This window comes from Lissotriton vulgaris, unplaced genomic scaffold (genome assembly GCF_964263255.1).
Source record: "Lissotriton vulgaris unplaced genomic scaffold, aLisVul1.2 SCAFFOLD_984, whole genome shotgun sequence".
NCBI classification, from domain to species: Eukaryota; Metazoa; Chordata; class Amphibia; order Caudata; family Salamandridae; genus Lissotriton; species Lissotriton vulgaris.
Genome location: NW_028253787.1, coordinates 436,079 through 508,167, shown reverse-complemented (window position 1 = coordinate 508,167; position 72,089 = coordinate 436,079). Strand labels below are relative to the sequence as shown.

Sequence of the window (72,089 nt, the reverse complement as noted above, 5' to 3'; positions counted from 1 at the left end):
ACAAGCACGAGCAAGTACAACCAAACACACAATAAAGAGACACTCAAAAGACAAACGCCCAGTCACCGCCCCGCGTCACAATGACCACCAACCCTGGAGGGGCATCTGGGGGAGCCGGCCAAGCCCAGCAAGCGGCACCACCAGCAGTAAACCTCGGCACCCAACCACCGACGCCGTCAGCCCACTCACAAATCCAGGCACTACCACCGTTCAGCGAGCTGATAGACCCCGGGACAGCGGCCCCCAGATGGGCTGTGTGGCTAGGGCAACTCAACAACTACTTCACTGCCACCAGGGAGAAAGATGACGAAGTGAAGAGGTCCCTGCTGTTACACTTTGGGGGCACAGAACTGTATAAGCTATTCAAACATCTCCCCGACACAGGAGATGACAAAGACTATGACGCTGCGGTCAATGCGCTGAACGCCCATTTCGACCCTCAGCTGAACCCCCACTAGGAGCGGTTCAAATTTCGCCAATCTAGGCAAAGGGAAGGAGAGTCCATGGATGCGTTCCATGCACGGCTGAGGGATCTCATCAGCACATGCACGGACGACGACGAAAAGAAGGAGGTGACCGCGCAGCTCATTCAAGGTTGCCGCAACAAACACCTAAGGACACTCATTCTAAGACAGCCACGAATCACCCTTGAAGAAATATTAATCCTGGCCAGATCCCACGAACTATCGGATGCACGCGCAACAGCAATGGAAGCAGCTTTGAACCCATGGGCAGAGGCAGGAACCGTGGTGAAGACAGAAAGGGTGGATGCAGTTCGCAACACCAGCCGAGGAAGCAGAGGAAGATGGCCGACCAGGACGCCACGCCGAGCGTCGTGTGGATACTGTGGCCGAGATGAACACAACCAAGATGGCTGCCCAGCACGTGGCAAGACATGCTCAAAGTGCTGAATACCCAACCATTTCGCAAGCGTGTGCAGGGGTGGCTCCCAAGGAAGAGGGACGTCAGGAAGAAAACCAATCACAGGAGCAGTAAAACAGCTGTCACTAGACGACGCGACGTCATCTCAACCCCACAGACCGCCGAGGCGACCCCAGTTTGATGACTCTCCCTCAGAGGATGAAGATGAATGCTACTACGTATCGTTCGTAAGTGAACTAAAGAAGCGACGGAGACCACAGCCCAAGTGCCAAATACACATCGACGGGTCCCCAGCATGTGGCGTCATCGACACAGGAGCCACCATAAACGTCATGGGAATCCAACACTATAAAGCACTGAACCCGAGACCCAAACTAGTACCTTCAAAGGCGCGCATACTAACGTACGGTAGCCAGTCACCCCTCCCACTACGAGGGAAGATGACGGTCCAAGTAAAAGCAGAAGACAACGAAGTGACGACAACGTTCCACGTGATAGACAAGGAAGCAGACTTGCTTGTAAGCAGCAACACGGCAGAAGACCTCCGCCTCATTGCGTTCGCAAACGCCGTCAAAGCGCTACAAACAGAGGACATACTGGAAATGTTCCCCACACTATTCGAAGGTCTCGGCACAATCAAACGACCACCGATCAAGCTACACATCGACCCCGCAATCCAGCCAATAGCCCTAAGACACAGAAGAATACCCTTCCACTTGCGCGCAGCCGTAGAAAAGGAACTCAATCAACTTGAAGAACAAGGGGTAATCGAGAAAGTATCGGGGCCGACGCCGTGGGTATCCCCAATGGTGATAGCCGAGAAGCCGCGCCAGCCAGGCAAAATCCGCATCTGCATAGATATGAGGATTCCCAACAAAGCCATTAGACGGGAGCGCCACCTCACCCCAACGGTAGATGACATCCTAACGGATCTGAATGGGGCCCAATGGTTCTCTAAGTTGGACCTTAATGCAGGATATCACCAGCTCAGGCTAGCGGAAGAGAGCCGCTACATTACAACATTTTCAACACACCTAGGGCTAAGACGGTACAAGCGACTAAATTTTGGCATCTCATCCGCAGCCGAGATTTTCCAAAACACAATAAAAGAGATCCTAACGGGACTCGATGGAGTGCTGAACGTCAGTGACGATATTTTGATTCACGCCAAGACCAGTGAAGAACACCACCGAAGACTGAGGGCCACTTTACAAAGACTCGCGCAGTACGGCGTCACCCTACACAAAGACAAATGCCAGTTCTTCAAGAAATCAATAGAGTTTTTCGGATACGTATTCGACTCAGACGGAGTAAGGGTAGATCCACGCAAATCACACGCCATCAAGAATGCTCCAGCACCATCAACCGCTTCCGAAGTAAGAAGCTTCTTAGGAATGGCGCAGTACTGTGCCAGGTTCATACCCAATCTGGCCACAATCGCAGAGCCTCTGAGAAACCTAACGAAGAAAGACAGCTCATGGAAGTGGACGGCAACGGAAGACAAAGCATTCCACCGGATCAAAGAAGCCCTATTAGATAGCACAACGATGGCGTACTTCAACACTGCAAGACCCACCGAAGTACTTGTGGACGCCAGCCCAGTGGGCCTGGGAGCCCTCCTGTCGCAAGAATCCGAACCCGGGGTGTGGGCCCCGCTAGCATTTGCAAGCAAAGCCCTGACGGCAACAGAGTCCCGGTACTCGCAAATTGAGAGGGAGGCACTGGCAGTCAAATGGGCGTGCGCCCATTTTCATCTCTACATATCCGGCCACCCTTTCAGAATGGTGACAGACCACCAACCTCTGATCCCGTTATTCCGTGGAACTGCTCCACACCCCCCGCCAAGGATCGAACGCTGGGCAATCCAGGTTCAACAGTACCAAATGGACCTACTGTACCGACCAGGGGCGAAAAATCCGGCGGACTTCCTGTCACGCCACCCCCCCGCAGAAGAGTCTAGCAACGCAGACCCTGAAGTCCAGACCGAAGAATTCATCAACATGCTAGCAACAGGTGCGTGCCCCTGTGCACTGACCGCCGACGTCATCATCTCTCACTACGACAACGATGCAGTAGTCGGAAGGGTGAAGGAGGCCATACAATCCGGAACGTGGGCGAACTTCCTGAAGGACACCAACGGGTGGAACGAAGCAGACAGAACACGCCTACAACAGTACTGGAAGGTGCATGACGACCTCAGCCGCGCTGACAATGGCCTCCTACTGAGGGGGACTCGCGTGGTCATTCCCAAAACACTGCAAGAGAGAGCAACCACCCTGGCACACGAAGGACATCAAGGCACCCGCAGAATGAAGGCGAGGATGCGAGAGAAGATATGGTTCCCGAACATGGAGGAGAACATCGAAGCCTGCGTACGAGAGTGTAGAGCATGCCAAATCACAAGCAGCCCCGAAGCACCAGCCCCCATAATCACAGAGGAACACACCCCATCACCATGGGCATGGCTAAGCCTGGATTTTGGCAGCTTCCCGGACGGAAGAGTCACAGTAGTGCTGATGGACAATTACACTAAATACCCCATCGTGGAAACGGCAGCGTCAACCAGTTTCGCGAACATTCGCCCCATCCTCACCAAAACCTTTGCCCTGTTTGGCATCCCAATGGTCATCAAAACGGACAATGGGCCCCCATTCCAGGGGAGTGAGTTTAAGGAGTTCCTAGACAACCTTGGCATAAAGCATCACCGAATCACCCCGCAATGGCCACAAGCCAACGGTGAGGTAGAACGCTTCATGAGGACAATAAACAAAATACTGAGAATATCCTCAGCAGAAGGAAGTGACCCGGAGGAAACACTGCAAGCGTTCCTAAGGGAGTATCGCAGCACGCCGCACAGCACCACCATGCAATCACCATGGGCACTGATGCTGGCCGGCCCCAGAAGAGATCTGTTACCCATGGCTGACAGTTGGACTCCCACACCATACTCCCCGGCAAATACCCAAGAAAGGAGAAGGAGACCAAACGAGAAGGCAAGTTGCAAGAGAAGAGCCCAAGCAAAGACCCTGAGCCCAGGAGAGACGGTGCTCATCCGGACAAGAAGGGCCGGAGGGAAATTCAAGACACCTTTCGAGCCGGAGCCCTGGGTCATCAAGGAAACCCACGGAACAGCAGTCACTGTCAGCCGAGACGGAGAAGAAGTGACTCGCAACGTATCGTGGTTCAAGCAGATACCTGCTCCGAAAGGACCAAGCCCAAGTGGCGGTACACCTGTAACGAGGGAAGAAGGAGAGAATGCAGCCACAGATGATAACTCGTGCCTGGCCCCGGACACTGCAGAACATCCATCCCTGCCATCACAGGGACCTCCTCAGGACCAGATCCCTCCGAGAGGCAAGTGGCAGTATAATCTCAGATCCAATCCACGGCCCAATCACAGGCTGGCAGATTTTGCATGTTGAACTGACTGTTATAGTTTGTTTTGAAAAAAATCCAAGTTGGGAAGGGATGTAGCGCTCTAGTGCTCCGAGGGTCTCAGGTTGAGCCCCCGGAAGCACTCCACACAATGTATCACTTTCTGGCCAGGCGTGGCCAGAAAGCTTTAAATAAAGGGACCGAAGTGGCACGGCACTTCCGGTCCACACCAGTACAGTAACGTGTGTGTGTCCCCTCATTGCGCTCCATAAGCATTGCAGCGCCGCAGGCCTAGCTCGGCCCACAGGGCCTCACACACGGTTCAGAGGGCCCCGGTGTCACTGCACAGGCTGCCCCATTGGTAGGTTCGAGCCTATGGTCGGAATCAGGGTCCCAGAGGGCCACTGTGTGCACGACGCCATCCTTAGCTTTGGTAAACAGCACTTTGAACCAGAGGCCGTTGAAATATACCTAAAGGCCGGATGGCCGAGCCACATGTGTGCCTCACAGCCGGCCCTCTGTTCTGGTTAAAACGCGGCTTGTAGATCCCTTTTTATTAAACACCGCAGTGCAAACTGCTTTTAATCTCTGGTCTGATTTATTTTGCAATTCGTACTGTCACACCGGACAAAGGCCGCGCGGCGGGTATGAAGCTGCTTTAGAACCAGGCGCTGTGGCTTTATTCGAGGGCAGGGGTTGAAACGGACAGGGGTTGCTCGGTGCCGAGTTACTGCACTTCTTCGACTTGAGAGGGGGTGTACCGGCACTTCTCAGCACTGCTGAGAAGCAATTAATGGGGGAGCATCAGCACTTACCCGGAACGTACAGGTACTCTAAAAACGGGTTACCGGGCCGCACTTCTACATTCCCTTTTAAAGCACTCTTCAAGGGTGGACTAAGAAGGGCCCAGCTGGGTCCCTTGCTAGAGAAGTTGCGGTGAAATGGAGAAACTAAGGGGCTTATTTACAAGACCCTTGCGCCACAAGTGCGTCACTTTTAATATGGGAAAAAGTGACGCACCAGCGGCGCAAGGGGATTCTAAATAAGCCCTTAAGTTTTTACCCACTGTCTACAGAAAACACCCTTAACCGTACACCGAGAATTGACAACAAATGGAAATTAATTACCCAAAGTTTGCTCCTTCGCCGCTTTCGCGTCACGGTCACCTCAGCTCCTGCTTCTACATGAGGGCGCGGGAGTCCGCCCGCGTGCGCACCTGCACACAGATCGGCTGATTGCACTCCCCGACAACCTCTCACCCAATCAGAGCCCACAATCAGCCGATGATCCGCACCTGCTCAACCACCACCAATCGGAATCCTTGGTCAGCTCCAGTGGCGTCACTAGGGGGGTGCGGGGGGTGCGGGGGGTGCGGACCGCACCGGGTGACACCGTCGCATGGGGTGACACCAATCTTGTTGTAACATACTAGCTCTGCAGCCTCACGGCGGGTGTTTTCGGTAGATGGGTTCTCCGAGTCGGTGGAAGCATCCCCTTTAGAAGCGTGTAAACTGCTTCAAAGAACACTGCTTTATTTTAAAGTTGCTAAGTTTATTTCCAATTGACAAATAATTTTGATACAGTTCGCGGTAGCATTGGTCTCAATCTCCCGACTTTTCACATCAACTTTCACTCGATTTGCTGACAATACAGGCATGAGGAGTGCTTAAAGGGCTTCAATGCACAGAATATGTTTTTTGTGTGAAACGGAGCCGTATTTCAATGTGCAATTGAAAGAAAAGAGTCAGCGGTACTGCTGAAGAGAACTAAGTTTGTCACTTTTAAATACAGTTCTACAGTTAAAAGTACCGAGAGTGCAGCACTTCCTGATAATTAAACGGCCCAGTTCTGAGGGTCTAATACGCCTCCTCCGTGGGGGGGGGGTCGCTGTGTCCGCGCGAAGGGATGAGAGGAGAGCTGGTATCCAAGGGGAAGGTGTCGTAGGGTGTTATGTGCTCCTTTCAGGGGTAGGAGGCATACTGACGGCTGAGCCCTGCAACCTTGGGCTCACTTTTCTGCGTGGAGATAAAAGGGGGTCGTGTTATTCCATTTCCCAGGTAGTGTGTGCTTGGATTCCTCCCCTGGGTGTCGGACATTGGTGACTCTCTGGGTGGGAGGATTTTTGGGCGGCGAGTCACGCCAGCCACGGTCCCTTCCATGAAAAGGAGGGAGGGGTGCTGCCGGAGTCGCTTTTACTGAGTGTTTTTGAATCCTTCGAAGGTGGGGTTTCCTTGCCATTCTGTGCACAATGTGGGCTAGAGGCTTGAGCGCTTCTCCCGTGAGGGTGGCGTGAGCAATGCACCATGAGTTACCCGCACCGGGTTACACCAACCCTAGTGACGCCACTGGTCAGCTCGCGAGCCTCTGCACAGCTCCACGCGCTGCTGCAGGTGCAAGGTAATTTAGTTCAATGCTAGCGAGGCTAGGGTCGACCTCGACGCAAAGTGCATTCCGGGGAGCGCAGTCCAATTAGAGAGTTGAGCTGAATTACCTACACGACACTGTTTAATGCTGGCAGTGCGCCCAAATCACCCCTGTAAAGTCTCTTATAAGGTCAGTCCCCACCCGGCTCTGCCGATGCACATCAGTCAGACTTGCAGCTCTGAGCTCACAACTCTGCTGAGTGACCTCACGCTTCACCTGAGGTAACGTCCGCTAATTGGGGCAAGATAATTACCAGCGGCTCTTCTCACACGTTACTTTTCGCCCCCGCTTTGTTTGGTCACCGTTTCCCTATATTTCTCTCTCTCTGTTTACTGTCTTACTTTCTTTTGCTCTGAGCCGAAGGCCGAAGATGAGGAAATATGCCCTGGATCAAAAAAAGAGTGCCAGCGCTAAGCGCCCACCGGTACAAATTAGGCGCGATAGATCACCCATTCTAGTTTGAGCTGTGCTTAGGGTGACCAACCGTCCGTAAATTTCACGGACAGTCCGTAATTTCGGCCGTCTGTCCGTTGTCCGTGAAGGATCTTTTAACGGACGCCATTTGTCCGTAATTTTAACCGGCACCGGTCGCAACTCCCTGAAGCCGGCGCATCTTCCACCCACCTCTCTTCTTGACTCCGATGCTGAGGGCCAGTGTAACAGACTCCAAGGCAGTACAAAAGCTCACATACCCAGCAGCATTGGAGAGGCACAGCGGGGTGGCAATCCTCACACCTCCAGCCCTTGATGAGCTGTTAAGAGGTGCTTGCTTGAAGGTGACTGAGGGGGGGGGGGCGGCAGCTGCAGGGGCATCTATTCAGATGCAAATAGCCCTGAATGCGCCATGTCTCCGCAATTTAGAGGGGCTTCACACATTCCATTTCTGCCCAGGGCCCCAAGTAATAACGTGGCAAAGAAAATTTCTCTGAGGTGATAATATTGAGCCATACGCGTCATTACTTCTAAGATTTCCACTAATCAGTGAGCAGCGGTAAAATAAAGTAGCAGCGTGCAAATTGGTCCGATCACATCTCAGGCAATCCCTTTTTGCTGTAGTCGGGCTGGGGCTGAGTCAGTCAATTGCCAGCAGGGCTGGAACTGAGGCAAGGGAGGGGGTGGCGGCTGAAATGGGGCGAGTGAGTCACCATAGAGAGCACTGCAAGGAGGAAAAGAGCAGGTGACACACTGTCCACAAAATAATTTGACATTGAGAAAAATGTGATAGTAAAACTGTTCTGCCTGGCCTGCCTTAATTTTCCAAAACCACAATTTAAGATTCCTTAGAGGGTTTAAGGCACCTGCTGCAGGCATCTCTCGGCATCAGGCAAGTCGCATGATATGCCAGTAATACAGCTCAGGTGGTTAATGCACTTGCTGGAGAGGTCTGTGTTCACTCTGATCATAGGTTTGAATTATAAAATAACTTAGAGGGTCAAAAGAACCTACTGCAGAATGTTGCATGTAAGTTGTAGGTCACTTATTTGAATTATCGGTAACATTGCTCAGTGAGTTGTTGCATGTGTTCAGAGATGCATGTATAACCGGCAGATCACGCGTGACAAAAGTGTTAAAGTAGCTGTATGAAGTATGCACCCACTGCAAAACCTGTAAGGCAACTGAAACTTTTATTGTTTTAATGTTGGTTAAAGTGGTTATTTTTGACAAGTATCAATCCTTATTATAAAGTGCCAAAAACCAATTCAGTGTGCAGTGGTACAATGTATGACTCAGTGAGTTGAACACTTGCCGATTGAACCTTCCGTACCTTATAGCTCACGAGTGCAAATCTGAGCCTTCAAACTTCCACACACTTCAGTTGACAATTGGCTGAGTTGCTATAGATGATGTTTTGAACGCTCTGTGTGTTCATGCCATATTTAGAGCGCCTAGAGCGTGGCCACATAGTCCCCCAAGCGCTGTCTTGTTTACAGTCGGAGATGCCAATCCTAGGGAAAAGGGGATCCCATGTCCCAGGCCTTTCCCTCCAGTGCCTGATCTTTCAACTGTTGCTCATTTAAAATTCCAGTCACAACCCGTGCTTTTAATAAAGTTATTAAAGCAGTGGCGAAGCTATTACTAATTAAAGGGTCGAGTTTTTCTGGTGAGGAGGAAATTTAAAGAAAGGGCGCAAAACGAAGTGGCATGTCCAAGATCACACAGTTCTTGTCACCCGGGGAGGCGAAGGCTGAACGTTGGTTCCCTGGCTCTGCCGTCATCGTTTTAGACCATTGTGTATATCAGGTATGACGATGAAGCACCGAGATACAATGCTATTTGTTGTTATGTGTGATGTAAAAGATTAACACCAGCAATAATACCATTTATGTATGAAATGTACTGCTCCGATTTTAGACTCCCTGGTGTAAATTGTATTTTAACTGTGACAATTGTTCTTGCTGTGTCCAGCTAGTGGGGTCTGTGAGAGCAGAGACAGACAGGAGTGATATGCAAGGGCACATGGAGAGGCAAAGGCACAGATGAGAGATATGTAATGACACGAACAAAGGAAAGACACACAGTAGTGATATGGAAGTGCACAGGGGGAGCAAAGATACAGATGAGTGATATGTAAGGGCACTGGGAGAGCAAAGACACAGGAGTGATATGTAAGGACACAGGGAGAGCAAAGGCACACATACTGAATAAGCAGCTACCTATGTTATATGACATCTCTTTTTTAATGTAATAACTGCACTTTCACAATTGCTTTATTAACCTTCCTGCTTTCTCAAATTTGCTTGAAAATGCACCATTTGTCCACTCTTTTTTCAAAATTTTCTCCCCCGAACCCTCCGTAAGTTGTTCCGGCTTGCTCGCTACGCTCGCTCACTGCGGTGCATTAGGACAATATAGTTATGCCTCACCACTTTCAAATGTCACCAGCCGCCACTGGCCCCAAACATCCTAGAACTGGCCCTGATTACACCGAGGCAGCACATGGTTCTCTTCACAGATTGTAATTACTGTCACTAGATTGTAAGCAAACCTCAGTTCTTCAAACATGCAGTCTATAATGTAAGAAAATAACGAAATGGCACAATCGCACCCACACTGATTAACAAAGTATGGAGGACAATCAGTTAAATCAGTTCTCTTGGAGTATCTCCTTTAAGTACTGTACATCAGAGTGGGGGGAGGGGGGCAAAACTAACATTTTGGAAAGAGAGTCTGTCTTCTCGTTGTCTTGTCCAGGAGGGGGTGAGGAGCCCTACCCCACCCTGGAAGAGGCCAAGATGATACTAGAAAACTGCATGCCCACCCCTGTGCCCACCCTGGTGGATCCTGTTCCCCCTCCTGTGATGGCTCCTGCCCCCCCACCACCTCCCACCCCCAGTGATGGCTCCTGTCCCCCCGCCCCCGACCTGTGATGGCTCCTGTCCCCCCCTGTGTTGGATCCTGTCTCTGCCCTGGGTGGCTTCTGTCCCAGTCCTGGAATGGCTCCTGCAGCGAGGGTGAAGTTCTTGATGGGCCTCTCCTCAAAAAGGCTCAGCTCAAAATTAATATGAAAAAGGTGGGCGAGTGAGCAAGTGAAGGGATGGCTGGTTGGCTGGATGAATTAGTGAAAGGGTGAATGGATGAATGAAAGATTGAATACATGGATAATGAGAGGATGGATGATAGATGAGTGAGTGGAAGGATGGAAGAGAGAAAAGGTAAATAGCTGGATGTATGGGTGGAAGGGTAGCTGGATGGGTAAAAGTGTGGATGGATGAGTGAAAAGGTGGATGATGAGTGAGTGAGTGGGTGGATGCATGAGTGAAATGATGGATGGATTGATGAACTGATAAGTGTAGGGTGAATGGATGGACAGATGATCGAAAGGGTGGATGTAAGGATGGATGAGTGATAGGGTCAAAGAATGGATTCATGAGTGGATGAGTAGATGGGTGGGAGGGTGGATGGATGGATGGATGGAAGGAAGGATTGCTAAGTGAAAGGGTCGATGGAGAGAGAAAGGGAGGATGGATGACTGAAAGGGTGGAAGGATGAGTGACTGAGTGGATGGATAGTAAGTGAAAGGATGCCTGGATGGGTGAAAGGGTAAATGGCTGGATGGATGAGTGAATGAATGGATGGATGGCTAGAAGAATGGATGGATGAGTGTACAGATGGATAGGGTGACAGGGTGGATGGATGAGTGAAAGGATGAATGAAGGGATGGATGAGTGAAATTATAGATGGAAGGATACATGATGGATAGGTCTGCAAATGGTTGCAAATGGTTGAATATGTTTGGATATGGCTGGGCTTGCTTATATACTATTGCGCGACCTCTGATGTGTCTGTAAAACTTATCCAATTGTCTTGAAGTTTTGTCCTGAATTTTGAACTCCTGTCCTGAATTTGTGTCCTGAATTTTGACCCTTTGTCCTGAATTTTTACACTCACCGTCCTGAATTTGCACCAATGCCAGTTGGTCACCCTAGCTGTGCTGTCTCGTAACTACTTTTTATGCGGTAGGTTCAGGACCTGTGAGCTGCTAAATGACGACGTCACGCCTTCCTACTTAGTAAACCACCCCGGTACTTCAGTACTTGTACTGACGGCTCCATCAATGCACCTCGGTCCTGTCCCGCAGAGCCCCCTTCATTGCAGCCCCGGGGACCGGGGTCCGTGAAGAGCCCGGCACGCCAGTCTCGTCCCCGTACAGTGCTTGAAGCAGCAGTGTGGCCTCCCAGAGTCTCTGCGCCTTCATGCAGCGCTGACGGATATCCGAGCACTGTGTACCTCACCCCTTTGACCTACATCTCCCATGCAGCGTATCTGCCCCTACTCACAGCAATCCCGACACCCCTGGAATCTGACCTGTAGCATCCTCTGACACCCGAGAACTGGACGCCCCATCTCTACCCTTGCACCTGTCTGGCCTGCAGCACCTATGGTCCTGGGGCCAGGAGGCCCACACCCATGATAGGCTCGTAGCCAGAAGTATATTTTTAGGGGCAAGAGGCCCTAAGCTATGACATAGCATTAAAGCTGCGCTCTATGGCTGCATTTCCCCCCCAACTATTGGTTGTATACTAAACAAAGACCCCCAGAATATCATTATACCGTTCCTGCCGCTCTGCCCTCTGATAGAGCGCGCAGGTCACCCAGCTGGGATATTTAACACATACTCACCTGGGCCCATAATTTCAAATTTCAAACTTCACACCTTAACATCAATCCAGTTAACCTACACACTACTATCAATATATCGTGTGATTCACATACTTCTAATTCCTATATCTATAACCTAGCAATGTAGATACTAGGAACTTTAAACACATTGGATCAGGGAGTTGAGTTTGAAGTTAGATACTCAAGAACATTTTATAACATTTGTAAAATATGAAATAACCACAGACTCTGGGTAGGTTCCAAGTTTTATCTAATCATCATATGTCATGAGCATAAGGTTAAAACAAATAAAACTATAATCAAAATTATAAACAGCGTATAGCTATGCAAGAGATAGAGTATGCTAAGCATTTAAGAACTTTAAACTAAAGGAAAGGTAAGAACAAGGAACATGCTATATTTAGATAACAACCTTTCGCAACTTGATTAAAGGAAGGTAAAGAAAAGGAACATGCTAAACCCAAGACTTTTGCAATGTACTAACAGTCAAAAGAGAAATGCAACCATATAGTTTGAGAATTTGGTTTCAGCACAGTTAAACTATAGGGAAGGTAAGATTTGGAACATACTATGAATTCAACTTATTCCAAAAGGGAGGGTGAGATAAGGAACATATACTATATAGAAATGTTTTAGCATTTACTATAGGTAGGTGAAAAATTAGGACATGCTAATAGTCAATAATGCATGAAAAATAGCATTTACCAAGTGACGGGAAAGAGAAGGAACATATGCAAGCTTAGAAAAAATTGAGAATTTTAGAAAAAGGTAAATGCAAAATACTTTATAATCACCCACACAGACTTATATTTACCTAGGATAAAGTGAAGATCAACCCTGGCCACGGGTCAGTTGGAAAAGACGGGAAGAAACCCCAGGACTTAGGTGCCAGTAGGCGAGCAGATGCAGCTCATGGACAATCAGGACAGGATAACCCCAGAATTCGGATCAGGACCGGATTCACCAAAGGTTTCGACCAACACCTGCAGCTTCGGTTGCAACGCCTGCGCTACTCCCTCTCTGCAAGGAATCTGCCAATAACCCCGACTGGGTTATGAATTCTATCAGCAAAATGCTTCTTCAGCACTTTAACTTCCCAAAACCCCGAATGGGTTTCTCGAACCTCCCGACAGAGTGCTCCGCATCTCACTGTTTCAGTCACCTATAGAGTGCGTTGGGCCAGTGACAGGTCAGCTATTCGGACAAGTCGGACAATTTCTCTAGCTAAACCTACGCTAGTTATACTGTTTTTTGGGTCAGTGTACCACCCCCCCAATGTTGCAAGTATAGGGATCCCCAATTTTGATTGGACAAAGGAGGCGGTTAGGTCATCACACCACCTAAAATTTAGACTTTCCCAGACTCTGTATGTAAATTCCGTATACGCCCATTGAATTTCAGGTTCTCATGACATATGCCTTCGGTTAACAATGGCGAATATAACAGTGAATACAAATGTTTCGAATCCTAGTACAGTTCAGCTTCTTCTTGCTAGGTCGCAGGTCAGGTTCCCAGGAGCATCTTGGCTGTGGCTGCCAGCTGGCTGGGTTCCACTGCTGCAGAATTCTTTTCCCTCCGCAACGTGACTTGTGCAGTAAAGACTTCCATAATGGAGTAGTAAGCACCTCCCAGGCCCAAAGAATACGATACATGAAAAGTAAGAAAAAACAATTTAGAACACAGTACTAAATGATTACACTGTATACCATGAATTTCTATACTACTCTCATTACTTCAATATAAAATATAGCTTTAGGATTAAGCAGAACGAACAGCTTAGCGAAAGCAGCAATGCAAGCTTCAGGCATGTGAGAAGACAGAGCAGCCATATTAGCTTTATTGCGCATGTGCAAACAGTTTCCCACCAGAACTGCGAGTACGTCACATGGGTATGACCGACGCATGCGCAGTCTAAATTTTTGCGTAGCAGCAGCTATTTTAGGTTGCAAGAGTATTAATATTAATAGACACATAAGCAAGCTTCACTCGGTCGCCTCGTATAATGGAAAATATGCAAAATTAGTAAAACAAACATGTTGGTTACTTTTTGAATATTATTTGAGGTTCATGAATACAAGCAAGTCGCTTAACGTGCGAATCCTTGCTCCATCAATCCCCTCTTTGATGATATTTACTATCATCACTATTAATGGAACCAGATGCCAACTTTTCACATTTCACCCATTTCAATCTCTTCAAACTTTCCATTTAGCTTTTTCTCAGCACCTTTATTAGAATGAGAATTTTTCATTTTTTTGTATATCTGATTATTCATTTCTTCTAATTCGAGCTCTTCAACATTTCTTTTTATTCCTCTCCTATTCACAGTATATTTCTTTTTGTGCTTTCGACATTTGTGGCAAATTATTATGATGAACACTAATAATCCTATTCCCGCTATTGGCATCAGTATTTTACTCACAAGACTTTTACCTAGATCAGAAAACCAACCACCTACGGAAGAGAGACCATCAGTCGGTCTCTTCCAGGCACTATCAACCTCCAGTGGTTTAAGCTCTTTTTCCAAATTAGTTATATTTTTTACATACTTCTTAATTTCAACACTTTTGTCTGGAATATACGTGCAACAATGTTGTGCTTTCAACATTCTACAGACTCCGCCCTCTTTTGCCAATAGTGTGTCAAGAGCAAGTCGATTTTGTAAAACCATAGATCTGATCGCATCTAATTCGGTATTGACCATCAGGAAACCTCCAGCAGTGTCAGCTGATAACCGATCAACTACTGTTGACAATTTGCAGATTCTGTGTGTATTCAGAGCCACTCCCACTGTAGGTATCAATGCACTGAATATTTCACCTATTATTTCTCCAACACTTTCTCGTTTACTACGTATTAATCCATTAGTTTCTTCATTGTTTACAGCAACTTCATTTACATGGTATATCTTTGGAAAGACAATACCAAAATAACAGCTTCCATACCAATGGTCTTGTAATTTGAAATAAGCCTTGTTCCCACATATATAATAAATTCCGGGAAACACAGGTTCTGACCCATTTTTGAAACCCCAACCTCCAATTACCTTGTAATTGTGTTTGCATTCACTGGAACCGATGAATATATTATTATAGTAACTAGTCTTCTCTCTGTGAAGACAAAGTTTCCCCTTCTTTTCGAAATCCATTAACATAGCAGAGTTAGCTCCACCAATTGAGGGACTCCCTATATTTTCAGCCCATTTAGGTGTTTTCTGCTTTTTGTCATTAGCCTTTCTTTGGAAACTTTCTCTTCTTTTCTCTGCCATATTTAGAAACATTTTCTCTTGTTCGTGTAAAGAACATGTCAAGTTATCTCTGTATGCTTCACCTATATCCATTGTACCTATAGTTAGAAAGTATTCACCCATATAACGTGTTACATCACTCTTAGTATGTACAGGATTTAGGTTGACACGTATAGGAAGTTCAGAAAATATCACATCTGAATTGGAATATTAATACTGTAAAGGTCCTCTCTTATAAAATAAACTAGCTAAAATACTACAGGAAATTCCATAGGTTAGTGGCAAATGGTGGTATGTCACACCCGTAGCCACTGAAGTGGGTAGCTTCATGCAGACATAACAGTCTTCAATCTCCATTGCTTCTACATAGTGCACTAAAAGATTTGCAAATACATTTAAATGAGTTTTGTTCTTGATTCTATTATAATGTAGTCCTTCCTCATCTGGTGCATCTAAGTCCATTTTAGTTTGTCTTAGACTAAGTGCTTTCTCCTGTGTATCTACTCTTTGTGGTGTATCTTTCGTTTGCAGCTTTTCTGTGTCCATTGTTACTGTCTCGGTAGGGTATAGATTAGTATCTTTACTCATCATATAAGGAATAGTTATTGTTAGTCCTCTCCATAGTACAAGTACTAATGCTACACTACATAAACATACTTTGCAGCATGTTTTACAAATATTTTGACTCGGTCTTCCATTCACAGAGGAATCAGACATTTTGGCTCAAAAGAAGCTTCAACCCCTCTTTGTAACTTCGCACAGGTTGCTTACTCAGGGCAACTTTCAGGTTGGTTTCACTTCTTCGTCAGTCTGGTCAGTAATCACTTCTTCTTCACTTTCGTCACTTATTTCCAAGTTTTCAAAGTCTTCCAACACAAGATAAGTCCACTCAGGACTCTGATCCTTGTTATTCAGTCTCTTTATTCGGGCACTTCTTCTCTTGGGTTTTTATCACATCCAGATCAGTTTTACTGGAGTCTTGACTTTCTTGCTCAAGTTTCTCGTCGATAGTCTTTAATCTTAGTCTCAGTCTTTTGACAAATATAGGTACTTTGTCTCCTTTTCTGAGTCTTTTAACTTGTACCGTGCTTTGGTCTTCTTCAAATGCTCTTTTATTTTCATTCAGTTGTGGCACATTTTCAAGATCATTTTCTATTTCCCTTCCTGTCTGACTAGTTCCAAGTCTTATTTCAATTTCCTCTGCCTGGTTACTAAACTGGCCTTGTTCAGGTGTATGCTGGTTATGGCTTTGGTTGGTTTCAATTTCTTCTTCCTGAACACATTTATCTAGTCCTATCTGATCCTGTTCAAGCACTTCGAACTTTTGATTTTCTTCCGCTCTGATTTCTATCCCTCCCTTTTCAGGCTCAGGAGTTCTTGGAGGAGTGTTAGTAAACTGTTCTTTCCCCATCTGGTCTTCCTCATCATCAGATTTGATTTCGATGATCTGATTATCTCCTTCTATTCCTGTCTCATCCTCTCTATCCCACTCTCTATCTAAATAGGTTTGTCTTCTTGTCCTTATTGGATCTAGAGTCAGGTTGATTATTGGGACCCAATCATCTGGACTGGAGCTCGGTTGTTCTTCTTCAGCTACTTCAGGACCAATTTCTTGTGACCCCTCAGCTGCACAACCTTCAGCCTCAGTTTCTTTCTTCCAGAGGCACCCCACATGGGCCACGCACTCCAGGAAGGACAGAGCTCTCTCAATAGAGCTCAGGGGAAGCTGGGGGTGAAGTCCTTTTGTTCCTGGGACTTCAGAACAGGGAGCCAGCTCTTCTCAGGCCCTTGGAGATTCCTTCAAGCAAGGGGACAGCACAGCAAAGTCCTTCCCCTCTCCTTGACAGCAAAGCAACAGGTCAGTCCAGCAGAGCAACAGCAGGACAGTCTTCCTTCTTCAGATTCAGCTTTCTCCTTGGCAGAGGTTCCTTCTTAATTCCAGGATGATCTAATTTTCTGTTGTCAGGGGTCCTGTACTTAACCCCTAAAAGTCTTTGTTCTCTTTGTGCATGTGGGCCCTGAGCCCGGTCTGAACCAGTTCTGGGTTTCTCTTGACCACTTTGTTTTCCTGGCCTCTTCTTTCCTTTCAGAGTGAGGGGCAGGGTCGTCAGCCGCCCAGCAGGAGGTGGAGCCAGCATTGTGGAAGGCAGGCATAGCTCTATTCAGGCCCAGGTGCTATCTCCTCCCACCACTCAAGTTGTGAATGCAGTCATTCAGCCTAGGGCTGACTCAGCCAGCCTCCTGGGGAATCCCCAGCTCCTGTCGCTCTCAAACCAGACAGTCAATACACAAACAGGCCAAGGCACACAGGAAGGTCAGACAAGAGAACAGCAACTTTCTAAAAGTGCTGTTCTCAAAAACAGGATTCAAAAACAACCTTTCCTAAAAGATGTGTTATTAAATTCTGAGTTTAGGGATACTAGACTCTTATGTCCTATCTTGTTCCTATGGAAAGAAATGCTGGTAGCCACTGTAGCCAGCATCCCCCATGTTAACCTATGGAGCAAGATAGCCTTACAATAGTGAAAACAAAATGGCTGTAATTCACTACCAGAGCATGTCACCTGCACAAGTACATGCACCACCTTTCACATAGACTGCACCCTGCCCAGGGGGGTACCTTGGGCCTTCCATAGGGGTGACCAATATGCACGGGAAGGGTTAGGCCTGGTCAGTGGGGACACTGACCAGGAGGACATGGCAGTTCACAGACTGCACACAGGCACTGCAGTGGCAGGCCTGAGACACCATTTTGGGGCTACTCATGTGGGTGGCACAATCAGTGCTGCAGGCCCACTAGTAGCATTTGTCATCACCAGCCCTGGCACACCCAGTGCACTTTACTAGGGACTTCTTGGTGATACAAATATGCCAATCATGTATATCCAATCATCATAACAATTTACACAGGGAGCACTTACACTCTGGCACTGATCAGCAGTGGCAGAGTGTCCAAAGCATCTAAACCAGCAAAAACGAAATCCTGCACAACATCAAAAATACAGGAGGTAGAGGCCAAAAAGGCAGGGGAAACCACGCCAAAGATGCCAGGCCTAACAAACGCAATCATGTGATTACACCTGTCTCTATTGCCCTACCAGTTCTAAATGCCCCAATGGGGCTGATCCCCCTCTACCCAACAAACTGTAGCTCCATTGCTTTTCAACATGGGGCAACAAACGTGGGGGATGTTGGCCACGGCCCTAGGAATATGTTAAGCACCTTAGGTCTGCTAGTGGAACAAAATTTACCCGGTAACTGCAAAGAAGGTAATGGGAATAATCGCCAGTTTAATTTAAGAACAATAAAATCTACCCTGTCATGTATAGACCTACTCCTGGCCTCAACTCCCTATACTGTCATCTTAGCCGGAGTACCAGAGTTGGAAACAGGCAGAGGGGAGTCATACCCTGAATTAAATAATTTTTTGGCTAAATAAATATAGACCACTCCCCCCCCCCCCCCTTAATACAGAGTGAAATTTTATTTGCTAGCAGGGTTAGCTGGCTGGGACAGAGGCGGAAAGATATTCTGGGGGATTGTGTTCTGATCAATTTTAGGGACACCAGGGTGATACAACACATTCTTAAATGGGGATTGTCCAGGGAGAATAGTGGCATCCAGACCCTTCCTCCAGGTTACTTTTATCCTCCTAGTCTCTTGCTAGAAAGGATCGGAAGCATATACAAAAAGTGGGAAATGAGTGCCCAGACTGTAAATCTGCTAAATACGGGTCGGGGCTCCGAAACTACCCCGCTTTTAAATGTCCCATTTAGCAATAGATATAGCAGCTTAGATCTAGTCGATTGACTGGATCCTTCAGCTAAACTAATTGAAGGTATAGTTACTCAGCCATCTGTGTACAGGGCCGGACTGGGAACCAAAACTGGCCCCGGCAAAGTGCTCGACTGGCACCCCCTGGCCCCTTGGGGGGTTGTGGGTGCCCCCGAGCTCTTTGTTTTCGGCCGATTTTGTAGCTATGTTGCATAAACGGCCCTGTAACAAAAACGGCCCCCAGGGGCCCAAACCCGGCCCCCACCCTTGCGGCGCACTGTGGGATTGCCCGGTGCCCGCAACGGCCAGTCCGACCCTGGCTGTGTATCAAAACTGTGATAGATCTGAATCTGTGGATCACCCTCTCAGGGAAACTCCTGAGGTTATAGTGGCTCCTGGCAGCTCTGGTGCCCCTATTAACATATCAGGGGAGTCCCGGGAACCATACAGGGATGGAAGGGGACACCCTGCCAAGTACTCCAGAAGGAGGTGGGACCCCCGTACACTCAGATTGACACAGCAAAAGACTAGCCGAACACTAGGATCTTATCCTGGAACATAGCTGGTCTTATTTCTAAGATGGACCTTCCCGATTGGGGAGAATACATCGATGCACATGATCTATGTCTTTTTCAGGAAACATGGTCTACTCTACCATTGTACAGAGCATGATATGTTGCATACTCCATACCAGCTTTGCAAGGGGCTAGGCCGCTAGGGGGAGACCCTCGGGGGCCTCTGCATTTGTGTTGCCATACATCTGGGTTGTACTATCAAATTGATAGACACTGATTCCCCGGACATTTTGTGTATCCTCCTCTCTTTTGATGATACACTTAAGTTGGCTGTTATTAATCTTTATTCTCGCCCAGTGAGGATGGGGCAAACCTCACAGACCTTAGACTCTTTGGCCTCTTTCCTCCTCAGCCTTCCCGAGTCTGCTCATGTAATTATTGGAGGGGACTTTAATTGCCATTTTGAACCTCTTAATGGTATAAGTTCTACCATTACAAGCGAGGAAGGTTCTGTTTGGTCAATTCCAGATTGTAATATCTATCCAACAAGGGGGTGGACTCCCCTTGTTCTCCAAATGAATTCACTTACACTCACCCACTCGCTTAGGGCTTGTAATGGTCGATTCTCCTCTGACAGCCCGGGAAATCCAACTTTTAATAAATTGGGTCAGGCCTCTACAATTGATTACATCTTGGTAGAAGTCAAGAATTGGTCTAGAATTATAGATTTTGCAGTCCAATCTTGATGTGAAAGCGACCACAACCCATTGGTGCTAGAGATAGTTTATTCCCAACTTAGGGATGATCGGGGTCCGTTAACACAACCTCCTCCAAATCTATTTGCAATAGAAGGTGGTAGAAGAGTACTCTGAGGAACATTCGCTGCATCTAATGAAAAGATGGCCTCCCTGTACACACAAACCATTCCTTATTTAGATACTGCTTTTTGTATGTCTGGAAATAACCTAGGGTATGAATCTTTGTTGTTGATAAATAGGAACCACTGGGATATGTTTTTAAAGTTGGCAGAGTTCTTTTATAATTGCGAAAATAAGAGTAATCTCAACCCTAAACCTAAACACCCCTGGTATAACAAAGCGTGTAGGGAAGCCAAACGCACATTGTTACTCGGAATATACCCAAGGGGAGACCCAAAGCGGTATTGTTATCAATAGTTCATTTATACAATGGTGAGTGTAGGATCTGTACAGAATTGTACCAAGTGCGATGTGAGTTGTTAGGAACAACGAAATACCTCTGCTATGTGCAGAGCAAAGGAATACCAGCTTTTTCTATTTTTGTGCTAGTTTCAGCACCACAGAAGTGTCGAGATAGCTATATACAACATGTAATAAGTTGAAAGCATTCATTCAGTGTGCTACATGTACCTAGGCATATCAACTAAGACCTGACTGGATGGTGGAACGTGCATGGTGGAAGGGCAGAGAGCACCAGTAGGGGATGTTTTAAGTTGTTCTGGTCACTCCTTGAGTAAACCACCAACAGCCACCAATCATGGCCAGGCAGTGTTCCCTTATTGGATGACCATAGCACGCTGTTGGCTGGGTTATGTTGTACATTGGCAGCTAAGCAATGTGATGCAACATTCTGCACAGCTCCTTTCCTCCAGGTCTAGTAGAGTCCTGGCTGCTGAAATATATCTGGCTTACTCCAAGTCTGCATCTTGTGGCAACTATGATTTCAGTGCTTGATGGTTGGCACTGGCCACAGAGGGAGTTAGTGAGGTCTAATCTGGGAGTAAACATCACACCCACTACAAGACCCGTCAAAGCATCGGGGGTAAAATGACAACTCTTTTTTTGAGTGACAAAGAATATGTTGCTGACCACAGAATTCACTTGGTGTTCATGTAAGAGTAATATTCTATCAGGACTTCAAGAATTTAAACCTGATTTTTGACAACTTGGTGACTTGGTCCAATAGAGGTGGGCTTTGTGTCTTGTTTTTAACAGATTGTTAACCTTTTTTTCTGTTTAAGAAGTTTTATTTGCATTTTTAGATTAAATACAATACAACACATATGTCATAAAAAAATTAAAAATAAAATTGGAACAATAATAATATCAAGAAAGAGTACTGAAACATATGTAATGAGCAATAAACAATAAGAAATGGTTATAGAGAGAAGGAAGAGGTAGAGACATGTAGAGTAGAAAGAAGGATAGAAGAAAGAAAGGAAAGAAAGAAGGGGCAAAAGAGGAGAAGGGAGAAGAGAGAGAGGGGAAGGTAGGATTTTAAACCTTGACCTATGTGTGGTCTTATTTACTGATCTACAATCAGGTGTCAAGTCCTGGCTGAGACAGCACTAAGAACTCAGCCCCCTCAGGGAATATAGCAGACTTTGAGAGTTACAAAACGAAGTGAGAAAACCACTACTAATCTTTCTGAGTTGTTTTATTCGTTGACCATTTAAAGGTAACATGATTTTTATAAAAAAAAAAAAACGTAATATTTAAACTTTATCTTATGCCAAATTTACTAAACAAAAAATCAGTTCACATCATCCCTTCTCATTTACATAATAAAAGGTTGCATTTCCCTTTAGGCCCTCCAACAAGAAAATGAAACTGTATATTCTGCACCTTTGTTTCTGTAATTGAATTGCACATCCGGTCCTACTCTGATGTCACTTCCCTATTTCAGGGGTTGGAAGCAGCTCACAAAATGGACGACAACCACAATGATGAAAATTATCACAAGTATATTTAAAGGATGATTATTAGACTTGAACACCCAGCAAAAGTTAAAACAATATTTGTGAGGGACTGGGCTTGCAAAGTAAAGCACAGTAGAATTACTGCTGTCCGTTGATATGTCTGAGAAGTAGTACCAGTCCTTTAAATTATCCAAATCTGGCATATGCCCTTAATATCCTGTATTGTTCCTCTTGGAGTAACAGATGAAGGGTAATCTGACTCCACAACATTCGTCCTCCCAGGTGAAGTTCTTTCCTGGTGCTCTGGAGACCATCCCACATCTTTCCGAGGGCGGGTTACTCGGCTCTCCTTTTCCCCAGTAGCTGAAGTCCAATGGTTCTTCATCCACCCAGTACCAGTACCCCCAGACTCTGCTCCGGCGCAGTCCGATCCAGGCCCCAGGGGCTGGGTCCGGATACACGAGCAGCTTGGAGATCGCCCACTGGATGTCGGCCACCGGAATACTGGCAAGGTCGGTGTATGTCGAAATGCAATGATTGCGCGCCGCGCTCCACGACATCTGCTCCCTGATGAGATGGAGGGTACAAGACGAGCAGGTTCCTGAAAGGAGAGAGACTCTAGATCAGTCAATGGTACTCAAAATTTTACCCAGGCCTTCGTTTAATTATACTACAGTAATCCAAGTAATTTTGGTAATTCCGTGTTACTTTTGTGACACAAATTTACTGAAATAAGGTGATTATACCCACTTACGTAATTAAGAATAATTTGGGGCAAAAATCGTACCGCAAGAACACAGAAACAACACACTTAGGGCTGCATGTATGTACATGAGAAATTACGAGTTCCTAATTCTGAAGCGCAATTAGGACATTGCAATTTCAAATGTACAAAGCTCTGTTGAGTTTAATTTGTGCTATCCAGTGGGTCTCAAACGGACTTACCTCATTAATATTCATGAGGCAGTTCAAAATTTCCAACCTGCAAGGGAATCGCTAAAAGCCCAGGGATGGTGGCCTGCTGGGGACAGCAGATCAGCATGTCTGTGTTTGCTTTTAAATAAAGCAACTTAAAAAAAAATGCAAGCCTTTTACTTAAAGGAAATGGGGAAGTGTTTCAAAAAGAAAAAATAAATGTTTCAGTTTAATTTTTTAAGAACAGGCTGTGGTCCCACTATGCATTAAAGAGGGGAAGAGGAGGAAAGGGGGCCAAACATTCGTATCTAAGACTGCGAGTTGCTATTAGGAAAGGACACCCTTAACATGCCTCTTCCGAATGCCAAATCGTGTACCCATTTACGATTCGGTAATAAGTTGACGAATCGCAAAATAAGGTTTTGTACATAGAAAAAGCCACGCACATGTGGCCTTAAGAGAGCGCTAGTGGCTGCTTCTGTTTGTGATCTGCTGCATTTAGCAGTTAACAGCAATAAATGCATCCCATTGTGCAGGTGAGGGTGCATTTTAATGTAAGAAAATAGCAGTAAATTCTTTATTTTGCTCTTTGCATAAATCCGCATACTTTTGCAGTAATTACACTACAGAAAATTACACAAGTTACACAATCCCCTGCTCACAATGCACACAGGCAAAGAGGTACACTCCCCTGTACACAGAAACAGAATGCCTCAGTCAAATGTAGATGATGCTGGAATGGTGCCTCGCTGGGAGGGATGGTTACCGATCGATTGATTGTAGTCATCCCTGAAGGACCTACAGACCATTCTACTGAATGCATTAAGTGTGAAGGAAACATACACTGTGAATACCATGGAGTCATTTGTATTACCAAATTGTGTAGGCTTAAAGTAGGTTGGATTTGTACCAGATATATCTTTGAACTTATGTTCATGGGAATCAAAGTAGGTAGTAGAAATCATTTTTCATGGTTAAAATACAACACCAAATGTATAGTCAGAAGCTAGGCATTATTAGTTTCACAGAAGATGGTTTTGATATCACAATATAGCGATGAAATGTGTCATTCTTAGCCCTCCATGGCTTTGGATAGAGCAAAAAAAACTATAAAGGCTATTGTTTGCTCTAACCAACCAGGAGTTTATTGAGCCATTTATGTGTCTTTGAGAGTTATGAGGTTTTTCACTGTGGCACTGTAGGGCGGGCTTATTGCAGTCCTGGTCACAGTCAATTTAGGTACCCGTTTTTAAAAATGGGGAACCGAGAGGAGGTATCCTGCTACCGCCCGATCTCACTGCTGGACTCATTGGGGAAAGTGGCGGGGAGGATCATTCTATGCCGCCTCCAGCAGTGGGCGGACGATCGTGGGATCCTCTCGGATCTCCAATTTGGGTTCCGCGAGGGTCTGGGTACAGTTGAGCAGGCATTAAACTTGACTCTAATAGCCGGTAAATATGTGCGTGCCAAGGCAGGTAGTATATATATGGCCCGTTGATTGTGGAGCCGGCGTAAGGGGCAGCAAAGAGGGATTCTCCTTATAGACTTGCAGCAAGGAACCACGATTAACCCCTACGTTAGTACAGTCTCATGGAGTAATAAACTCCAAACAAAGCAGTCAGCTATAATAGCGGTTGTTCTGTAGGTACATTGATATACCTGCACTTGTAAAATTCCACTTTTTTAGTAATATAAAAAGCAAAAATAGAAAAACGTGAGTAAGGTGGGGATTTGTGTACCCCAGTCCTGAAGAAGTTGTTTTTACATCGAAACATGTTGACACACACATAGGAGGTGGCACACATAGGTTACGCCGATACCTTCACCATTTTTAATAGTACCAGCCTGGGGGCCAATTAAAGTTTTTTTGCTACCCCACGAGCCAGGCACTTTTTAAACCCCACTCACTATTTAAACCCCACCACAGCACTCACTTATAAATTCCCTCACTAACACCGCACATAGTCCAATTAGTGCTCCCACGCAACCGCCAGTCGCAGCACGCTGCATCCCGTAGAGGGATGAGAGGACCCCGATGATGAAGCATGACACCAAGGGGCCTGTTGGTGTGTGAGGGGTACCCAAAAACAACTAGTGTGTTCCCAACCACAGTAGGGACACCTCTTACCCACTTCCTAATGGATTCCTCTTGTTAATGTATAGTCCTTGGCATTAACCATGGATTGCATGGTCTTCAGCATGGCAGGCCAGACTCGTACGTCTTAATGAAAGTTGTTTTCTGCGGCAGATTCAGATTTGAGTGCTCAAACTGTTGTGTTTGCTTTGGCTAAGTTGACTTGATGTTCAAGGTCAGTAGAGTAGGAGGCTAGCATCTCATCCCACTCTTCCTGTATTAGGTAGGAAGTGTCCACGCACTCTATATGCAACGTGGTACCACAGGATATCCACCTTTTTGATCTGCGTTGGTTCCACATGGTTCTGTTGACATTTGATTTCTGGCTCTATGAGTCTGAGGAGAGATAGTTTAGGGGTTGTGTCCTCAGTTTCTTTTGAGGTGGTTAGCTCCACTGGGGGTGGAGTATAACAAACATTATGGAGGGGCAAGAGGAGTACAAGTTCATTACCATTCTCTGGTGCTGAGATTCTTGCTGCGGTAGGGACTGGAGTTGGAATTCTTTGACCTAGGTAGTGCACACCCTGGGTAGTTGGGCTGCTAGAGAAGTTGCCAGATACTTCCAGGTCTATTGATCTGCTGGCTGCACTTGCTGGGCCTGCTGCGCCAGTAGGACATTCTTCTTTTGTGTTTTCTGCTTCTCCCTGCTGGCTCGAGGTTGAGAGTATGGGGTGAGTGGTCCTCTTGGTTTCGAAGACAGAGCCCATGGGTTTTGCCTGGGCGTAGGGATGCTCAGGCTGGTGGTTAGATCAATGATCTCGTCTGGGTCTGGTTCTGGGGTCCTGCTTGCTAAGTTTGTTAAGTCTTCCTTTGTCAGAAGGGCCTTGGTCCACTAGGTGATAAGATGAGTTTTGCAGATGTCTGTTGCTGTCAGTGCGGACGGCGAGTCCGTGAGACGGGACTGCTGCATGGTCTTTGTTTGAACTGTTATTGTTGGCACTGGGGGGCTGGCGGGTTCTTGCCATCAGATGTGCGGCCAGGCTGATTTGCAAGGTCCCTTACCACCACTCTATCTCCCCTCATCTGAAGAACCTTCATTGGTTGCCAATATCCTCCTGTATCCAGTTTAAAGCCCTGGTACTTATTTTCAGGGCTCCGAATGGGAAGGGTGAAGGTAGTCCATTCATCACGTGCTCTTAGATCTAATCACCTCCGTCTTCTGCTCCCCCCCAGATTCCATTGAGCTAGAAAAGGTGGTAGAGCCTTTGCGGTGGTTGCATCCAGACACTGGAATGCCCTGCCGGTAAATCTTTGCCTGACTAATTCAGAATCACAGTTCAGAAGTAAACTGAAGACATTCCTATTCTCCAGCTGCTAACCTAAGGTTCCTCTTCGTTGCTGTTCTCAGCGCTGGGACACCCCCGTTGGGGGTAGCTGCGGGCTTAATAAATGTCATAATAATGATAATATAATAATAATGTGTCTGAGAAGATTGCCAGGTTTGCATTTCTCAGGAATTGGAGTTTAAAGGTGGTTTTCAGTTGGTTATCAAGGCAGACTGCCCAGTCTTGAATGGTAGTTGGATTGCTGTGTGGGCTTCCTCTGTTTGCTGAGGTGAGCTTCTGGCTTACATAGACCTCATCCTGTTGCGTTGTGCAGCAAGTTGTAGCTAGGTACTGGGCTGCCCTAGAGTCCTTGAGGATGAACTAGTCGGACTAGTTGAGGCAGATTGAGGCAGTCCGATTTCTAAAGTATTTAGAGTTTAAGGAGCTCAACGTAGGTACTGTGCAGGGCCGGCTCCTTCCTATGCCTCCCGGCTTCCGGCTGCACTGCCACCGCTCTTCTCAGCCTCAGACTGGGCCATACTGCCCCACAGAGGCTTGGATGCACTGATCACCGCAGTTGCGGCAAGTGGGTTGATGGTGTTAATCCGCTGCCTTGGCTCTCTGTGCCGTCTGGCTGCTCTTCCCCCCTCTTGCAGCAGCTTGCTTGCGTGTGCAGCTCGATCCGTCCTTGACGTTGTCATAGGTAGCACACACTTGTCACAGGAAGCACTAAGCAATTGTATGCAATTTGTATTTTGCTATCCTGCCCCTGCCAAGCAGATTTTCATAACTTCCATCTTGGATGCATTAACCCCTTCGATGCTTATGACGAGCTCAGCTCGTCATGAGGCACAGTGGAGCTATGCTCATGGCAAGCTGAGCTTGTCATAGCTGCTGCAGCCCTCTATTGCGTGGCAAATTCCCCACCTGTGCGGGCGTTCTGAAGGAGTGGGCGGAGTCATGACGAGTCCAGCTCTTCATGAGCACAGCTCCAGTGTGCAGCATGACGAGCTGGACTCGTCGTGAGTACCACAGCGCCACGGCCCCCTCCTCCCCCGCGCTGCAGGGGAATTAGCCCCTCATGGAAGGAGTTAAGCTTTGAACCACAGTAGCTCAGCCAACATATAACTTTACACAAATGTACTGTAACTGCTGCAAAGGAGTCCAACGTCCCATTCGCCCACACTTAGATTTCGCTGTTGTCAGCATAGGAATGACATTTTAGGCCCTCCCAAGGCATGATTTGGATCAGTGGTCTGATGTGAAAGCCCAAAAGCTTGCAATTTTTTTTAAAAACGTAGCTTTTCTAATTGTTGATATTATACGGTAAGATGCTTGGAGTTCTCCAGCTCAAACATTTAATTTAATTAGGGCCTTTATCAAGAGAGGCATATTTGCTAATCCACTAAAGGTAGCCTTGGCAACTGTAATGACCTCCAGCTAGAGTCACCCACTCACAAGCAGTATTGACATGTATGGGCCTTAAAGAGCCTGCACATATCAATGTTTAGATTTACATTTGCAACCAGAATCCCAACGCTTATGTATTTCCAGAACAGGGAAGTCATATTTTTCTCCTGCTTGCATTGCACCTTACCCTGAAGTTGCCATGCGCAGGTAAGGACTGCTGTAAGTGAATGGGATGTGCACTAGGCAGTAAGGGAAGGACATCACTCCATGAATGGAAATCTGTGCCCCACACACCTCCTGCCACACACTTCCCACTGACGAAACATACATGTGAATTTGCTAGTGCGCAAAAGATGTATTTTTCCTGATCTGTTTATATCTGGTCAATAACATTGATCTGTGAATACGTTCAATGGTTCCAGTCTAGCTTTAGGGAGGGGTTAATGTCTTTGTTTTGCCATTACACAAATGTTATATAGCTCACTGTACTCTGCTCCAGTGAAACCCAGCTGTAGGTGAAGGAAACTCACCCACTTGATGTTTACAAAGGTGGAAACCCCGTGCAAAACTCCCCAAAAGATATCAATTTGTTGATTCCTTGCTGATAGGCCTGAGTTGCCCATCTTTCATCTAAGACTGCCAGCTCCAAGCATGGTCACAATACCTAGAAGTAGATAACCACCCACTACAGAGGAAATGATATCAGAGTGAATGGGGTGATGTGAGAAATCAGGACCTGTTTGCATTGCCCCCCGCCCCTTTTGCCCGCATTTTGACTACTAGGTGCTGTTTTGCTGACTCTGATTGCGCCCTGGGCTCTGCTAACCAGACCCATTGGCCAGTGCTTTGATTAAAAGTACATTGTAATTAGATATAATTACAATTGGTACTGACAGACCCCTGTATATAAAAAGTCAAGGGGCATTCAAACTACCTATACGTCTCTAGTATATATTATGGCAGGGAGGTTTAGAGGCCAAGTAGATTTCTTGCACTAGAGGGTGCACTTCTGAGTGCCTGCTGTCATTTTAAAAGCCAGCCCTACCTTGCAGGCTGCTTTAAAATTCTAATTATATGCAAATTTGACTTTGGGATTAAAGGTATATTCAAAGTAGTATTTTTGCATGCAAGTTATCTCTAAGGTCTCTCCTAGATGCACCAGGGGTAGAATGCCATGCAACTATAAGCAGGGACATTACAAACAATGTGTTATATGCCCTGGTGAGGGTAAAACTGAAACTTTCATTTTTCCCATTGTAGATAATAGGATCCAAAGGCTAACATTGGAACATTTTATTTAAGTATAAATATTGATATGAAGGAGCTAAAAGTATCATTCAAGGACTTAAAATGTTAGTTATGATAAATCAAACAACTTGCCACTGTTAGATTTATAAATCGCTACCCCAGAATAGAAGTTATTAAACCTTCTTTTCTGTAAGCCAAAAATCCAGGCTTCCAGCTGCTCTCTCCTGATTGGCTAGCCTCTGCCAGGCATTCCCAAGCTGTCTTAATGAGTGTGAAGCAGCCTACTAGAGACACAATGGGTTGCCTGTGGAAGGAGAACTGAAACAGCAGAAGCAGAATGCAGGATTTGGGTGGAGTGACCAAACTGATCTTCAAAGGGAAAATTACACTTTGGGACATCACAGGCTTGCCCCCAAATCATGCACATCCAGCCGCACAGGAGTCCCTGTAATTATATTAGGGAGAGGGCTGGAAGGGGAGTGTTTGGGAATCTTAGCCACACCAGTGTGTTGGCTTTGCCTGATCTAACCTCCAAGGAGAAAATTTCTCCATGTTGGATTTTGGAGGATTGGTGCTTTCTGGGTCAACAATATGTCACACTTTGGATGAAGAGATCATTCTGAGGGTGGCACCCTGCTTCCCATTGGTCAGGGATGCATCCCTGCTGGATGCCCAGGAACCCTGCATAAATAGGAAAGAGTTGCCAAGCAACTAAGGTCCAGAAAAGGGGGTGGTGATGGACAGAGTATCTGAATTAGGCAGACCACTCCTACCCAGTCCAAAGATCAGGGCTTGATCCATCACCGTTTTTCCCCCATAATGCACTGGGCCAGGGACAGACTAATTTGCATGTAGCCAGGTTCTGAGCTGGGATGGCGCAGTGAGCTAAAAAACGGTGCTGGATCAAGCCCTGATCTGTTGACTGGGTACGAGTGTTCTGCTTAATTCAGATACTCTGTCCATCACCACCCCCTTTTCTGAATCGTTTTGTCCACCACAAGAGTGGAAGGGTATGCTCAGACATGAGTCCCTTGCTCACTGTACCATCAGGATTCAAGCAAGCCGGGCCGAAGATGGCTGTAATGCCAGAAACCGGTCCCCGGAAGCTTGTTTCCTTTCCAGTAAAAGAATTGGCTTGGTAGTTTGGTCTGCCTTTTTCCCATGATGCACTGGGCCAGGGACAGACTAATTTGCATGTAGCCAGGTTCTGAGCTGGGATGGTGCAGTGAGCTAAAAAACGGTGATGGATCAAGCCCTGATCTGTTGACTGGGTACGAGTGTTCTGCTTAATTCAGATACTCTGTCCATCACCACCCCCTTTTCCAAAGCAACTAAGGTCTGCAGCCTGAAACTGCAAGTAGAAGGACTGCCCTGCTGGAAACCTGATCTGCACCCTAAAGATCTACACTCTGAAGGACTGCACCTGCTGCACATTCTGGGACTACAGCCCTAAGGACTTTGCATGGGAGATTTACTAAGATTTTACGCTGTGTTTGCATCACCAAAGTGATGCAAATTGACGAAAAATCTTTTTTTTCTGATTTACTTTCAAGCGCTAAACTCTTTCAGCGCTGGAAATAACATGAAATTAATGCAAAGCAGCGTGCTTTGCCTTACTTAGTGCCATGGGAGCGTACCATGGACAGAGCATGCGTGTCCCCATGCAACCACCTAAGGTTTCTGACACCAAACCTAATTTACTGAATAAAGTAGTCAGAGATTAGTGCCAGAAGAAAACTGCACCCTTTTGATGTAGGTACAAGGAAGGAGAAAGGCTTTCATTTCTCCTTCCTTTACTAGCTTTGTACGTGTACTGCATTTTACAGCACACATACAGAGTAGGAAAAGGGTTAAAGTCAGTCTATGCTATGGTATTTTGTACTAGAAGGGTACCCTTCCAGTACAAATCCTATGTCAGACTCACAGAGACACCCTTGAACCATGGCACAAAGGTGTGTCTGTGGCGCACAACAGCTGATTTCAGTGCCAGCGCTAGCGAGAGGAGAGTGCCGTATTTCAGTAAATGTGATTCTCTCCTTCTCACCAGTGCACCCTGTATGGCTGCTGCACTGTGCTGTGTGAAAACTTTATAAATCCGGCATTGCCTCTCTTCAAGGACAATTAACGAGTGGACTTCCTGCAATATATAGGTTTACAAGCCCACCTGCATCATCTTTACCCAAAAGTCTCTATTCTGGAGTGTGTCCACTGGACTTTTAAGGATTTGGCCAGGTGCATTGGGGGAATTGTAGTCCCAGAATCCCAATATCCCATCTCAGAGATTCTTGAACCTTGGATGTGGATACTTTGAACCCTCAAGGAGACCTGAAGAAGAGCCTCGCTCAACGTCGAGAAAAAAAGCTCCAGAAAGACAACTAAGTGCAACACTAAAATTTTGACCAAGTCCTCCTACTTAGTGTATCTGACCAAGGTTTCATCGCAGTCAGCCTCAAAATTTGCCTTTTCCCTGATAAAGCTCAACCCGATGTCCCCATTTAGCACTATATGTTATTAAGGACTAGAAAGTGTTTAATATTTTTAAAAAATCATCTCTCCAGTCCCCTATTTTGGATTTCTGTCATTTTGGTGTCTATTTGTTCATAAAAATAGAACCCATTGTTATAAATTGGAGTTGGATTTTTATTGTGTGTTGTGTCTTACTTAATTAATGTATTGTTGTTTTTAAATGCTTTACACACCTGTCTCCTAAGTTACGCCTGCATGCTCGTTGCCATCTACCAAAGGTTGAGCAAGGGAATAATTTATTGAGTCCTTGGCTGACCCTTTCATTGTATTTGTGGCCTCATTACTAGTGGTAGGTCACTACTAAGTATCTACTTTCCAATAGGTGAGAAGAAACCTGGGGAGAAGTTCTTACAGAGAATGATTTGTAGTTCAGAGACGTAAACTTGCCAGTATTAGATGTTGTCTCATGTTGAATGGAGTTTGAGGTAGACTGGAAGGAGGGTCCATGAGACACCATCAGAGCAGGTGTTGTTTTCTCAGAGGTCCCTGGAGAATGGTCTGAGTGCCACAAAGAGGTACTTGCAGGCAGATTGGTTGTGTCTGAAGATGGAGAAGCATCACCAGTGGATGTCCTTTTCGAGAATGAAGATACTCCACTCGACAACATTGAAGAAGGGGGTGAAATTGTACCCTGTAAGGAGAGAAACATGGTTTGTAAGGTTGTGCATATATAGCTAAATATTATTATATTTTGTCATGTCTACATCACACACCACATATTCTAAGAACTTGTTTTCATATTGAGCTTGCGTAACTAGTATTTTGGTAGTGCTGTGAATAGCAGATACAATTATCTAACCCAACGCTACTCTATAGATTGATCTCTAAATGATGCAAAGCTGTGATGACCTCACCTGGGATTTGGACCTATGGCTTGCAAACATCAAACAATATCAGCAGTGAGTGCTTAACTGGTGGATTAATCTTGGTGGCAACCAAATGTTTCAATAAATCACAATTCAGTGATGAAAGACTGAGTCATCTGCCAGGATTTGTACCTGTGGCTTCAGGTTACATCCAAATCTGTTGACCAAGCACATAATCACAGTGAGTGTCTTACCAGTGCTAGGACTGTTGTCGGGGCAGCCTCTTTAGTCTGTAACGATGTGCTTCTTGTGGTCGGTGTTCTGATTGTGGAAGTGATGCGGACATTGGGGGGTGTGGACTTATAGATGTCCACTTGACACCAAGAAGGCAAATCATCTGTACCTTTATACTGAGTTCCGTCTGCAAGGAAGGATATAAAAATTTTTTAGTAGAAATTACAACAACCTATTCTTAGCAGTACAAAAGTGGATAACTGTGCAACACATACTTTGTAAAAGAGATTCAACTATTTTTTTTATCTTATATGACGTCTCATCAGATGTAGACTGTGACAAGCAGGCTCTGATCTGTGATAGTTTGGATTAGAGCTTGTTCTAAAACACATTTGGACCATTAATTAGTGTGATGATAGTAGTGGCTGTACAAGGCATGCCCTGCAGTGTCCTTGTCTTCAGATCATGGACTGCCACTGATAGATTGTGGATATTAACTCTGTTTAAGCAAAATACGATGATCATTGGCTTAGAGGCAAACTTATAGATATGTCTATTTTGAAGCAATGTCAATATGGTGCAAGTGTACAGGTGATTTTAAGGTTCTGAACAATCAATCAATCCGGTATTTGTAAAGCAGAAACTAATCACCACTAAGGGTTTGAAGGCACTGGGGGCCATCAGGGAGATTAAGTGAGCTATTTCCCACAGTCACATGATGCTGAGCTGAGGCTAGGGATCGAACCATGAGCCCCGCGCTCCGGAGTCAGCCGATCTTGGCCATTACGCCACACATCTCCCATACATCTGTTTCTTCCTTTCAGTGACGGCCAGCATGGGGCGGGTGCGGGAGGATAAGGGGGGGCACGAGGGATCACAATTAAAAAAAAAAAACACTTACCTTCTTGCTGGGTCCAGCGACTCTGCTCCTGTCTTCCAGAAACAGGAAGCACCCGGCACACAGGCTCCCCTGACCAATTACAACACGGCAATGCAGCATTGTGATTGGCCTGAGCACTGTGATAGGCCGCTCAGCCAGGTGCTGGAGGAGTGGGCTTGTTCTCCACGCAGGCTGTAATGTAGCCTGCGTTGAGAACACTGAAAGTGTGCATGACTGTTTTGTGCGGCCCGAGAGGGCCAACCAAAAATCCATTGCACATTTAGAAGGGTTGTACCCTCCGGCCCTGCTCTTCAGCCCCGCCCGCCCCCTCACGGAAGCTACCGCAGCAGGAGGACAAAATAAAATGATACTAACATTACGTTATTATCATTTTATTTTTTCCTTTCTATTCCTGCTTGAAGTCAGTGGGGCAACGCTCCTCCTCCTTAGTGGAGGAGCCGCCACTGCTTCCTTTGTAATCTGTTGGCCTAGGAGCTCACGGAGGCACAGCTTAGAGTATACTAGCGATTTCTGATTTGTTACTGAAATAACCTTTTTGTCTGTCCAAAAAACCTGATTCTCCTACTAACATTCTGTAATATAATGACCCACACAGCATATCTATAATAATGTTTTAATTTTCCAGATCAACCTGCAGCTGCAGGGGAAAAGGTGTAAGAGGAGACATACTTTCTTCAGCTACAAACAGGAGCAGGACAATTAGAGAGACCAGTAGCAGTTTTTTGTACCCCTTTTTGCATCTTTCAAATGGCACCCTTTCATAGAACAAACTCATACTTGCCAGTATGGACTGGTGGAGATTCGAACCCATAGTGCCAGAACTGCTATTGGGGCATCTCCAATGACTATTGCACAAAATCATAGGGTCAGATAACCAACCCAAGCAAGAAAGTACAACAACCTGGCATTGCATTTCATGTGTGCATATACACCACCACAGGCTAAGTTGTGGAAACCACATACGTCTCACTGTGCATATGAAGGACTCTGGGGTCACCTTAACCTTGAGACTACCACATGACTGTGCAGAACTGTATTTCTTGAACATTTGAAGGGCAAGACTCCACGAGAGGACCTTGGGGAACATGTAGGAAGTTCTGCCTATGGTGGGAGAACCTTGAGCTGCTGATCACAGGTACTACGAGTATTTGTCTCATGGGAACAGTGCAGCCTGAACTTCCAGGCCAGGTCCCCTCTGAACCAGCAGACAAGCAACCTAGCATTAAAGCATTCCATCTATCACCTTGTTGTTTTTTCATTTGATGCCCTAAGTGTGCCAGGTGTGCTCAGACATGGGTCCAAGGCGCATCGTGCCAGTGGAACCAAGCTATACCTACCTGAAAATCACTAAATAGGGCAAAAACGTTCCTGGAAAGCTGGATGTGTTCCATTTCAGGAAAGACCTGGCCTGGCAGTTTGGGCTGGACTGTTGCCATGAGGAACAGGGTCTACTTTGTGTGGTACACAAATACCACACACAGACACAAGTTCCAGGGGTGATGTCATACAAGCACAGCTGGACTGAGAACAGAAACAATCCCTGGCACATCCTCTCGACCAGCCTTGATGTTGTGCTACTGAGAGTCTCGCTTTTATTACAGGGGCATGATTTTGCGGCCCACAGTAACAAAACTGCCCCCCCCCCCCCCCCCCCCCTCAGCATGCACCCTTCCAGCCCATTGGGAAAATGCCTGGCGCCTGCTGCGGCCAGTCCGGCCCTGCTTAGGGGATATATAAGGTGCATATTCCGCATAAGTCCGTATATTCTGGTGGAATCTCAAAAAACAGTAGTCATGGCACTTGTGCAATCTAAATTGGACTACTGTAATGGGCTTTATCTAAATGCCCAGAAGCAATGTCTGAGGAAGCTTCAGGTAGTTCAAAATTCTGTGGCGCGTTTATTGCTGAATCTTCCTCGGCATAAACCGATCTCGAATGAGATCCGCAGGCTGCACTGGCTTCCAGTGGCTCAGCGTGTTAAGTTCAAAGCACTGTGTCTGGCCTATAAAGCTTTGGCGCATACAGGTCCTGCTTTCCTCCAGAAACTCTTTGTCTGGTATAAGCCAATCAGACAGCTCCGCTCGAGGGGGGGCAAGGCTGTTGTCGGTACCCAGAATTCGGACCTCTCATTGGGGTGGCCGTGGTTTTCATTACAGCACATCGAGATTGTGGAATTCTCTTCCATTAGAGATCAGGAGTGCCAATTCACTTGTCGGTTTCAAGAGAAGCCTAAAAAAATGGCTGTTCCAGGTCTAGGCGCACAGCATGCTACTTGTGTCCTTAGTGCCAAGACACCCTTTGGTATTCGTGCGCTTTTATAAATCTCATTAACATTAACATAATTTTGATGTGGCACACACAGCTTTATTTTAAATTAGGAGGACATTTTGATTGGCTGATCTTAGATTTTGTAGTTGATTAAGGGAGTTTGTGAGGTAATATCTGAGAGCCATACCATTAACCAGCTCTTCAATTAAGCCTTCCAATTGGGGATCAAGAGAGTGAGGAGTACTAATGCAGAAACTGACCAATCCCAGTTGAGGGCAGTAGTACCCAGGCCGTTCCCACCAGTGATACTCACAGCTAATGCTGTGCAATATAATCTGGCTGACAAGGGGCTTATGAAAACTTTTTATTGCTAACCTTTACCTGTCTTCAAAGCAGGCTAGGGGACACTCCTTGTATTAAACTTAATTTTAGAATGAGTAGTTCTCACTGTTTTTAACAATAATACTCCCTTTCTATCTCCCGGTTTACTTTTCATACATGCTTCTGCTCTTTCTTACTCTATGCTGCATGCATGTCTAATGTCCCCTTGCATATATGTCCTACCGAGGATACAAAAGAAGGTTGCTGAACTGTTCCTATGAAGTGATAGGGAAGACTTAGCTGGCGTGACCAAAGGTGTTGGAGTGACACCCTGGGGCATCCATTATGTTGGATGTAGTTGCCTCACACACCCAGAAGGGTGTCATGCTTCATCATAGGCGGTTGCTCCTCGTCGGGGAGGCGGTGCAACCCCCGGTGGGCTCACCTCAAAGAGGGGCTCTTTGGCGGAGATCTTTTTATCCAACAGCCTTATGGTGAGGTGGGGGTGTGTGGGCAGGATGGTGTATTATTGTGGTTGGGATATTAAAATGTAGCAAGGGGTACCAGAATTCACTTTATTCTGGGGGTCCCCTGGCTGCAATTAAAACATGGGGCTAGCTCGCTAGGTATCAACAGGTTAGGTCGAGTGACCCTAGAAGAGACTAGAAGTGAAAGTGGTCGACATGTTTCTCGCAATGGGTAAAATCACCCGCGATTCATCAGGACCTTACAAAAGTGAGGAAAATAAACAACATGCTAGTGTCATGTGTGTGGTGTGATGTATGTTACCTCTGTGGATTCTCCTATGCCTACTGGTCAAGGATTATTTGCCACATGAGGGGTCGGCGGGACAGAGCATCAGGGATGAGCCCATTGAATGTAGCTCAAATCGCCTGTGTCCGCGTGGGGAGACCTACCCATATCCGCCGAGCTCGAATATATGTCCTACCGCCTTCCCTCCTTATTGGCAAATGTCTTATATGCATTAGTATATGCTCACATAATCACTTCTCTATGCCTCCTCTCCAAATGTTTGTTACCGCTCCTTGCCCGACTCCTATAGTCGGATACACTGAAGTATACCATATCCTGTGTGATTTATGTTCTTGTGCAAATCAAGGTTAATCTTAGTATCTCGCAGATGGATATCATTCAGCAGTGCTCTTGGCTATGGCTAACTTCTTTTCCATGTCTGCCCCATTCTCACCAACCATTACTCAATGGGAAATGTCACTGCTGCTTAACTCTACCCAGTTAAGACAAGTAGCTGCCAAGCTTCTCTTTTCATGCATTACACCTTCAGCCAGCCCTGGTGATTTTAGAAGGCTCCACTGTTTGAAGCGATACAATTTTAAAAGGAACACTACTCGTCCAAACCAACAATTTCCTGCTGGCTAAAAAAAGCCAGGTTTGGCTAAAGGTACCACTTGCCAACTTTTTAGGCACCCTCTGGCGAGCAACATAGATAAAACTTGCGTCGCTCTGAGGGACCTCAGGCTCTAGACCGAATGTCAACATACTCACATGGATACACAGGGCCCTCATACCAGTAATGTCCGCTTCACAAATCGTACTCAATGTTGTCCCTCATGGGCTTGTTCCAATATCACCTTGTATGCAAGGTGATATTGGAACAAACCCATGAGGGACAACATTGAGTACGATTTGTGCAGCTACATTACTGGTATGAGGGCTCTATGCCATTCCCTTTGCTTGGACGGCCACTATACGTCCAGTCTCATTATACCTTTATTTGAAATATGACTAACCTGTGGCCACAACAAAGGAGATGGTTCTAAAGATGGCAGCGAGAGAGAATTTTTCAAGCGAGAAACAGTGTGTAAATGCGGACGTTCCTTAGCGCCGGAGGAGGGGCGTTGATTGGAGGCATATTACCTTCATAACAAATAAATGGATGTTTTTGGTCACAATTCTCATCCTTCCAGATGCCATCTTTCGTCATCCCACATGGTCTTTGGTTATGGGATGGGGGACCGACCCAGTCACCCCAATGTGCTATGGTTATGGGGGCCCCATTGCTCCAACGCCAGTGGTAACTGGAGCACAGGTACAAGCCGATCCAGACCGACTCGCTGCCGCTGGCCAGGTTTTTAACCTAGAGACAACAAAGCAATACAATAACACCTTGCTTGAAATAAAAGGGTAGAATTCATGATAAAAAGGCTTTTTTATGGGCAAGGCTTAGTACGGTCTGAAAGCAAGACATTTGTGGAGATTCAACTAATGCTCTGGTTAGTTACTGGTAATCCTCACACAAAGATCAACTCTTCCCCATCACAATCCTAACTTTATCAGAATAGGTTATTTCTAGGACACAAACCCTCTAAATTTAATGGAAGAACAAAGGGGCATATTATCAAGAACAGCGTTAAAATGATCGCTGCATTAGCGGCAGGAAACTGCCTCTAAAGCGGCGAAACTGGGCTTGATAATATGCCCTTGAAGATTCCAATAGAAGCCCAGGTTCACACCAGAACATGGGTTTCTATGGGAATTCACAAGGGCATATTATCAAGCCCATTATCGCTGCTATAGCGGCATTTTCCTGCCGCTAAAGCGGCGATCATTTTAACACCGTTTCTTGATAAAATGCCCCTTAACACTTCTCCTTTAACTGGGTACACAAAGACCTCAAATCTCACATGGACCTGATTGTAATATCCAAGGAGGGGGAGTAAGAGAGCTTTGAAGAGGAAGATCAGTACTCAGTGTAATGAGGAAGATGTACTTTCTATGAGCTTTTCTAACTTTACATGTGTGCTGCACTGTACAACACACATCCAAAGTGGTGAACTTTGTTAAAGCATAATATTTTATACTGAAAGGGCAGCCTATCCAGTACAAATCATTTGATTGACGTCGCCCACACAACCTTGCCCCAAAGTGCAAGGGTATCTGCATTGGTCAGGGCCGTTGGAATTATGCAGCAGGAGAGGGCCAAATTATATGGTAGGGTTGAAGGATTGAGTAAATTATGTTGCAAGAAAAGCCAAATGATGTGGTATAATGCAGCACATTTTGTAGCAGTATTACTTAATTATTTCATTGAGGTAATAGAAATTTTCAGGTAGCCAAAGTGTCCCCCAACTCGCACCCTATCCATGCACCCATGTTCCTTGTATGTCGTGTAGTTTCTGTTCTGTTCATGCTAGAGAGACGCAAATACATTTGCGTCCAACGTTAACATGTCAGCTATCCAACCATGCATAAATATCCTGTTAGTTAGGTTTCTAGACCTACGGTGCCAACGTCTTTACATGGTGCACTTTCACGTTTTCGTCCACGTTTTCTGGCCCAGTCGAGTTAGGCCCTTAAACGAGGCCCCGAGTCTCATCTCTCCTGTCTCTGAAAGCTGTATGCATCCCTGACCCTTGCCTTACTTCCTGCCTCAGACGAGCGGTGCCCGGCTCGGCCTGGTTCGCTTGCCAAGATGATGTTTTACCTACAAGTTATCTGTCCAGCCTCCTCGAAAACACATTCCAGTCTAGCGAAATAGGTAAACATATTCCCGGCTGCAGAGCAAAGGGCCCTGCCTTCCTGTCTCCGTGCAAGTAAATTACTGCTCCCGTTACCATGGTAGGCCCATGGCCCCCGCACTCTACATGAAGATCCCTTTGCACGCACTAGCATTCAATGATGAACGGCCTCTGCCCGAGAGACCTTTTACTCCAGACACTACATCCTCCAAACATGAGATATTAGATATGTTTTACGTGCAGGTTGTTCTGACACCCCAGACACCAGTCTCCTCTACTCGTGCAAAAGTCAAAGCCCCCAGTTCTCCCCCAGTTACACGTCATGCTCAGCTGCGCGCGCATATAGGTTAGAAGTTTCTGCCGACTCTGCAAACTTTCACTAAGCATCCACCCACTTGTGACGTTTCATGCTACGTTTCTCTGACATGTCCAGTACACGCCCATGTGTACGCCTTCTTACACGCCTCCTGTTACGTACATGTGTTCTTATCTCTCTCTTTTCACCTGTTACGCCTACTGTATTGGCTCCTATTGTACCGTTTTACTATATATAATGTGTACTGTTAATAAAATGTTGAATGTCCCTTCCTGAACCTGCGTGGTGATGGAACCCGATGTCCCTTGCTTCGAAGCATTATATTAAAGCCCGTATGACTCAGATACCACGGACTCTGTCTCTCATTTGAATGAGCTGTCTTGTATTGATAATTATACGGAAAAATGATTAGGTAAAATTTATTTACCACATCATAATTGTTACGCTTGGTAACACTATCTGGGCATTGGCTGCACCTCATTAATATCAGTTTAACACCCAAATACAGCAATAAGCATCAGAAAGGTGATCAGTCTAACTTTGCAAAGGGCTTCCACTGTTTGGCAACACGTAGCTGCATTTTCAGTCATTTTGTAACTATTTGAGCTAGAAATATTTGTGGGGGTTAAAATTAGAAGATGATGGATTATGTGGCAAATACAGCGAATCTAGAATGATGAAAAAAACCAAGGTGACCGCACATTGCATAATTCCAGCGGCTCTGGTGTTGGTGCAAGGCAGCCTAAAGTGTGCCAGCACTAGTGGAGAGAGCAACCCGCCATCTCTTAGTACCTACAGCACTGTTGTGCTCTTCCCTTTTCATGCAACACAGCAGAACAGCTTTGTTTACTGTTAAAACTTTGTAAATCTGCCTCTTCGTCTTTCCAGACCAAGCATTCTTGCACATATAATGCCTGCAAGCATTGATGACATGCAAGTCCAGCATCTTTAGCCTTCCCTCTCTTCAGTAACTTGTATGATTATCTGTCTCTGTACAATGTGAGTGTGTGATGTAAAGGGCTCTTACACCCTACATTGGGATAGTATCACTATCATAGAAATTAAATCTATGTGAGAGCGGCTGAGGAGCGAGGAGGCGCACTGTTGGAGATTGTCAATACTTGGAGATTTCTTGGAGATGGGGCCACCAACAAAAATTGTAGTCCTGGGCACCACGGATGCTAAAGATGGTGTATGGGAATTGAATATCTGCAGAAGCATAGGGGACATCAGAAAAGCGCACTAACCACCAGCGAGGGTATCCAGGCACTAAAATTGAGTGGTGTGTATGGTAAATACATTTCTCTGTGATACGCTAGTTCGGGGTGTAGTATTGTGACAAGGAGAGCGATCTCGGGAGCCTGATAGGGGATACGATGCCTTTGGGACTTACCAATAGCTCCTCATCGTCTCTCTCCCCGCAACTGCCGGAAATATCACCCTTCTGCCTGCCAGAGACCGAGACGGGACCATGCTACTTTAACTGGGCCGAGTTCGCAGGAGTCCCCGCCCCTTTTTCTGACGTCATGGATGCGGAAGCTGAAAATGTCGGAACGCCGAGACAAGGTGTGTGTCATTCACCCGGAGGAGAGGAGTGCGAGACAATGGAGGAGACCAGCCTTTCGTGGAGGAAGAACAAAGCAGCGAAGGGAGAACGGCCAACAAGTTCGAGAACCGGAGTAGGACGCCTGGAAAGCCCATCCCGAGGACTACCGGAGCCAGGAGGCCAACAACACCACGCTCAGCCCAGCCACACTTCTGGAGAAGTGTGACTAGCACAGGTACGCTCACGTATAGCGGGCTGGGCGGGGAGGAAGGTCTAAAGCCGTCCCGATAAATACCGATTATCCCCATGCACTGCCCTTCCTGAGCACTATCGCCACCCGAACCTCCTAGAGTGTTGCACACCGAGTGAATCCTCACACCCTGTCCCTGTGTGCTAACAAGAGAACCCCAGCCTAAATTAGTTTCCCTTTGTTTTCTTTTCTGCTTATTTTTTCGCCTACGAGCCTGGGGCATCCTGGAGATAAGACGACGTGGATTAAGAGGGAGCGGATCCCCGGAAAAGGACCAAGAAGCCTCCCTTCCCTATTATCGACCCAGTCCCAGGAGAAAGAAACTGTTAAAACCAATAAAACCACTGTTAACACCTTGGCTGCTGTGCTTATTTTTCCCCTGTGCTGAAAAATGGAAGCACCAATGTTACATGACGAGCTCAGCTCGTCATCAGCACACGACCACCGTAGCTGAGGACGAGCTGAGCTCGTCATCAGCATCGAAGGGGTTAACACCTTTACCTGCCTCCCCTGTTTCCTCAGTCCCGCTTACAGTGGTGGAGAATGCGGGCACAGAGGTAACCATCTGTACCGGAAAGATGGAGGAATTACTACAGCACTTGGTAAAAGGCCAAGAGCAGTTGGGCTGGGCAGTGGAACAACACTTAAGTTCCGCCCAAGCCGACAGAGAAACATTCAAGACCACGATATCGGCCCAGATAGACGGGCTACAAAAGATATTAACGAACCCCGTTGTGCCGCAATACGGAGAAATAAGAAGCCCTCATACCAGTCCATCCGGGGTAGCTCTGCAAAAATACATACCTGGAGAAGATCCGGACGCATTCCTTTTGAATTTTGAAAGGGAAGCCCATGCATGTGGTTGGTCCGTAGAGAAATGGCCGTTTTTCCTAGCACCACTGTTATCTGCTGAAGCCCAGGCGGCCTATCAGGTCGTAAACCCCTCAGGGAATGTTCCCTATGCCACCATCAAAACGATAATACTCGACCATTTGGGTCTGGACTCTGAGGCATACCGAGTACGGTTCAGGAAAGTGAGGGGGGTGCCTGGGGAGAATCCCAAGACTTTATTTTTCCATTTAAAAATGGAGGCAGACAAATGGCTCACCCTTGCCACCTCGTCCAAGGAGGACATTATGGATAAAATTTACTTGGAGCAATACTTAGAGGCCTTGCCTTACAACACGCAGAAATGGCTCCGACAGCATTCCAACCGGACAACGATCCAGGCATTGGAAATGGTCACCACCTTTGCTAGAGCCCATTTAAGACCCCACCCCTGGGAACAAGAGAAGCCATGCAAACCACCAGTTGCGAAAATGGAAAAGAAGCCTAGGATGGGGAATGAAATCATCACCCAGAGATTCCAGAAGCCAGACCAACCCAGTTTTCAAGGCCCTCAATGCTTTGATTGTAGAGTCTGGGGCCACATCACCAGACTCTGTCCCCAAAGAAAAAACTTGGAAGAACCCATGGAAGTGGGATATCTCCCTAAAACTGTCTTCTATTCCGCAGAACAGGGAGGTGCTTATCATGTGAGTGTAAGGGTGAATGGGGAAGACATTAAGGCCCTTCTTGACTCTGGGTGCAAGCAGTCCGTCAGAAAAGGGGTCCTCGTTAAACCAAACCAAGTGGTCCTGCATTCGTGGGTCAATATCAAATGTGTACATGGGGATGTTAAACCTTACCCGATTGCAAATGTAAGCCTAGACCTGGAGGGGGGAAAGAAGTGTACTGTTATGGTAGGTGTCCTAGAGACCCTTCCCGAGGAGATCATCATAGGGACAGATAACCCTAACTTTATAGATCTGTTCACACACCTCCTCAAACAACCTCCGCTCATACAGAAAGATAACCTTATCCCAGCCATACCAGCCTTATTGTCTCCAGAGCCGTGGGCCACTGACCAAAGCTTCAAGTTTGCCCAAGCCAACGATAGGACCCTGTTCAACGCCTGGGAGCAGGCTCATAGTACACAAGGTCCATCTGTTCCCCGATATCCCCGTTTTTTGATCCAAGAGAACTTACTGTATCAACAGGGATCTCCCTCAAACCCCCTACAACTGCTGGTTCCTGCCTGCTTTAGGGAGCAGATCATGTTTTATGCGCACACACACCTCCTAGCGGGACACATAGGGACTGAAAAATCCACACAGAACATTTTGAGACACTTTTATTGGCCAGGAATCTATCAAGACATAACAATCCATTGCCAGACCTGTGAGGTGTGCCAGAAGAAGAATACCCACAGGCCTCAGCGGTGCCTCTACAACCCCTGCCGATAATAGGTACCCCTTTCAAAAGAGTAGGAATGGATTTGATAGGGCCCCTGCCTAGAACAAAAAAGGGTAACCTGTACGCTCTCGTGATCGTGGATTATGCCACTAGGTTTCCCGAGGCTATCCCCTTAAAATCTCCCACCTCCCGAGTTATAGCTGACAAACCATCGAGCTGTTCTCGCGGGTAGGTTTTCCGAAGGAGATTTTAACCGACCAGGGTACTCCCTTCGTCTCCTAACTGATGCGAGAGGTGTGCAAGCTCCTAGACTTACAGCATATTAAAACAGCGGTATACCACCCGCAAACAGACTGTCTAATTGAGCGTTACAATGGCAGCCTCAAATCCGTTCTAAAAAAAATGTTATCAGTGAATGGGACCGAATGGGAGTGAATGGGACCGAATGGGACCGAATTCTTCCCTTAGCCCTGTACGTCATCAGGGGGCAAAAACAAAGCAGTCTAGGGGGCTCGTCCTTTGAACTTTTATTTGGGCGTCATCCTAGAACCCTTCTGGAGATGACAAAGGAGGCATGGGAGACAGAAGAGGCAGGAGAAGTCAAGAACATCTTGGAATACAGCCAGAATCTGAAAAACCAACTAGGGAAAATTAGGGAGTTAGCACACTCTAACCTAGAGAAAAGCCAGGAAAAACAGAAAGTAGCATATGACAAAGGTAAACGATGGAGAAAGCTCGAGAAAGGGGAATGGGCGTTGGTTCTACTCCCCTCCAGCACAAAAAAATTCCAGGCAGAGTGGATGGGACCATATGAAGTAGTGGGAACAATAGGGAACACTAGTTATCAGATCCAGGTTAACCCTCAGAAAACACAGACCTACCATATAAACTCCCTTAAAAATGGCTAGGACCTCCTCCAAAGAGCAACAATCTCGCCATCCCCTCTGGTACCTCCCCCACGTCCACTCTGGAGAGCCTAGTGATCAATGAAGATCTAAGGGAGCAAGAACAGGACGACCTACAGAAAGTGATCAGGCCTTTTTCTCCCCTCATTTCTGATCTTCCTGGAAAGACGTCAATTATCGAACACCGTATAGTGACAACCCCATGCGCTGTGGTCAAACAGCGACCATATCGCATTCCTGCTGCCAAGAGAAAAGACATACAGAAAGAAGTTGGGGAAATGCTGCGTCTTGGGGTGCTCAGACCTTCAAGGAGTGAATGGTCCTCCCCGATACTCATGGTTCCAAAACCAGACGGAAGCACCCGGTTCTGTATGGACTTCCGCGCCCTAAACCGTATTTCCTCGTTTGATGCATACCCCATCCTTGCATCGACGAGCTCATTGAAAAACTAGGAAAGGCCAAATATATCAGTACCCTGGACCTGACCAAGGGATATTGGCAAGAACCACTCAGAGAAGAAGACCGGAAAAAAACAGCTTTTGTAACACCTGACGGACTATACGAATTTAATGTCCTCCCTTTTGGTTTGCATGGCGCTCCCGCCACATTCCAACACCTCATGAATGACGTCCTAAGGGAACATCAGAACTTTAGTTCCGCCTATTTAGATGACATCATAATCTTTAGTCCCTCCTGGGAAAGCCACATGAAAAATATGCAAACCATATTGATAGCCTTGAAGAAAGCTGGCCTTCAAATAAATTCCAAGAAGTCACGTATTGGATATCCGAAGGTCAAGTATCTAGGGTACCTATTAGGACATGGAATGATTGAGCCCCAAATTGAGAAAGTACGTGCCATCGCAGACACCCCATTCCCCAAGAACAAAAAGGAGATGAGGGCTTATAGGCTATTATCAGCGCTTTATCCCGTCCTTGTCGGAGGTCGCAGCCCCTTTGACAGACACCCTAAAAAAGGATGCCAAACCTAAAGTCTTCCAATACCCCACAAACCACATGTGGAATGCCTTCAATACATTAAAGCGGGCCATCACTACCAGTCCCGTACTATCCAGTCCAGACTTTAGCCGTCCCTTCTTATTGTACACCGATGCATCAGATTATGGGGTAGGGGCGGTACTTTCCCAGTTGTCCCCATAAGGCATAGAGCATCCATTACTATATATCAGCCGGAAGCTCTTTCCTCGGGAATTGAAGTATCCTAGAGTAGAGAAAGAATGTCTCGCCATCAAATGGGAGGTGGACAAATTAAGATATTACCTGGAGGGACACCTATTCACCCCTTACACTGACCATGCTCCGCTCACCTGGATGGGTCAGAACATATCCCCAAACCCAAGGATACTGAGGGGGTTTTTGACCCTACAACCATTTACCTTCACGGTGTGCCACCAAAAGGGGAAGGATAACAACAACGCTGACTATCTCTCTCGCTTTCCTCTCCCCAATTGGGAGAATCCAAGGGGGGTGGTGTGTGACGAGGAGCGCCATCTCGGGAGCCTGATAGGGGATATGATGCCTCTGGGACTTACCAATAGCTCCTCATCATCTCTCTCCCTGCAGCCGCCGGAAATATCACCCTTCTGCCTGCCAGAGACCGAGACGGGACCATATTACTTTAACTGGGCTAAGTTCGCAGGAGTCCCCGCCCCTTTTTCTGATGTCACAGATGCGAACGCTGAAAATGTCGGAAGGCCGAGACGAGGTGTTTGTCATTCACCCGGAGGAGAGGAGTGCGAGACAACGGAGGAGACCAGCCTTTCGTGGAGGAAGAACAAAGCAGCGGAGGAAGAACGGCCAACAAGTTCGAGAACCAGAGTAGGATGGCTGGAAAGCCCATCCCGAGGACTGCCGGAGCCAGGAGGCCAACAACACCACGCTCCACCCAGCCACACTTCTGGAGAAGTGTGGCTAGAACAGGTACGCTCATGTATAGCGGGCTGGGCGGGGTGAAAGGTCTAAAGCCGTCCCGAGAAACAGCGACTATCCCCATGCACTGCCCTTCCTGGGCACGATCAGCACCCGAACCAGTTATTATGAATAATCCAAACCTACTAAAAGTAAAGTTAAGCTACGAGGAAAATAATCCATTAAAAAGTAAAAACCTTGTTAATAATAAATGTATACATATATCCTACACCAAGCGCAAGAACCAATATATGCAGTACTCTCACTACATATCTAACAAAACAAATGATGGAGGATCCATTCACAGAATACATTTTTCAGGGGATTTTAACTTAAATTTGCTTGTGCCCTATTCAAGAGAAGACTTAATCCAACAACAGGACCATATCTGGGCAAACGCACATCAATCATTACCCACTGTAGTTAACTTGATCTAAAGCAAACTAGGTATAAGCTTTGCTAAAGATATAGAAGCGATAGGATTAAGAATTTTAAATGGGAGGTTACCTCAAGACCCACCACCAGCATGGACATTTTACTCGCAAAATCATAAATAGACTACACAATAGTATCTCTGAATATCTTTAGTAATGTGACTTCTTGCTCCATTGGAAAAGTGTCTGAGAGTGACCATAGTCAACAAATACTTATTACAAATTTATATGTTAATAAGCATATTGCATATGAAACCTTTCATGGTACAATAAAGTATAGGAAGCTAATCTGGAAAGAACGCAGCAAACAAGATACTAACGAAATGGCCTTCAACGTGGTCAGAGCATGTTTTGAAGATAAAACTTTATCTGCGGTTGAACAATGAATGGATTTTATACAAAAACTTGTCAAAACTTATGAGTCAAAACCCTACCATAAGAAAAAACATAAGATGCAACAAGGAAGAATGAATAACATCTTCGTTTATATAAGCAATTATGTAAACTAATTCAGAAACAAAAAAATGGTGCGCCTGGCACAAATGGTGTTCTGTTTGCACTTTTCAAAGACGATTCCAATCTATGGTCAGAATACTTGATGAAAGTATTTAAGGAACTTGTTAGGTCATCGAAGATACCAGAAACCGGAAGAGCTCATTGATAGATCCTATTTATTAAAAAGGAGATTGGCCCCAGCCGGAAATCTATCGACCTATTACATTACAGGATACTGATGCCAAACTATTTGCAGGCGTACTATTATCAAATCTAACAGAATGGGTAAAGGAAAAGCAGATAATCCCGCCAAATCAAACAGGATTTATACAAGGCTTAGGCACAACAGCAAACATGATTGTGCTATCCGTTCTAATGGACAAATATATTACAAGGAAACAACCATTGTACTTGTGCTTTGTGGATTTTATGTCTGCATTTGACTGTGTTCATGAAATCTCTTGTGGCAAAAACTGATAGAAAAATGAATACCCCTCGTCCATTTAACATCAATTCAACTTCTTTACTCTGACACTTGGGTCAGAGTTCGGATGGGAGATGGAACATCCGTAACAAAATAAATACCTACTGTGTTAGGCTTAAAGCAAGGGTGTGTGTTAGCCCCACTGCTTTTTAATTTGTTTTTAGCAGATCTAACGCAAGCATTGGATGAGGTGAACGCTTGTCCACCCAAATTGGATAATACTTTTATATGTAATCTGCTATATGCGGATGATGTAATCTTACTTAGCCAAACAAAGGTTGGTCTGCAACGCCTGATAAATTAGGTAAAAAAAGGTAAAACACAAGTTTAAATGGATTTTGGATAAAACACAACTAGAGCAAGTAAGAACATACAAATACCTGGGAGTATTATTTGATGACAAGGGAGCATTTCAGGCACATTAAATCGATTTGCAATGGAAAGCAAATATATTGCGATTGGCTTTTAGAAGCTTACAGAAATCCATAGGAGGACAGTTATCATCCACTTCTAAAAGTTATTACAGCAAAACTAATGCCAACCCTAACATATGGAAGTGAAGCATTATATGGAAAAGATTTAGTTACAATAAATAATGCTGTTACAAAAATCTTTAAAGCCCTCTTTTTGTTGCCACATAATGCATCTCCCGCACAGATACGAATGGTATTTGGGCTAACTAATCAGCTACTAGCTAGTAAAGGCCAATTTCTAAAAGTGTGGAAGAGGGTAAAAATGGACACTGTAAATCAAATGTCTAAATTACTGTGGCAGGAAATAAATACAAACAGGAAAGCCCAAGCATGGAAATATCTACACGCTTCACTAAATGAATATTCAGCTAACTTAATCTGGGAAATGACAATTATACCAAGGTAAAAATTCAACCGTATCTGGAAATCCCTTGGACTGTGAAGTATAAACAAATATTCATAAAAACCAGTTTGGGAGTATTTCCAGGTTCTTGTCATCTAATGCTATGGTTGAGAAGAGAGGAACCAATGGCTTGCGGCCTTTGTAAACTAGGAGAAAAGAACATTATGCACTTTCTTTGTGTATGCCCGAAACTGAAATTCTAAAGAATATTGTTCCTTAGGAGACATTTTAATCATCGAGGAATAAGGACTTGCAGGCAAGCCTTGATAAGATGCCTTCATACTGATGATGTAGTATTAACCTCAGCTTTTGTAAAGTTCTTAATCAGACTGAGAGCTAAGTTAGACTACCAAAAACAAATTGAATGCAATTTGGGGTGACTATAATATGTAAATAGTAACATGAATTTTATGTCCTGCACATTTTTATTTTTAATATGAAAGAGTTTTACATTTGACCATGTCTTAATTATTTTTGTCTTGCCTTTTATACCCGGATTTTATAACAGGAATCATTGTTTATATAATGTAAGATTTTAATTAATCAAACAATAAAGTACAAATGAAATAAAATTAAATGATAGGTAGTTCTAGTTCAGAAAGATACATTGGTGCAGGTAACACATTGTTGTAAAAAACAATACACAAAGCAAAACTGAAAACAACAAGAAATGCGTAGACTGTGTATGTGCGAAAAATAAGTAATGACATAGGCAAACTGATGGAGACCAAAAAGAATACAAATAGAGGAACGTTTGAAAAGGAGGAGGGCATACTGAAAGAAGCTAACAAACTTGCAACAGACAGTAACAGAAGTGAACCCTGACAAAAACAGGTTTGTGCTAACAGACTGACAGTAGAAAAAGGTGAGAGTAAACATCTACCTAACTGCACAACTGGAGCCAACAATGCGAAAGAAACAGAAGTAATCTGATTTAGGAAAGAGAAGGTACAATCAAAGATCATGAGCAGTAATAGGTGGAATGAATGCAGACGGAAGAAATAAAACAGAGTGAGGTAGGGAAAGAATCATTGGTGGGAAAGATACATTTATTCAGTTTTAGAGATTTGATAGATGGAAATCTCTACGTTACCCCGCTGGCTAGTCTAATGAGAAGCTTTGGTTTGAAACTTGTGTCATATGCAGACGACACACAGATCATCGTCTCGGTGAGCAGCTCGGCTAGCCAGACGCCCATTAGGTTCGGTGACTGAATGAACAACATCGCTAGGTGGATGTCAGACAACTGTCTGAAATTGAACTCATCTAAGACCGAAGTCCTGTTGCTGGGGAATAATCCTTCCTTTTGGACCACCAGCTGGTGGCCTGACCAATTGGGTCTGCTGCCCAAACCGGTACTTAAAGCCAAACATCTAGGCATTCTCTTTGACACAAAGCTTACCTTCGAAAATCAAATCCATGCCATCACCTCTGCATGCTTCTTCATTCTGAAGATTTTGAGGAAAGTCCTCCCGGTGGACTTAAGGAAGACAGTGGTTTCAGTATTGATTTCATCAAGACTTGATTATTGCAATACCCTCTTCTCCAGTGCTCCACATCGTAGCATTAAGAAACTTCAAACAGCCCAGAATGCAGCAGCTAGATCACTGTTGGGCATCCCCAAGTTCGTCTCAATTTCCTCAGCTCTGATTAGACTTCACTGGCTTCCAGTGGCTAAGAGGATACAATTTAAATCACTATGTATCGCTGTTAAATGCCTTAATAACATGGGGCCATCACAACTGATGACATTTCTTAAACCTTACTCCCCTACCAGAGCCCTTAGATCGGCCTCATTGAGAAACCTACCTGTACCCAGAATCAGTAAAGTAAGATGGGGTGGCAACAGTTTTACAGCCACAAGACCATCGGCAAAGACTGCAAACTAGGAAGTTTGAATATATCTTACCCCGAGTGAGTGGGACGACCTAAAGCATGCCTCGAAAGAATTCTATTGCTACCAGTCGAGCCCAAGGTCAAATTTAAGGTTCTCTGCACATTTCACAAAGTCTACTGAGAAAAAGGATGAAAATACTACCAAAACCTAGCCCCACATATTACTCCGGCAAGAAAACTCTGCTCAGAACTGACCTGATCCAACGACGATTATTAAAGCAGTTCTGTTCAGAGAATTAATTAAATTGTGCAGTTGTGCAATTTCTTACCATGTGCCACACACTCCTTTACCTATAGACTGCCAGCTTAAGTCAGGTTACCAAAGGCGAGTAAAATATACCTAACAGAAAACCCTATTAACCTGTGCAGAATTTCACTAGAACTAAATGGCCTGAGAGTATGGAAACCCCTCTGCCCTGTCCAAAGAGCTGCACTCCATTACATGCATATCTTGAAGTTAATAAAACACTGTACTACTCAGACTTATTTTCTCATTGTAACTTCTGGACTCTTGCAGAGACAATGGCAAAGCATCAGGTATGGACCCCACCATATCCGGCTGGATGAATTTTCCCAATATACCCCCTTTGGAAGGCTGGACAGTGCTGCCTTCTCTTTTAAAGCTCTGAAGTAACCAAGTCACACATAGTGCTTTATAAAACTCAAAATCAATAAATAAAATGTAGTGTTGTATGTCTGCTCACCGCTTCATGTTCTGCTGCAGTGGCGGCCATGGCGAGTTCATTGAAGGTCAGCCGGCAGTAATCTCGAGCTTCGACCCAAGATTTTGTGATCGCCACATAATGGTACTGCTTTGAGGCTCCAGTATTAGTTCCACAAAAAGCTGCAGAATGTATGGAGAGATGATGCATAAGAGGCCAGGGAATTGAGATAGACATTGGAGAAAGAGGATATGACATGTGAGAAACGAGAGCTGCCACCTGCCTTCAGAAAACAGGGGGTGCCCTCTCAATCATCCACAGAATCATTATAGTCTTTTCAGCTTCCCTCTCCCTCCCTTCACCACAAGCAATGCTATGACCAGCCTTCAACAAATGTTTTTCCGATGAATTTGCAAGAGTGCAAAGCCACTGGAACTACATCTCACACCAATAACATCTTTCTTCACACACAAACCACAACCTACAGAAGGACTAAGCCAACACCACCTCAAAACACTTTCACAGAACTGATCACCTGATAGAACTCCACTTGCACAAGAAAGCACCACCCTGTTCCAAAAGAGCAGCATGCTTGACTTGCCTCAGTCATCCCTGCCCAACTAGTCACACTGCTCACCCCTGAGGAACTGATCACACTATTATGTTGCCACCATCAAAGACCACAAATACCCACTCAAAGTCCAATCGTGAATCACACCCATAATATTAAAAACATTTTCAGTTCATCATTCACAACAAGAATTCCTCTTGTGACCAACCACACTCGGCACAAACACGGTCACACGCCTATAGACTCTTGACAACTAGATCCCGATCAAGGAAACACATTATGCGAAAGCATCTAGGCCTTTACTTTGGACATGCAGTGCCAACAAAGAGGCATGGGTGGACTGGGAAAGCAGTGTCACAGAACCCCAAGTTTGCAGGCCTCATGGCACTCCATGCAACATTCACCTCAAAAATATTCAACGGCAATAAAGCCAAGTTTGAGTTACCCTCATAAAATAGCAAGCTGCTTTTCAAGGCAATTAAGAACTGGTCAACCATTTCCCTCCAACCTCTAATCCACACTTGGTTCACAAACCCACTGACATCCTCTTGGACAGATGCAAGACAATATGCACACCTTCTGCCCCCACCAGTCCTCCCGCTCCTGCTCCTATTAAAGACCACAACCTCAACATCCTTCCTCTTAATTACTAACAGGATATAGAATGTTGCACTTACCCAAACAGAATGAGAACAGCAGGCTCAATGAATCCATCTGTCAATCACACCAACCCAGAGAAGGAAATCTAAAGAAACAGAAGGGTCAAGTGACAATGACAAACTGTTTAGTGAGTGTTACTGTATCCTTGGCCTACCTACTGTCCAAAAAGGAAGATTTGCAAAAATGCCAGCAATACTGGAAGTGACACTTGTACCCTATACCCAATTATATCGCAAACTTGAGCCTTCGCCCTACTCTTAGTCCCGAAACAGCCCCTGATTTGGTGCTGAGAGTCTAGGGGAAGACAAAAGAGCGAGAACACAGTATAAACTGACACCTGGGAGCCCCCTTTCTGGCCTGTTCCTGCCCCTGCATTCATGCCCTCCAGGCCTAGAGTAACATCCAATACATCTACTAAAGCTAGTCCACTATCTATCTGAACGCGAACAAAAGAGTATGACCATATTTTGATTTAAAATTTGCAGTAATTTGTTTTTAATCCTGATTTCACTTTCCACTTGACTATGTCTGTGAGAAACCAGGGCGTGTTTGCTGTGCCACCCCTCCCCCACTTTTTGTTTTACCCCTATTTGACTACTAGATTACTGTTTTTCCGATTGGGCCCCTTGGCTCTAACCAAACCCAGGGCCTGTGCTCTGAATGAAAGTACATGATGATTAGGGATAGTTACAATTGGTACCGACAACCTACCTGTAGGTCCCTAGTATATGGTACAGCATGTAGGTTTAGATGCCCAGTAGATTTAATGCACTGAAGTGTGCACTGTTGTGCTACCTGCTGTCATTTTAAAGGCAGCCCTGCTTTACAGCCTGCTTTTAAAAGTAAATTATATGCAAATTAGACTTTGGAATTAAAGGTTCTTTCAAAGACTCACACTACCTTAAAGACATTATAGAACTTGTTTTTCTAATAAACCAAAATGCAGCCTTCCAGCAGCCCTTCCCCGATTGGCCAACCTCTGCCAGGCTTAGTCAAACTGTCTAAATGAGGTGTGAAGTGTCCTGACCTGAGACAAAGGAAGCCTCTTGTAAGAGGAGAACTGCAGCTGCAGAGCGAAAGGCAGACCAAGGGTGGAGTATCCAAACTGGTCTTCAAAGAGGAATTGACAGTTATGACAGGACACAGGCTGACTCCCACATCCTGCAGCCCCAGCAAGGCTGGTGCCACAGTAATAACATTAGCAGAGGGGAGTATTAGGGAAACATAGCTACACCAGTGGGATGGCTTAGCCAGACCTTAATCTACAGGAGAAAGTTTTCCATTTTGGTAAAATAGTGCTCTCGGAGTCAAGCATGTCATATTTTAAAGGAACTGGTCATATCTGACAAGGGCACCCAGCACCCCATTGGTCAGGGGTGCCCCTTCTGCTTGTCACCTAGGAACACTGGGTAAAAATTGGAGAGTTGCTAAGCAACTCAGATCTCTGCCTGAACCTACATGGACAAGGACTGACCTCCAGCACACTGTGGAACTACACCCATCAAGGACAATGCCTTGCTGCAAGAAGTGAAGGATTGGACTCCCTGAAGGTCAAAGATTAAAATAACTCTGCCTGCCTCATCTCCTCCAAGAAAAACCCAGCTGTACAGACTCCATTGGGCATTTAAGGATTTGACCAGGTGCATTGTGGGAAACATAGTCACAACATCCCATGGACCATTTTAGAGCTTCTAGACCCTTGGATTGATGTTTTGGACACTCTCAAAGGAAGATCCAGAAGTCTGGAGATTTTTTAGTAAAAAGCTCCATAAGGTGACCAACCGGCCGACCAGAGTCCAGTTGTCGAACTGTGACCCAGCCTGGATTTCAGGTTTAGCCTGCTGAAAGCTCTGGGAGCAAGACCTTTAGGCATTCACCAAGGCTGCATGCTTAACCAAGCTACCATCGTCGACTTAAAACCTGGTGTGACAAGGAGCCTCGATCTACATTGAAAGAAAAAGTTCCAGAAAAACGGCTACGTGCGAAGGTAAAAAGTTGACAGAGGCCTCCTGCTCAGTGCATCAGACAAGCACTCCATCGCAGTTGGCTTCAATCTGTGACTTTGTCAGTTCAATTGCAACCAGAAGTTCCAAAGTGACACTTTTGTCTTTTAGGCACTAGAAAGTATTTCATCTTTAACTATTCATATCTCTGGTTCTCTACATTGTATATTTATCATTTTGATGTCATTTTAATCATACAAATGTTTTGGGTGTGACTTATTTAATATATTGGTGTTTTTAAATGCTTTACAAGCAGTCATATGATTGCTAAGTAGTACATTGTCATTTTCCCAGTGTTACCCTAATTCTGCACACTGTAGGCTGCTTTTGCTTTGCACACGTTACAAAGTATCACGTTAATGTTTGCACTGTTATCCTTCACAAAGTCAGCACATGTTTTTCTTATTTAATTATTTTCCTGGGATTTAGTCGGAACAGCTTAGTTAGGGTCAAACAACATTGCTCCTTGTTGTACTCTGTGGCCAGATACCAGCACCTAGACATAATAGAGAAATACAGCTGTTTCTCGAACATGCAGGTTGTGTTATATAACTCAGGACATGGGGTTAAAAACACAGACCAGAGCAACAGTCCTGAGACGAGGAACTGCACTGCCTGGGGTTTAGAATGCCTATCTATGTATGCTAATGTCCACCACAGCCCAGAGATCTATAATTGATAATCACTTAGCTTTGTGCTTAAGTGGGCGGGAGGGGTTTGAGGCAAAACTTTCAGCTAATATGACAGGACTTTTCATTGTATATGGCTTAGTGACCATGCTAAAGGCATTTCTGTCTTGTTTTTGTTTTACAGTTGTTGCACAATTATTGAATATTATTGCACAACAGTTTAAATAAATATTGTAAACTTACTTTGCGTCTTTTTTCTAATCTATTGTGACCAGGGACGAGTGTGAGAACAAAAGGTGTTGACCTGACACCATTATACCAGAGCGTCGGACCTGTTGTGTTCTGGGGTGCCAAAGTCCTTGTCTCTCTAGAAAGGTTAGGAGGGCAAGTGAGACACTATAAACTAGCCGGATTACGACCCTTATATGTTGATGTGGTATTTTGACTCAGTCCCTGCCTGCTAATGTTCTATAGTTCCAAGCACAGTTCTGTTCCAGAGCAGAATCTCTGCAACACCTGTCTCCTAAGTTAAGCCTGCCTGCTCGTTGCCAACTACCAAGGAAATAATTTGAGACCTTGACTGGAATTATATTGTGATTGTTGCCTTATTGCCAGTGGGGGGACTCTACCTGCACCTACTAAAAAAAATACACCTTCCAATAATATGTGTTGTTTATTTCCTATGGTGAAGCTTTTGATGAGAAATGACTATGTCCTCTGATAACATTTTGAGAATTTCTGTTCAGAGTATTTTATAAATAGTTCTGTTGTGGAAATTGTTATCCATGCTCCACACACTTTTTGTCTATAATAAGCCCGCTCAAGTCAAGTTACCAAAAGTGAGCAACGGATACATTAGGGAAACCCCTATTTACCTTGAATACTGGGCTGTGACACATTGGATAACAGGCCAGCTCATGCTAGTGAATATATAAAATTTAAATATTAAGATGTGAAATTATCTCTGTAAGCCACTGACCCTTTTTACTGTGGAACTGATGCTTTCTCTTGACATCCCAGTCCCTTGACCCCTTCCTTTGGGTCTATATTCATTCCCCTTACCTTGAGGTTTGCTTGCTAGAAGACATTCAATAACCCCCACCAGCCCATGGGCTGCAACTCCGATTCATGTATCCACCACAGAAAAACACCCGGCACATGACAGGCCTGTGATGTATCCGAGTGTGGTATAGGCAGGATAGCATATGTGCATTTTCTGAAGTGATAATGAGTAAAGTGAGGTGAGGAAAGTCCTTGAGTTTCATGAGGTAGGATGGCAGAATAGAATGCAATGGGTGCTGCAGCCGTTGCAATATAAATCTATCTATATGTGATGTGGTATGTTCCCTCCATTAGGGCAGTGATATATTGTAAAGTTGAGTTTGCTAATAGGTCACCTATAGTGTGTAGGTGATGTGCAGTCAATGAGCGTTGGGTCATGCCCATAAAAAGTAAGTGGAAGTCAAAGGTTGTAGGATAGAGGGATATGTGGGGAGGTGTCATAGCCATGATAGAGAACAAGCCTCTTCCACACCCAGCAGGACGTGGGTAGCATGTCTATATTTCTGCGAGGTTTTTAGATAATCCTTTGGGTAATATGGTGGAGAGGGGAGAAGTGGGAGCCAGCGTACATTCAGGCTTAAGTTACTGAAGTCTGGGATCAGGGTGATACCAGAAGTAGGCAGAATGTGCTTGAGCAACTAAAAAATAAAGATACACATCAGGAACTTTAAAGCCGTTGCCATCATAAGTAAGCGTAAATATGTTCCAGCCAATCCAAGGGCGACTGCCCACCCATATGAGTCTTATGAGCAAACCACGTAAGGCATCAAAAAAGGTTTTATTCAGGGTACTGGCAATATTTAGAAGCAAGTATAGGAACTGTGAGAGGACCATCATTTTAATCCTCCCTGCGATTGACAATAGTTAATCCATCTCTCAATCTGGGTCATTAGCCTGTCAGCTGCAGGGTCGTAGTTATGTCGAATCACCTTGGGACCTCTTAGTGGAGTTATGTTCCAAGATATTCAGGGGAGTTCACATACCATTTATGGCGTAGTTGATAGGACAGGGTACTGTGACTTCAATTAACTCTAGATAATGGATAAACCAGAGAAGGTCCCAAAACGAACCACCTCTCGAATTAAAGGAGGGAGGTTAGTCACTGGGTCCCGGACAAAAATCATATCATCAATGCAGAGTGAAGCCAGTATGGGTCCTCGATGAAATCAGAGCCCCCATCCAAAGTATGCTCCTCGAGGTGACGGACCAATGAGTCCATGGCTATAATGAACAGCAGGGGAGACAGTGAACAACCCTGGTGGGTGCCAAGTGTCAAGGGAACAACTTGGATAGTGCGCCATTAACCTGCAGACATGCCTGGGGCAATGTATAATAGAGTGATTAGATTCCGGAAACCCTGGGGATTCCCAATTTAGTTAGGGTGGTGTGTAAAAAAGGCCCTTCAAGACAGTCAAATGCCTTTTTGGCATCCAAAAGTGGCATCACTGCTGGGAGCCTAGGAGAAATTTAATTAAGGACTGCAAATACCACACTGAGATTGATGGAGGTAGAGTGGGGTATATATATATATATATATATATATATATATATATATATATATATATATAGTTTATACTTACCTGGAAAATTCTTCCATTTTCGTTTTAAAAGCATTCATGGTAAAGGCATACTCGTGGCAAAAAATGTTAATACTTTTGTTGTAATGATGCTGTCGTGGTTACAGAGCCGTTGTAAAAGCATTCGTGAAAAATGCTGCTGTTCTCCATACATCCTTAAGGAAACAGGAAAGGCACTTCTCTCTACGTTTAATAGGACGGTGTAGGAACTTCTGTACATTTAACAGGACAGTACATACAAATTCCTGTACTTTTGTAGAACAGCACAGGGACTTCTCTGTACGGTTAATTGGACAGTACTGGCCCTTTACTCTCAGCTAGCAAACTATACTTCAAATAGAACAGCGTGGGTTTTTTGTTTGGAGGACTGCTATATTTTGAATGTGACAGTTAAATTCTATCTTTAGAGTGGAATTATATTCTTAGAGGGACTGTAACAACGTCCCAGGGAGCACGCTTTATACACTTAATGGTACAATAAAAACCTGTTCTCTTCATGAGTTGCACCCTTCTAGTGGCACTGGCATGTTCTTAAAGGGACCGCGCAATACCTATTGAGCAAGATGCTACATTACACAGAGCCCATGTGTTACTCATTTTCTTGATACTGATGGTGAGTCTACACTCAAGGTAAGTACCTAGGAAAATTACAAATTATTTTCCTAAAATCTTTTTACTTTCATCATATTAAAATATTACCTTGAGAAGGCATGCTATGCATTGACCTGTAAGCTATCCAGCTACAGCCATATCTTGTGCATAGAATATATAACCATCTTTCTATGTGATCAACATTGAAATGAGATGTTGTGGTACATAGGAGAAAAGTTTCAACTTTTTTTCATTTAATTACATACACAAGTGTACAAACCCCTGGTGCTGGACGCCCACTCTTGTATTCCCACATGATGCACAACGAGTGGTACAGTGTCATCCCCTCCTTTTTTGTGTGATTATAATCCACAACTTTATTGGTTTGTCAATTACATATCAACCAACACCTTCAATCAGCTAGCATTAACATTCAGTAATGGCACATAAAACTCATGTAAAATTATTCTAAAATGCCCCATATATAGGAATGCACACCACACTGCTATAGTGTTTGAATATAAGTAAAGTCACAAAAATGCTGGGATCACACATACACTGGTTTTCTGTTGCCACTGAAAATCTCTAAGCTGGGTTATGCTCCATAGTAGTTGATAATAGATTGTTCTATCTCTGTGACTAACTTACAGTTAAGCTAATTCTTAATGTTTTATATTAGGATGTTTTTTCATTATATCAGAAAAGGAAAGATTTATCATGACTACAGCATCCCTTTCAATGTTAACTGAAACTGTTTGCAGAGTTTTGAGCAATCTTTCTTCTGAAAGACAAAGTTAGGTTGAGGTCAGCCTTTCAAGCATTCTGTGCATTTCTTTTCATATTTTATTCAAACGACTTGATAGCAAGTTACTTGAAGCAAGTTTCAAGTGTCATCCCCTCCTAATGAGGAAAATAGAAGTTGTCTGAAGAGAAAGTCTAGAAGGCAGAGGATGCCTCCTCACGTCAGCCAGAAAGAGCAAGAATCACTGGAATCCAGGAATACGTAAAGGGTTTGCGTGGAGCGGTGCGGTCAGAAAGGTAACAGGGAGAGTTGATTCATTATTGTTCCGTTGGGGCAGCGACTTACCAAGCGCTTTTCTCCGTGGGGTCCCAGTCTACCCAGGATTAAGCTGTGACCCAACCGGGGCTTGCCTGGATGGTGCTCGAGCGGACATTGAGCGCCTTCAGGTGCTTGAGAAGATCTTGGGGCATGAACCCCTGCAGGGGCGGCCTTAGGCATGTGCAAGCTGTGCACCTGCACCGGGCCACCAAACCTCCGGGGCCACTGCGCCAATGCATATCCTTAATATAATAATCCTCTGAGGATGGATACATATTTGCGTGGCGGCCCCTGGCAAGGATTTGGTGGCCTCCGGCTTTGTTCCACTTCCAAACACCCTGACCCCCCCCCTCCTTTTCACTGGCCTCCGTGCTCCACTCCGCCCGGACCCCCTCTTCCGGGGCCCCCTACCTACGCTCCCTGCCCAGGGCCGCCATGAGCCTAGAGCCGCCCCTGACCCCTGCTCACACTTTTGGGCTCCTTCAGCCATACCAGGAGCTGGAGGGTCTCGGTCTTTTAAAGAGCATGTCGTTTCTGCTCAAGTTGCCAACCTAGATTGCTCCTCCGCTCCCTTATTGGCCGTGACGTGTATCCCTACAGTAGTAGGAAGTATCTGTGCTTTTGTATAGCTAATGCTCAGGTCACCAACTCCCTTCTTGCCCATTGGTCATGATTGTACTCAATTGACAGCATCTCTGCCTTGCGCCTCTCTCATAGGAATTACTTGGTCTCCTCTGGTGACCCATGTTGTAGGTCTCTGCTCCAGAGGCGGGCCCATTGTTTTCAATACATAAAGTGCATTCAGAGTCCTCTTGGGTCCGCCCTGTGATCAGGATTGGATCGATGACCTTTTTTTCTATTTTGCTTCGAGCACTCAATTTGAGTGCATGCGTTTCTTTCACCTTTTTTTCCTCTTCTTTCCTCCTCGATTACTCTCCTCAGCCCGCCCCCCCCACCCCCACCCCCTTTTCCTGTGTACTGATTGTTTCATTTATTTTTTACGAGGACCAGGTGGCTGCAAAGTGCTGCTAGGCTGCTCACTTTTATTGTGCTTTACACATACTTTTTCACTTTGTTTCGGTAAATAAAAACACGGGTGAGCATGTCACAGACAGGCTGGGATTGACTTTTCTTTAATATAACCTCCTTTCATGACTGCCAGCCATGTGGATGCACGTGTCTTGACACATGGGCACCTGTGCCGTAGGCAAAAAGAAAAGACTGATAGCTCTGCCTTTTAGGGCCTAGACATCGCTCACCTTAATACATTAAAAAACATTTTTTCAAAACGCAAAGACTTCGTTCTAACAGCCTGAGAAGAGCAGCGACTCACTTCTCCTCCTGCACTACAAACTTCAAAATCCTGCTGTGAAAGACGTGATTGGACTTTATCACTTCTATATAATAAGTGAAAGACCTGTTTGACAAGTGACTGGACTTCCAGGGTCACTCTCTCTTCTTCCGGCCTCTGAGGAACTGGGGCAGCGCCTCCTTCTTAGAGTTTGGACCGGACTTTGTACAACGTTCTCATAAATCAGCCTGAATTTAAGTAGTGGTTTCGCTATAACATGCGTTTTCCTACTTCTAATTCCTGTTGAAAATGTGTTGAAGGATTCGAGCTTTTAGAAATATTCACACATTTATTCCACTGGCATTAACTTGTGAAATGCTGCCCCTGCCGGTGAAAAGCGGTAGCCAATTCACAACTTCAATCACCTGTACAATAAACCCGAGTGACGTCTCTGGTCATCTAAATAAAACTATGAAATAAATACTCGAGTGAATTATAGCGTCATAATCCCACTTGATCTATATATCAGTATGAATCACAACGCATAATCTGCCCTTCTATACCAGATGCCTCCCAGCCTCTTATCACTCACCTCTGCCGCTGCTCCAGTCTTCTCGGGTCTCCGGTCCAAGGCTGGGTGACTATTAATAGCTCCACTGGCCCAACCCCCCTCCCCCACGGTATTTACCCAGTAAAAGATGGGTCTTGAAATAGACTCTGAAATAACAAATCATTTGCCTGACAAATGTGCATCGACTTGTATTCAAAGTGAGTCTCCATCGATGGCCGGGGTCATGGAATGTTAACAGAAGGGGCGTTTAACGAATAGCCAGGACTTCGGAAAAGTCGGGATGGCTGGGGCAGAGTCAGTCAAATCCGGTATCTCTAACATGAGACTTCATTCACAAAGGCTATTTGCTTGCAGGGTTTAGACGCACATGGCTGGATCAGTAATCATACACATAACAGTTGGTTGAAGCTATACTGAACTATGACATTGCGTTCGTCACTGAAACCTGGCTCAATAAATCATCCTATCCGATCCTTGACCTCCTAGTCAACCCAGGTGTGTCCATCATCAAGAAGGACAGATGAGATCATCGCAGCGGTGGCATCGCCATCATGCATGAGAATAGTATCAGAATGGCTGAAACTCAAACCTCCTTTACAACTTTTGAATACCTCAGCACCAACATAATGCAAACAGAAAATAAAGCAACAAAAAGCCATCTCATTTACCACACACCAGGAAACACACCCACATTCGGGGAACAACTCCCTGACCTACTAACACACTGCATTCTCTCGAACTCTAACAACATTATCCTCTGTGATTTGAATCTCCACGGCAATATGGAGAAAGACAAAATTGTACAGTCATTAAATGAACTCCTTCTCAGCAAAAGTCTTGCCGAACACTGCAAGGGACAAATCCACAACAAAGGCTCTACCTTAAATGCTATCATAGCTAAAAACGAATTAATAAGCATTAACATTCTCCTAATCGACTGGTCAGGCAATCAGATGATTCTGTTTCATATTAACCAAGCTACAAAGCCGCCTAACCGAGTTTAGAATACCCATCAATGGTTCAGAAACCTCAATCCAATCCCTCTTTCTCTACTTTCCTCTACCACAGACAGCCTCATTATAGACGAGTTCATTATCCTCTACAACTCGACGATGAAAACTGCCCTGGACAAACTAGCCCCCCTGAAACACAAAAGGGTCAGAGAAATTCCGTCAAGAGCCTGGTTAAAAAAATACCTCAACTCTGAAAGAAGACAAGTAAGAGTCCCTTAAAGACTACGGAGAGCAAACACATCCACAACCAACCTTACCAGCTCAGAAGAGATCACGGAAATTACAAAAAGCACACGCTCAAAAAGAAAGCTTCCTTCTTCCGGAGTGCCCTAGACAAAGGTAAAAAACCCCCAAAGGAATTTTCAACATCATCCAACAACAAACCTCAAAACCTACCAAATAAAATCCCCCTGCCTCAAAACTGCTGTGTGACAACCTGGACAAATTCTTCAATGGGAAAATAACCAAAATCAAGCTCTCCCTGGATTATCACCCACCGACTCAACCAAGCAATTCTTCACCCAAAACATAGATCAACCCAACCCTAGATTACTCCGCGAGCCCCAAAACAAAAGATCCTCCCCCAGTAACCACCAAAATAAAACAATACCCCAAATCCTCCTCAATACAAATGAAGTGGAAGGCTTTTAAACCTCACAGAAGAGGATATCTCAATGGTGATTGCCGAATCCAAACCCTCCCGCCACTATGCAGCCCCACTCCCTGCTTCCCTGGCTAAAAGCCTCAACCTCCCCTTAACCCCTCTATGGACCAAGATCATTACCAGCTCTTTGACCAATGTAATGTAAATGTAAAATGATACTTGTATAGTGCACTACTCACCCGCAAGTGTCTCAAGGCGCTTGTACGAATACCGCTGTGGAACCCATCCTGGCTTTCCCTGTGAGGCGTCCACTCCTGGGCACCCCCAAGGTGGAGGCCAGGCATCCTTAGTGTTGTGGGAGCCGTTGTGGAGATTAAGCAAGCTATTGCCCAGAGTTGCAGAGTGGGACTCCACGATTGGAATAGGCACTGAGGCGAGAATTATCAGGTCCGTGGAATTTTGAGCCCAAGACCCGCCGAGGCAGGGAATTGAACCTTAGTCCCGGGCTAGACCTCTGCATCAGGGTCTGCCGCTCTAACCATTGAACCACACTTCTCCACAATGGGCTGATGCCTGACTGCCTCAAACAAGGCCAAGTCACCCCCCCTGCCAGAAAACGCCTGATGCAGACCCAAACGATCCCAATAATTTTAGACCCATCACCAACATTCAATTCCTAGCATAAATCCTCAAGAAATGTGTTCGCTCCCAACTCAACCAACACACTTGACTCCAACAACCTACTTGACTCACACCAGTCAGGTTTCACACAAGTTTGTCCTTAAGATTACTTGCCCGTTTAAAAGCAAATCTCGGGGTGGCATTTTAAAATCAGTCATGGACAATAGGGCCCAATGTTTCCGTATCAACTGATGAATCTGAGTATCCAGTGGATCAAAGGTCATAACTGGCAGGCAGTCATCCCTAGCCCTTGCATTCTTTTCCATCGAGGTAGGCACCGCCATGATCGCAAAAGGAAAATGTTGTTGTTTGAATATATTTTGTGTGTTCATTGTTTCTAGACCTTGTACTACAGTAAAGTACACGCCCACAAAAGGGACTCACGGTTGGAGTCATCCTCAGAGTGACGAAGTGGAGAGCTGGTACGAGTGACTTGGGCTCCCATATGGTAACGATATTGTGTATATTAAGTAATGATGCATGTTTAATTCAAGAGAGTGAGAAACTTGGTTCAGTAACCCGGTTATATTTCTTTTTGCATTTGACAGTCATTTTACCCCACCTGGAGAACAACAACGACCGCAACACCACCACCCTGCTGGACAACCTCGCCAACCTGGGACTCAAGCAACTGGTGACCACCCCCACCCACTACGCCGGACACACACTCGACCCCGTCTTCTCATCCAGCAAGGACATCGCCTTCAGCCTTGCCACCGGACTCCACTGGACGGACCACAGCTGCGTCCACTTCAGCTTCGCAAGGACCACGATCCACCACCACCAGCAACAGGCTGCACGCAGGAACTGGAACAAGATCACAGCCGACCAGCTCGCGTCCTCCCTGAGCATGAACCCTCCCACCAGCACAACGAACCCTAGCCAGGCGGCCACCAACCTCACGAAGTGGATCAGCGACTGCGCAGACAAGCTCGCCCCCTTGAGGACCCCGCCCAGCAGACCCGGTAGCAAGAAATCCCCATGGTTCACCGACGAACTCAAGAGCTCCAAGAAGAACTGCCGAGCCCTCGAGAGAACCTGGCGCAGAGACCCAACACCGGACAACATGACGGCCCTCAAGCTCGCCACCCGAAAACACCACCAACTCATCCGCGCCACCAAGAAAACTGCATTCAAGGAACAACTGGATAACAACGCCCACAACAGCAAGGAACTCTTCAACATCGTCAAAGATCTCTCCAACCCCAACGCCGGAAACCCCGACATCACCCCTTCGCAAGACCTCTGCAACTCCCTCGCCTCCTACTTCCACAACAAGATCGCGGACATACACAACAGCTTCAGCACTCAACCGACGATCACCACGACCGAACCACCGCCCCCCACCACCACCCTCCGTGCCTGGACTCCGATCAGCACCGAAGACACCGTCCGCACGATGAACTCCATCCACTCCGGATCTCCGACCGACCCCTGCCCTCACCACGTCTTCAACAAGGCCGACGATATCATCGCACCCCACCTGCAGGACATCATCAACACCTCCTTCGACACTGCTACCTTCCCGGAGAGCTGGAAGCACGCCGAACTCAGCGCTCTACTCAAGAAGCCATCGGCTGACCCCACCGACCTCAAAAACTACCGCCCCATCTCGCTGCTCCCGTTTCCTGCAAAAGTCCTCGAGAAGACCGTCAACAAGCAGCTGGCCGCCTTCCTCGAGACGAACGGATCCCTCGACCCCTCGCAGTCTGGCTTCCGGGCCAACCACAGCACCGAGACCGCCCTGATCGCAGTCACCGATGACATCCGAGCGCTGCACGACAACGGAGAAATAGCGGCCCTCATCCTCCTCGACCTCTCTGCGGCCTTCGACACTGTCTGCCATCGTACCCTAGTACAACGCCTCAGCAACGTCGGAGTCCAGGAGAAGGCACTGGAGTGGATCATCTCCTTCCTCGCCGGAAGGACACAGAGAGTCCGCCTCCCTCCGTTCAGATCAGAAGCCACCGATGTCATCTGCGGCGTCCCTCAGGGCTCCTCGCTCAGTCCAACCCTCTTCAACATCTACATGAGCCCCCTCGCAGACATCGCACGCCAGCACAACCTCAACATCATCTCCTACGCCGACAACACCCAGCTGATCCTCTCCCTTACCAACGACCCCGCCACTGCCAGAGCCAACCTTCACGAAGGGATGAAAGAGGTAGCCGAATGGATGAAGAACAGCCGCCTGAAACTGAACTCAGATAAGACGGAAGTCCTCATCCTGGGATCCTCACCCGCCGCTTGGGACGACTCCTGGTGGCCCCCCGCCCTAGGCAGCGCACCCAAACCAACAGACCACGCACGCAACCTGGGCTTCATCCTGGACTCCTCCCTCTCCATGACCAGACAAGTCAACGCCGTCTCCTCGTCATGCTTCAACATCCTGCGCATGCTACGTAAGATCTTCCGGTGGATCCCCACTGAGACCAGGAAGACGGTCACCCAGGCCCTCGTCACCAGCCGTCTGGACTACGGCAACACCCTCTACGCCGGAACCACCGCCAAACTCCAGAAGAGACTCCAGCGGATCCAGAACGCCTCAGCACGACTCATCCTGGACATCTCCCGTCGCAGCCACATCTCTGGACACCTGAGATCTGCACTAGCTCCCGGTCAACAAGAGAATCACCTTCCGTCTCCTCACCCACGCACACAAAGCCCTACACAGCCAAGGCCCAGGATACCTCAACAACCGCCTCAACTTCTACGCTCCCAAACGCCAGCTTCGATCGACCAGCCTCGCCCTCGCCGCCGTCCCCCGCATCCGAAGAGCCACCACAGGGGGACGGTCCTTCTCCTACCTCGCCGCCAAGACATGGAACTCCCTCCCCACCCACCTCCGCCTGACCCAGGACCACCTCGCCTTCAGGAAGCAACTCAAGACCTGGTTGTTCGAGCAGTAGCAGATCCACCCCCCCAGCGCCTTAAGACCCTCCGGGTAAGTAGTGCGCTATATAAATGCGATGATTGATTGATTGATTTTACAGAACAACACCAGTGTCCAAGATTGGTGATTGATGACCCTACTGCCCTGATGAAATTGCCTTTAAGTAGTTTTGGCAATGAAACATGTCGGCCTAGTACGAAGTGGTCTGCATAAATGCAGACTATTTTAATTTTGAATAGGTGCACAAGTGAATAATAAAGTGGGTAATTTTGCTACTTATTTCAATTTTATTTTCACTGGGTCTTTTTTGTAGTAGTCGTGATACACACCAAACTGTTATTTTTTGCACAAATGTTTGAGACACATCTTTATTATTTAAGGCAAGGTGGCTGCCAATGATGAGATACGTGAGCATAGCTGGTGAGTACCAATCAGCAAGGTCGACTGGTGGTGTGCACGTGAGGTGCCATCTTGTCCTTTCACATTTTTTCTTAAGGTTCACACATAGATTGATGTAACCTTATTTGATTTAGTATCAAAGGTACATCTATATATATATATATATATATATATATATATATATATATATATATATATGCACAAACCCTCCTTCCAAGAAAAGAGGCAAAGACCCAGGAGGAAACAATAGGAAGCACTCATTTATTTGCACAATTGCGAATGCATTTCGGCAGCCTTCTGCCTTCTTCAGCGCCCAAAGCGTCCTGTGAATGGTATCACATGCTGCAGGTGAGTCCCTCATCTTAAACGCTTGCTAATGCAAGCCAGCTCCACCCCCTGCAGCAAGCTCCACGCACCTGTGCGTAGTCCCGAGTGTGGCACAGGACTACATATCCCAGAGTACAGCATAATGAGGTCTGGGAGCTGCGGTGCAGGAGCGAGGCACAAATGGTGAAAATGTCATTGCGGGGGGGCAGGGAACAGCATGCGCCCCGTGGAACATCGGGATGGAATCTCCCGCTTCGGTGTGCAAACTGCCGAGTGCCTCCTCGAGTCCCCCAATACCACCTCAACCACGTCATCCAAAGAGTCTGTAAAGCAGGGGCTGATCCACAATGTGCTCTACCCGGCATGGGATTATATATAGATATAAAAAGGGGGTATGTGGGTAGAGTGACTCATGAAAAAGTTTTTTAAAAAGAAAATTCAGGCAGTAAAGTGGGAGGACACTTCCTCTGGTGAAAGTGAGGAGTGTATGGGAAAAAGTGATGCAATCCCCTCCACCAACTTATATAATTATCCTCAAGATGAGGAGCCTTGGATGAACAGGTCTTTGTATTTATATTACTGTTCTTTGTAGGTCTGCTCGGCTCAGTACATTGGAGCTTTTCATCTGTCACAACGTTGTAAGAACTCCAGGTGGAGTTATTTGTTGCTACAAACTTTATTTGAGAGAATAACCTATTTTTAAGGATATCTTGATAACTGTATTGTGAATTTCTTGTTGTTTGAACTTGTTTGGTTTGGATAAAGATTACTTATTTTTTAAAACTGGTGTGGTGTCCATTTGTAGTGTTTTGACGGTTTTACTGTATGTGTTCAGAGGCTTTACACACTTTCTCTTAAAGAAGCCTGTCTGCTCATGCCAAGCTACCTAGGGGGTGAATAGGGGTTATTTGAGGAGTACATCCCACTTACCTGGACTAGAAACAAGTGTCCCTATTCAGACAAAGGTACCTACTTCTGCTAACTAACCCCCATTTCTAACACTCCCCAAAACAAACAAAAAGCTACACCATAAGTAAACCATCCTTCACGAGTTCCTCAACCAATATCTTTATGTGTGTGATAATAGCCACTCCGTTTCACCTTCTAATCACCAACTAATGACTGTAACCACTGCCACAAAGCTTCTCTTAGATATAATGCTTAACTCCTCAATCGAGCTACTCTACTCCTTCTGTGACCCTCTTTTTCGAGCCTGCCAACGGTTGTCTTAGTCCTGTTGGGGGAGAGAGAGACTACACCCTCCAGCATTTCCGGTATGGCCTGGAGGCCCCGATTTAGTTCACGGGCACAGGAGCGCCATAAAACTCAGAGAGGCGACCTGCAGTGTGGGAAGCGTGCAGGTCGCCTCTGGCATTGCCTGGGCCAAGAGCAGGCCTGTCTGCATCCGTCCACGGCTGGACAAGGCTGGGTTGGGTCCCCTTCCTTGGTATTTCCCAAAGTAAGTGACTGCAGGAAAATAGGACGTTTTGAATGAAATGAGTTTAGCAACCTCATTCTAAATTGCAGGCTGCACCGCACTACACCCATGGAGCCCATAAGGAGAAGGGATATCAACAGTATTTTTGGGGTAAGCCCAATATCTTAAATACCTTTTTATAACTCTTGGTAAGCAATGTTAAAAATGGGCAAAAAGAGAGCTACTAATTCTGAGGTGAACCTAGGAGGAAACCCCTCTACAATGGACCCCTTTTTGGCAAAAGCAGGGAGTGCAGTATCCAAGGAAATTGATTTAAGAATAATAATAATAATCCACATTTGTAAAGCGCACAATCACCCGTAAGGTTCTCTTAGCACTGGGGACCGTTGGGAAGATTAAGTACGCCCACATGGTGCTGGGCTAATCTGCCGCGGGTGCCGGGGATCAAACTGTGATCCCCAGATTCCAGAGTCAGTCGTCCTAGCCGCGGGGCCACACCTCTCATCATGATTTGACTGAGGGGAGTCTGCCTCTGGGGGTGTGGGCTTGTTACCACTTTGTGAGCATGGTTTACACGATGGAGAAGTAGCAAGGAGTGATCAACGAGAGGGGATTAGGTCAAGCTCTGAAACACCAGCACAGAGTAACTGCTCAGTTGGAATTGGTGTCCTTAAGGCCAGTGAGGTCATCTCACTTACCTCGCCCCCATTAGATCCTCCGGCTGCCAAGCAGAAGACTCAGCATCTCCTTTCACTTTGAAGCCAGGTCTGGGTGTAACACATCATGTGGGAGATACGCAAGATGCCATGTGGGACACTATGCTGTGTAAATTCACTTCATTTTTAAATTGTTGTTTGAAGCCTTTAAGAGAATGATTAGATAGTTTTGAATCCACAGTTGGGAAATTATTATCAGAGTCTGGAGCAACATAGGGTCCTTCAGAAGGGGTACCTGGCCGTGTATAAGAATGTGAATACAGCCGCCAACATTTCCTGCTGCTGTTGCGTGAGTAAACCAAGCTGCCTTTCACCGCACTGCTGGGGAGTACGGATCCTGTGCTCCTCTTGACTCCTGAGCACGCTAAACTGTGCAACACAGTCCTACGGCCGGTGTTGCCACCAACGTACCCAGCTGCTGTTGCTGGTGGGGAGTGAGCTATGCCACCTCTCCTTGCACCGCTGGGGACTCTTGATCCCATGCTCCTCCTGACTACTGATTGGGCTAAATAGCATGACGCATTCCTGCTGCCGGTGTAGCCGCCAACAAACACAAATAAACACAATACAGGTGATGTACCAGCCAAGACTCGTACCAGCCAAGACTCGCACCCCCTCTTAGTGAAATATTGTTCTTGAGTACCAGCACAGACTAGCACTCCCCAGAGTTCTGTACTGCATTTGCAGTCTAACAAGCCCTTGGACACACCAGCTCAAGTCTCTTGTGCTATAAGTTCTGTTGTCCTTACTCAAGTAATGCCCAACACAATCAGGGTCTCACCGTCTGATGAGGTATCCTCAATTACCAGTGATCAACCTGCCACCCGCATGTTGTCCATATGTTGTTCCAGGTGTGCCCCCGTGCCAAATTCCTCCCAAGAGTCCCCTATTGAGGTCTACAATAAGGTGTGTTGTTGGCTGGTTAAAAATCCAAGATTCTGTGTCAAGGACCATAAAAACATCTTAATGACATGCAGAGCTGCTTGGGTTGGTCTTTCCCATAAGAGTATTTAGGACTATATAATTATGAATTTTACACACCCAATGCTCGCGGGGAGCATTTTGTCTTAGCACTCTCAGCTTTCGGGGGTTAATAGCGTAATTCAGACTCTCCCTTTTGGGCTTTTTTTGTAGGCCCCCCACTTTGAGTTACACTCAGAGTTGCCCCAGAGTCCTTTGTTGCACCGAATTGCTAATAACTTTATTATTGGGTGCACTAACCGATTTGCACCTTTAGCAATCTGGACGATCAGGATTGACGTCTTATGGGCTCCCATTTTAAAATTAGGGAAATTTAAAGGAATAGTCACTTTGCAAGAGAGCAAAGTTGAAACTGTCACTTTGGTCAATGTGTTTAATTAGCAAACAAGGGCCACCTGTATCAATACTTGTAAATCACCCAACGGATTTAATGGAAAAATTGATTTGCAAAAGAGTGATGATGGCTCTTACAAACAACAGTTTTTAACCATTTGTTTTAGACGCAATATGTTGAGCACTTTTAGTGAAATGATTTTAATTAATTGTACAGTTAATAAAGAACTTGGAACTTGGCTATGCCTCTATTCCAGATGTCACAGCCATTGGTACTAGTGAAGAACCCCTTGTGTCAATACCAGTGAAATGTTTCCCGTACCCAATGGGATGGGTGCTCTAGAAACAAGTAATAACAAAATTGTTTCCAATGAAGATATTATGGTTCATGCAACCAGTACTAATCTAATAACCAGTCATATATCCCAAGTCACAGAGTTGAGGGGAGAAGAATTAGGTGTTTTCAACAGTATTGCTTTGATTAGCTGGAAAGTGGCTGGGATCAAAAACAAGATTTCTTACCCGGACTTTCTTGCTTTTAAAAATCGTTATGATTGAATTGCTTTTCAGGAGACCTGGGCCTTGGAGCCCTCAATATGTACTGGTTACTAGTGCTATTCAAGTCTGGCCATTGCCTCCGCTCACGGGTGATCTAAAGGAGGTCTAGACATCTGGGTTAAGCTTAATCTCCATCAAGTATCCCTAATAAATATGGGTAGCCCTGAACTTCATGCTTTGTTAAATAAAGAAATTCAAAGTTTCCTTCGTTTCTAATTGGTTAATTTTTATAACAATGATTTTACTAAGTCCTATCTCAGTCTATTTCATGACCTATTTGATTTTCTTGTAGATTGAAAACCCCAGAGAAAAGAAAATGCGTCTTTGCCAAGGATTTTAATCTGTGGGGATTTTAATGCAAAAATGGGGACTGAAATTAATAATTTGGACATACAAGGCAATGGCTCAGATACTGCTCTGTGACATGCTAGGGGGCTGGAACTAAGGGCTTTAATTTGTCGAAGGAATCTAGAAGATGTGATTAGTTATTTCCATGGAAGTAGCCTAGCCAAACCAACATTTAGAGGAAAGGAACAAGTGTCAACCATTGATTATATATTTGCA

General features: G+C 45.7%; 1 protein-coding gene across 1 annotated transcript; it reads right to left on the bottom strand.

Moving 5' to 3' along the window:
- Window positions 1-25,632: 25,632 nt before the first annotated feature.
- On the bottom strand, window positions 25,633-52,884 carry LOC147660755 (uncharacterized). Its single transcript, XM_086951482.1, has 6 exons — window positions 52,816-52,884; window positions 51,610-51,749; window positions 37,940-38,159; window positions 32,574-32,740; window positions 31,866-32,144; window positions 25,633-25,896 (listed from the first exon to the last, which is right to left on the bottom strand). The coding sequence occupies exons 1-6, from the start codon at window positions 52,850-52,852 to the stop codon at window positions 25,633-25,635; spliced, it is 1,107 nt and encodes a 368-aa protein (XP_086807608.1). The 5' UTR covers window positions 52,853-52,884.
- Between the last annotated feature and the right edge of the window lie 19,205 nt (window positions 52,885-72,089).

Coding starts and splice junctions, on each gene's coding strand:
- LOC147660755 (XM_086951482.1), bottom strand. CDS start 52,852: ATGGATTCATTGAGCCTGCTGTTCTCATTCTGTTTGG. Junction 38,160..51,609: donor CTGCAGCAGAACATGAAGCG/GTGAGCAGACAT, acceptor TGTTGTCTCTAG/GTTAAAAACCTGGCCAGCGG. Junction 32,741..37,939: donor TCCATTTATTTGTTATGAAG/GTAATATGCCTC, acceptor CCTTCCTTGCAG/ACGGAACTCAGTATAAAGGT.